This window comes from Desmodus rotundus, chromosome 9 (assembly GCF_022682495.2).
Source record: "Desmodus rotundus isolate HL8 chromosome 9, HLdesRot8A.1, whole genome shotgun sequence".
In the NCBI taxonomy this organism is placed as follows: domain Eukaryota; kingdom Metazoa; phylum Chordata; class Mammalia; order Chiroptera; family Phyllostomidae; genus Desmodus; species Desmodus rotundus.
In genome coordinates this window covers 81,484,598-81,542,621 of record NC_071395.1, presented here as the reverse complement: position 1 = coordinate 81,542,621, position 58,024 = coordinate 81,484,598, and the positions used below count along the sequence as shown (strand labels likewise).

At 38.8% G+C, this 58,024-nt stretch overlaps 2 protein-coding genes across 13 annotated transcripts; one reads left to right on the top strand and one right to left on the bottom strand.

Annotated features, from left to right (window-relative positions):
• Positions 1-10,894: 10,894 nt before the first annotated feature.
• Positions 10,895-41,629, bottom strand: ZNF207 (zinc finger protein 207). Of its 12 annotated transcripts, XR_011650383.1 has the most exons (15): positions 41,419-41,629; positions 40,076-40,202; positions 34,686-34,824; positions 33,440-33,610; positions 33,237-33,312; positions 32,673-32,720; positions 31,503-31,573; positions 29,986-30,143; positions 28,772-28,864; positions 27,540-27,782; positions 26,569-26,728; positions 26,238-26,421; positions 25,938-26,020; positions 23,217-23,271; positions 10,895-18,918 (listed from the first exon to the last, which is right to left on the bottom strand). XR_011650383.1 is itself a non-coding variant. In XM_045198878.3 (13 exons), the coding sequence occupies exons 1-12, from the start codon at positions 41,457-41,459 to the stop codon at positions 26,261-26,263; spliced, it is 1,488 nt and encodes a 495-aa protein (XP_045054813.1). In that variant the 5' UTR covers positions 41,460-41,629; the 3' UTR covers positions 21,606-23,271; positions 26,238-26,260. The 12 variants fall into 12 exon arrangements, 8 of the variants coding, with proteins under 8 accessions (XP_045054813.1, XP_024420370.1, XP_024420369.1 ...); XR_011650384.1 differs by lacking the exon at positions 25,938-26,020; XR_011650385.1 differs by lacking the exon at positions 25,938-26,020 and having other exon boundaries at positions 10,895-18,915.
• Positions 41,630-49,237: 7,608 nt separating this feature from the next.
• On the top strand, positions 49,238-57,733 carry C9H17orf75 (chromosome 9 C17orf75 homolog). The gene is made up of 10 exons (XM_024564992.3): positions 49,238-49,435; positions 50,097-50,177; positions 51,919-52,044; positions 52,934-53,077; positions 53,323-53,380; positions 54,572-54,691; positions 55,555-55,619; positions 55,762-55,898; positions 56,703-56,806; positions 57,347-57,733. Exons 1-10 carry the CDS (start codon positions 49,296-49,298, stop codon positions 57,593-57,595), a joined length of 1,224 nt encoding a protein of 407 aa, XP_024420760.2. The 5' UTR covers positions 49,238-49,295; the 3' UTR covers positions 57,596-57,733.
• Positions 57,734-58,024: the final 291 nt, after the last annotated feature.

Here is a 58,024-nt window from a genome sequence, read left to right as displayed (position 1 = left end):
GACTTTTTCCTTCATATTTTTTACTTTTTGAAAGCAGTTTTAGGTTCACAGCAAAACTGAGCAGAAAGTAAAGATAAACTGGATGTTTAATCATTACAGATGACCTAGAAGTTAGGGCATTTGCCTGAGATATCATCCAGGGGAAGGGAAAGGAGATTGCCACAGAGAATGAATGAAGTTTGTATCCACATGAAGTCCTTCGACACACCTACTACAGTGCCCTCACCTGTTCAGTTTCCTAGATACCTGGTTCCTCTATTTTCTTCACCCTCTGCCACCACAGCTAATTATTACCTCTAGTTATTCTGAAAAGGTTCCTCAGTTACTAGTTTCTCATTATCTTCTCTTACACTTTTTAGGACTATTAATGGATGATTATTTTATACACAAGGTCTGGCAGAAGTAAGGCCTGCTTGAGTGTGGTTGGTAGGGTAATAATATGGACGTAATAATTTATAGTTTTAATTTGAACATTTCACCTAAAATGTCATATGGTGTGCTTGAGTGTGATATTATGTTACAGAATTATATGCATATGATTTTGTAATAAAAGATTTTGTAGTAAAAAAGGGGCCTTATTGGTGCTGGACCCTGTATATGAACCCCTACTGCTCTTGCTGTTTGGAGCTACATAGGGTCCTCCTGGGAAATGCAACAGGCACGTCCACTTTGTTATACTAGTCACCCTTAAATGTGCTCTTTATTCACACCAAGTTCAAAAGAGTTGTACCTTTTTCCTAATCTTTCAAACTGTATCAACAAGCAGAAAAAGCAATAAAAGGACCACAGGTTTGGAAGTCACACATTTGCTTTCAAATTCCAGGCCAGCCACTCAGTAGCTGCTGATTTCAACGTTTTTAATTTTTTTTTTTTGATCTTTGGGTTTGATCTTTGGGAAAACAGGGATAATAAAACCAAGCTCCCATGGTGGTTGTGAGAAGATAACATGGGGACACTCTGAATAAATGTTGTTCTCTTTCTCTAGCATTTTCATTACATAGTACTGAGAAGTAACTCAATCATAGGGACCATTAGCAGCTGCTTAGTAGACAGCTTTCATTGATTGCATTGGGAGGTATCTGTGTTCCTATACTTAAGTCATGCTATACATGTAGGTCATTCTCAGGAATGTGACATTCTCAATGTCACCAAAATCTTCCGTTCAGCCTCCTGCAGTTGTGCCATTCATCTCTACTCCTGTTGAGCTGCTTCTTTCTCTGTATGTAGCCAATGTTTGGAGCCTTGTGAGTGGTCTGGTCAGAATCCCCCTTACTGGGAGCCACATTGTGTTGCATAATCTGGCCCCTGCCTACTTCTTCAACTTCAACTCCTAACGCTTTGCCCTTACTGGCTCTGCTCAGCTGGCTCCTTTACTTTTTTATTTTTTATTTTCCAAACATGTCAAGTTCCTTCCCACCTCAAAGAGGGAAACATCAATGAGTTGCCTCACACAGGCCCCCACCTGGAGACCTGGCCTGCAACCCAAGCATGTGCCCTGACCCGGGATTGAACCTGTGAGCTTTCAGAACACAGGCTGGCACTCAACCCACTGAGCTACACCAACCAGGACCCCTAGAAATTCTTTTTAGATGTAAGTCAGATCTGCATTGTCCAATACAGTAGTCACTAGCCACATGTGGCTATTGAGCACCTTAACTGTGGCTAATCCAAAATGAGCTGTGGTAAAAGTGCAAAACACACGTAGAATTTTAAAGAGTATGGGGGAAAAAATGTAAAATATCTCATAATTTTTATATTGATCATAGGTTGAAATATTTTAAATTAATTTAACCTGTTTTTTACTTTTTTTAATGATGGTACTAGAAAAATTTTTTTAAGTTTTTTTTTTTTTTTTTTTTTTTTTTAGACAGTGGGGAAGGGAAGGAGAAAGAGAGAGAGAGAAACATCAATGTGTGGTTGCCTCTCATGTGCCCCCCACTGAGGGGACCTGGCCTGCAACCCAGGCATGTGCCCTGACTGGGAATTGAACCAGTGACCCTTTAGTTTGCAGGCCCAGGCTCAATCCACTGAACCACACCAGCCAGGGCTGGCACTAGAAATTTTCTAATTACATATATATCACACATTTACTTCTATTAAGACAGCACGATGTAAGACTAACTGCTTTTCACCATATTTCTTATTTTTTCCCACTCTTTATTTCTTTGTGCCACATTCTAGGAAATTTTTTAATACTTATTTAAGAGTTCACTGATCATATCATCAGCTGCTTCTAATCTGCTATTAATCCATATACTGTGCTTTGATTTTAATCAAATCGAAATACATATATATTTCAATTTCTACAAGATTTGGTCCTTTTCCAACACTGTCCTTTTTTCTAATTATTGTATTGCTTTATTTTATTTTTTTTTAGAGAGAGGGGAAAGGAGGGAGAAAGAGCAGGAGAGAAACATCAACATGTGAGAGATATACATAGATTGGTTACCTCTCGTATGCCCCCAACTGGGGACCTGGCTTGCAACCCACGCATGTGCCCTGACTAGGAATTGAACCAGCAATCCTTCAGTTCACAGGTGGGCACTCAATCCACTGAGCCACACCAGCCAGGGCTGCATTGCTTTCTTGTTTGTGTTACTTCTTTTATGTTCTTAATCATTTCAACCAAAGTCTATAATTGATATCTGATCATTATTTGATGTTCTTAAGGGTCTAATCCTTCAGTCTGTTGTGTCTGCTGACTTTCCTTCCTGGAGGATTTTCTCATGTGCTTGTAATTTTACACTGTAAGCTCATCTTCAGCAGGGTTTTATCTTTGTTATTCTGTGAAGACCTGGGTTGAGTTTGCTTCTGCCAGCCCACCCCTACTGTACTGTTTCATGACTGAACTTTATGTTAGTTTATAGATGTTAGGGAATTCCGAGAGTATAAAAATAATAATGAGTATAAAGAACAAAGGTGTGTGCCATGAAGGTAAATGACATCCCTAACTAATGCGCCATACAGACCCTAACAAATAAAGCAGGCAAATCACTCAAAGAAATAATTTTTAAACTTCTCTTTTATAAATGAAATTAGTAGCAGCAGGAAATAACAAACTACATTCCAGAAAGAAAAATAAACTGACCCAGAACAGCAGACACAGATCTCTATCCCGGCTGAGTTAGCAAACATCAACGGTAAAGAATTCTTTGGGCAACCAGAGAGACCAAGCAAGGTGTCTGAAAGGGTTGAAGTGAGGTTGGGATTCAGGCTTGTCTCAGGCCTCTCTAAGGCAAGGTTCAATGCCAGAAGACAATGAAGTATCGCTACAGATCAGAGAAAGGAAGAAAGAAAATGTGACCCAAGAATATTATACCTGGTCAAGATATTTTTCAAATAGAGAAATACAGATATTCTCAACATGAAAAAAATCAGGGAACACAGGACAAGATGAAAAAAGCAGGGAATATAGGAGCTTTTCTAGGAAAAAAAATTCGATAAAATTCTAATTTATTACTGACTCAAAACAATGAACTCAGTAACAGGAAACACTGCTGGTGGTGAGCAGTGATTCCACTTAAATATAGAACTTAAACTAAACATGACATAAATATAATAAACTTCAATAAATAATGAAACTATCGAAAACAAAAACAATGGAACAGGGAGAGAAAATGCAAAGTTTATGTTAACTTAAATTTTTTCATCTTTCCATAGTAAGATGTTAGGCAAACATGTAGCTAAAATATACAATGATTTCAATTATTTAATGGTTTCAAAATTTCTTTCATTAACTTTGAAGAGATAGTCTGGGAAAATGGGGTGCAAAGTGATGTGATGTAATGGATGAAGGTGAAGCAATTAAATTGCTACTTCAGCTGTCTCTTGGTTACTATTTTCCTGATACAGCTTTTTCTAGTTAATAATTAATTCTCTATGTTGGTTTACACCTCTTTCTCTCTCTTTCTCTGTCTTAGAGAGTGGGCAAGGGAGGGAGAAAGAGAGGGAGGGAAGCATCAACTGGTTGCCCCTCATATGTGCCCTGATTAGGGACAGAACCCACATCCCAGGGCTGCATGTGTATCTTATAAACATCATATAATTGGATTTTGATATATGTGTCTGATTTTAGTCCAAGCTGAATTTATAAAAAATGGTGTATTGAACCCATTTTCTTTTGTGGTAATTTATAAAGTATTTTATTTATTTTGGGGTTTCTATTTAATATAGTTTCTCCTTTTTATCTTCCCCCTTCACTTTTCTGTCTTCCACTGAATTGGTCAAGTTTCTTAGTTTTTTCTACTCAACTTTTAATCTTCTAGTGCCTACTTTTAAATTGTTATGCACATAATCAAACTTTTTATCTAATAACAGCTACTGTTAAGCAACATCTATATGTTCCCCTTGAGGAGACAAGATCCAAAGATCCTTAGCATCATTTTATTTCCTTTTGCTGAGTACTACACTGTTCCAATATACCTGCCATCTTTATATGACTGGAATTTCAGTTCATAGCTACTCTAAAACTTTTTATCCAGTTAACACTTAATCAGTCCCACTAATTGATTTGCTCACTATTTCTTGTACCTCATTGTTTCCTCTTACTTTCATTTCTCTTTTTTCAGTTCACAGGCCGGCGGCGCTCAATCCAGAGCCACACCAGCCAGGGCCATTTCTCTTAATACTTTTTCTTTATTTGTTGATTCTTTTAGAGAGAAACACTGATTTGTTGTTCCACTTTTTTATGCATTCATTGGTTGATTCTTGTATGTGCCCTGCCTGGGGATCAACCCTACAACACTGGCGCATATCAGGAGGATGCTCTAACCAACTGAGCTACTGGGCCAGGGCTCATTTCTCTTCTTGTAGAACACAAATTCTGTCACAGAAACATACTAAAAAATGACATACTCCACAGTAGTATCCTTTGCAAATGCATCTACTAGGTTCATTTGCAATGCACCTAGTTGGAGCTTTCCTAGGGTGAGGCAGATGTTTTCACCTCTGGATAAAACTTAAACTGCACTCTTGTCCCCCCAAAATCTAACTAAAATAACAAAGTAGTTATTTCAGAGTGAGTCTATGGGTAGCAAATTTTCTAAGCTTTTATGTGCCTTAATTATTTATATCCACCCCACCCCCCAAATTTAGAGTAGTGGTTTGGCTGGAATAGAATTAATTCCTAGTTGCCACATTTATCTTTCTTGTTTCTCTGGTCCTCTTCCCTTATGACCTCATTGGATTGCTTGTCTGACACAACCTTGGTATTTTTAGAGAGAGGGGAGGGCAGGGAGAGAGAGGGAAAGAAACATCAATGTGTGGTTGCCCCTCATGCGCCCCTTGTTGGGTACCTGGCCTGCAACACAGGCATGTGCCTGACTGGGAATTGAACCGGTGACCTTTTGGTTGACAGGCTGGCGCTCAATCCACTGAGCCACACGAACTAGGGCCTTCTTTTATTTACTTTAGGGAGAGGGCGAGGGAGAGAAAGAGAAACATCGATGTGTGAGAGGCCCATTGCTGTGTCAGAGGAACATCCGTCATTCATCTCTCACGTGCAGGGCACTCAACTCAGGCGCGTGCCCCAACATGGAATTGAACTGGCAGCCTTTTGTTTTGCACACCATACCCAACTGAGACACAACAATCGGAGAGTGACGTTTCTTTAGGTGAAAACAAAACACCTGAAATTTACTTTTTATCTGTGCAAAGGGGCTCTGAAATATTTTTGAATGCGCCCTGGCTGGTGTGGCTCAGTGGACTGAGTGCCAGCCACTGAACTGAAAAGTCTCAGGTTCGACTCCCTATCAGGACACATGCCTGTGTCGTGGGCCAGGTCCCCAGTTGGGGTGCGTAAGAGGCAACCAATCGATGTTTCAGTCCCTCTCTTCACCTCTCTTTAAAAATAAAAATAAAAATAAATAAAACCCTTAAGAATTTTTTTTTCAGTAATACAAGTGGCCTGAAGACAGGTGGCAGAGAATACATTGGTCTAGAATTTGAACTTATGTTTATGCAAAAGCATAATTAGTTTGATGAAATTTATGTAATACACAGTACCTATTACAGAGGGAGTATCTTTCTGTGCCACCAATTTGATGAGGCATATTACATTGCTCAAGTCCTACGTGCACAGTATCTCCTTTTCAAACTGTGAAGTGCTTCTAGGAATCAGTATATTTATGAAAATAAAATTCTAAATTTTGGAAATATCTTAAGTGTCAGAGCAAAGTTTCACTACTTGCACAATATCAATGTAATAAATTGTTACACAGTTTTTCCAGCAGCAGAGTATCAACCCCCGAGTAATACCGTCTCATGTTTCATAAAAACACTTTCCAGCAAAAACCCAGACAAGTTATTAATGAGTATGAAAAACCTAGAAGACACAAAAAGAAAAAGGAGACAAGTACCAATATTCTCCACTCACTAATTTTACCAGAGTGAAATCCTCAAAGCAGCACTTTAAATTTTGAAATATAGTTGGTACTGCCCGGTTATTGGCATTTGGGTACCTTACACTTAACTGTGAAAAATGAGATGCCTAGTTGAGGTCAAGAAAAAATTATCTTAATTTACTTTTAAAATACTTCCACATTTGCAATGTGGCATGATGTATTACATAGGTTAAGCTATAACCCAGGTGCTGATCAAGAATGCACAGTCCCAGGGTGTTCTAATCAGGAAACACAACCAGAAGCAGCACCTACAAGCCAATCTGATATCCCTAGTTATGTGGATCAGCTACACTTGTGTTAAACACTCCCCACTTTTGCAAAAACAGCCTGGGTAAGAATCTAGTGAGGCCTGCCATTCCTTACTCTTAGGTTTGATACTCTAGGCTAAATACCCAAAGGATCTTCTATCTAATAGTCAATTCTGGTTTCTATTTGCCCAATGCTTTCTACAAGAGAGAGTCCTGCCTCTGAAATTTTAATATTTCCCGAGTTCACTTTTCATGCTAGATAGTGGTTGGATTACCTAAAGGACAGGGAGCTATGACTTGGTTAGATCAATTTGCTTCTTGCATTTGGACACTGAGGATGTTTGTCATGCAAACACTGGCCTTTCCTATGTGCTGTTCTCTCTGCAACAGATTCCCTTTCTCCCATCCCATCCACTGACAGCCCAACAAACTGCAGCTCATTATTTAAGACTCATGCATCCCTTCTATATAATCTTCTCTCTTCCACCTGCCCACCAGGCAGTCAGGAAGTACCCATTTCTATTTTTTTTAATATTTTATTTTTTATTTGTAGACAGAGGGGAAGAAAAAGAGGGAGAGAAACATCAATGTGTGCCTGCCTCTCACATTCCCCACTGGGGACCCAGCCTGCAACCTGGGCATGTGCCCTGACTGGGAATCCAACCCGTGATCCTTTGGTTCGCAGTCCGGAGCTCAATTCACTGAGCCACACCAGCCAGGGCCCCATTTCTATTTTTACAGCCCTGCACACACCCCTCTGTTATACCAAATTTGACACTATGAAACCATTGTCTGTTTTTCTCCAATGCACTGTATGCTCCATGGGAACACATGCTATTTTCTTAATTATAAACTATTGCAAACATATATAGTAGATCCACATACTCACCACCTAGCTTTAGTATTTTGCCATATTTGTCATACATCTTTTAAGAAATAAAACATGCAGATACAATTGAAGCACTTTATTGCCCCCTAAGAGGTAACTTGTACCCTAAATTTGGTATTTATATTCCCATGTAAGTCTTCACACTTTTGTTTTATATATGTATTTGTGCATAAATACAATGGTGTTGCACGTTTTCCAACATTACTTAATTGCAGTTTTTGTACATACCTTTATGCAACTTGCTTTTATCATGTTATTTTATATATATCCATACTGATACATATAAATCTACTCAGTTCATTTTAATTGTTGTATTTTTCTGCATTTATATATTCCAGGAAAAATAGGAAGCTTTACTGGAAAGGAAATGTGTTCACATCATACTCCTTGCCTTTGAGTAATATTTACAATCATAAAAAAATCTTTGTCATTTTCAAATTTCAAAATCTATCGACAAAACATGTTTACACGACAAAACATAAATATCCCAGACTTGACACTGCAAAAAGTATTAATGTCCAAAGTAAAAAGTAAAAAGGTGAAAAAAGAACCTAAGAGTAAAGAATATCTTTAATTTATTGTGAGGAACTGAGATACTGTCTTTAATGGAACAAGAAATAAAAATATAATTTACAGAGGTAACAAATGAGAGAACAAAAGTGACATAATGCAAGTGATAAGTACTGTACTTTGCCATATGTAATGTGTACTTTTTTGCCCAAATTTTTGAGGGATAAGTAAGGATGTGCCTTACACATAGGGTAGTACCTGAAATACCTCGTATCTCTTCTTGTGTTTTGTAATTATTTGTTACATAAAATTTCTTGTACCATATGTTCAAAAATAAATGCTAAAATTCCTTTATAATATAAAAAAGCACCTAAATATAAATAATTAACTGAATGAAAAAATTAAAGATATTTTTTCCTCAAAGTTTGGGCCAAAAATGTAGGTGTGAAAAAAAAAAGTGAGTGTGCATTACACATGGCAAAATATGGCACATAAAAAGGGAAGCTGTGGTAGGAATGGAAAAAGTCAAATTCTTATTTAAGATAGAAATCAATAGATGTTATAAATATTGACATGTCAATAATGGAAGGATGCTACTTAAATGTACCAAGATGAAGCCCAAAGGAATACTGTTAAAATTAGTTCTTCCTTCGAACTATGACTGTGGATGAACTACTGCGTTTTTATTTGATCCGCATTAGATTTTTTAAAAGCAATATGCAATATTTTAAACAAAAGATTTACTATTTATGTATTTATGTATTTTTAACCCTCATCCAAGGAAATGTTCACTGATTTTAGAGAGACAGATAGGAAGGGAGACAGAGAGAAACATAGATCAGTTGCCTCCTGTACGTGCCCCAAATGGGGATTGAACCCTCAACTTACGTATGTGCCCTGCCCAGAGATCAAACCCTCAACTTTTTTGGTGTACAGGATGATGCTCCCATCAACTGAGCCACACGGCCAGGGCAAAAATTTACTTTTTAGAAAAGGAATGGTATGAACTTTGTACAAATTTCCAGGAACCAGGTAAAAGATTATGTGCTCTTAGTAATTATAAACTACTGGAGTTAAATACTTTGCCTTTTTGTCTCACCACTACTTGCTGATTAAAAAACAGGACTGTGCCCTAACTGGTGTGATTCAGTGGACTAGGCGTCATCCCACACACCTAAAAGTTGCCTGTTTGATTCCTGGTTGGGGCACACGCCTGGGTTATGGGCCAGGTCCCTAGTTAGGGGCATGTGCAAGGCAGCCAATCCATGTTTCTCTCCCTTTTTCCTCGCTTCCCCTCTAAAAATAAATAAATACATGAAATCTTTTAAACAACAATAGGACTGAGGTATGCTTTGTCAGTAGCCTGGCAGTTATTACAGCCTTTTTTTTTTCCGGGTAGATTTATTCCTTTTTATTGAAACTATTGGAATGACACTGGTTAAAAAATTATACAGGTCTCAGGTGCACAATTCTACATCATCTGTACACTGTATTGCCAAATACCTGTCCATCAGCATATATCCCCCAACATCCTCCTCCACCTTCATCTATCACAGCCTTTTTTGCTTCGAAGAAAACACCATAGAAGTGTTTTAGGTGTTTATAGTGAACCTACTCACTATAACAAACATTTATTGTCCATATGTGCCAGGCACTATAAACCAGAGCTAGAATAACCTCTTTCCAATACCAGAATAAATAAACTTAGTTACCTATTACTACTACTTCCAAGATATGCCCTCTCCCACCCAAACATATTCACTGTGTTCTAAAGTTTTATTTTTGTGATCTCAATCCTCTTGGGGTACTGCATTGCCAAAAGATCTTTCTAGGAACTGAAACACTGATGCTGAAAACTGATTCCTGTGTTCATTCCTGTCTAACCCTCAAGTGCAGCTAAATCATTATGGCCAATTACTGGTCAACTGCACCAGCTTTGTTCCCCTGATGACATGCTAAACCACACTGACAGATCAGTCACCTCTCGTCTATGTTCAAACCTTTCTCTCTGGTACTATCTGGGTTCCTGGTATTAACAGTTGCTAGATAGATCCCCACTAACATCAGTTGCCACCCAAGAAGTTCCACACTGGTAACCCACAGCGGTACTGGCCTGAAGGTATGTTTGGCTGATAGTGTTTTGCCTTAATTTTTAAAAAAGAACTGCGTTTTTACCAAAAATAAAATGACTTCTAACTTCTCTAGAAAAATGAAATCTGGCAACCCTGACCAAATATACACATGGCTGAACCTTATTTAGAAGGGTCAAGTTCACCAGACTCATTGGCTTGTTTCACTCATTTTTCTATTACCTATCTGGTTCTTGTAGATATTTTGTTCTGGAATCCCTACTCTAGCCTACCTCTGTTCTAACCTAGAGCTAATCTTTCACCATGCAGGAAACAGGAGCTTTTTGTTTTGGCAGACATCCCATAGGAAAAGTTACTTCTCAAAAATCCTTCTCATCTTCCTGGAAAGACAAATTACATTGTTTTTCAGAACATTTCTGTCCAGGAGACCTTTGAAAAGGGTTATTCTTTAACCAGGAAGTACTTTCTAAATATGCTGCTCAAAAGAACAGCACAACTGAGTCAGATTTAAATTGCATGATGTTCAAATAAAAGCACGTGCCTATCTGGACCTTTAATCTGTTTTGATGAAATCAATTAACCCATGACTGGCAAGCTATTAGTTGAATTCAGTAATTATTCAGTGCCTCTCTTTAAGTACCGTATTTTTCGAACTGTAAGACACACCGGACCATAAGGCACACCTAGGTTTTAGAGAAGGAAAATCAGGGGGAAAAAACCTGCTCCACCGCTGCCCGCCCCTGCCACCCCAAGAGCCAGGAAAGCTACATTTGGACTATAAGACACACCCTCATTTTCCTCCCAAATTTGTGAGGGAAAAGTGAGTCTTACAGTCCAAAAAATACAGTACAACTCAGAAGCACGCTAGGTTTTCAGAATGCAATCAACAAGATACTCTCCGGCCTTTGAGGAGGCTGCAGTCCAGCACAAACAGGCAGCATCAAGAAGCTGGTGCAATGAAAGCACACAGGAAGGTCATCAAGGGTGTGAAGAGGAAATCACCTCTAAACTAAAATTCGGTTAAGTGTGAGTAAGCAACAAAGTCAAACAGGAACAAGGAGGAGATATGGTGTTCAGGGAGAGAGAAGTGAGAGCTTGAGCTGAGTACCAAGGGCTATGGCAAGAAATGAAACTGGGAAGACAAACAGGGGCCATGTTATTTAAGGTCTCCTAAGCCAGATAGGGAATTTAACCCTAAGCATCATCCTTGACTCCTACCCCTCCTGCCACTTCAGGTTTTATTCTGAGGGAAAAGAGGAGTCATTATAAAATAATGAGAAACAGGAACAGAAACTGAAGAAACACTGAAAGAAATCATCTAGACATCAACAAGAAGGCAGGAGCTGCTCTATGGAAGAATCAAAACTAGAAGACAAGCCAGGCTGGGAGATAATATTTGCAAAAAACACATCTGATGAAAGACTCTGTAGATCCAAGACACACAAAGAACTCTTAAAACTCTACAAGAAAGCAAACACATCAAAAATTGGGCCAAAGCCCTGGCTGGTGTGGCCCAGTGGACTGAGTGCTAGCCAGCGAACCAAAGGGTCGCCAGTTCAATTTCCAGTCAGGGCATATGCCTGGGTTGTGGGCCAGGCCCCCAGTAGGGGGCGTGCAAGAGACAACCACACACTGATGTTTCCCACTCTCCCTCTCTTCCCCTCTAACTAAAAATAAATAAAATCTTTAAAGAAAAATTGGGCTAAAGGCTTTAACAGACACCTTACCAAAGAAAACACAAACATATGAAAACATGCTCCACATTGTTATCGGGAACTGCAACTTAAAACAAGACGCTACTACATACCTACTGGAATGGCCAAAATCCGACAATGCTAAACGCTGGTATGGATGCTTAACAACTCTCATTCATGGATGGTAGAGATGCAAATTGATGCACTTCAGTAAACAGCTTGGCAATTTCTTACAAAACTAAACATTTTTACCATACAATCCAGCAATTGCACTCCTTGGCACTTACCCAAAGGAGTTGAAAACTTTATCTCCACACAAAAACCTGGACATAAATGGTTAGAGCAGCTTTGTCCGTAATTGCCAAAACCTGGAAACCACCAAGATGGCCTTTAGTATGTGAATGGACAATCTGTGGTACATCCAATGGAATATTATTCACTACTAAAAAGAAATGAACTATTAAGCCATGAAAATACATGGAGGAAACTTAGATGCATATTACTAAGCGAAAGCCAATCTGAAAAAGCTAGATGCTGTGTGATTTTAACTATGTTACATTCTAAAAAAAGGTAATGCTATGGAGAAAATACAATCACTGGTGGCCAGGGGTGAGAGGGGGCGGGGATGAATAAGCAGAGCACAGAGGATTTTTAGAGTGGTGAACACTCTGTATAGTGATGGATGTCATTATACTTTTATCCAAACCCATAGAACTTTCACCACCAAGAATGAATCCTAAGATAACTTAAGACTTTGGATGATTATGAGGTATTGGTGTACACTCACCTTTGGTTTAAAAATTCAGATGAATGATGTTGACAAGAGGCTATGCATGAGAGGGCAGAGAATGTATCACAAATCCCCAAAACTTCCTCTCAATTTTGTAAATCTAAAACTGCTTACAAAAATTAAGAGGTGACTTGGCCGGTGTGGCTCAGTTGGTTGAGCGCTGGCCTTCAAACTGAAAGGGTATGGGTTTGGTGCCCAGTTGTGGGCCAGATTCCTGGTTGGGGCGCGTGAAAGGCAACCAATCAGTATTTCTCTTGCACATTGATGTCTCTCTCCCTTTCTGCTTCCCTTCCCCTCTCCCTAAAAAAAGAATCTTAAGAAACAAAAAAGGGAAGTAGTCGGTAAGATTCCAGAGCATAGTAAAAGGACTTAAAAGAATGGATACCTAGTCCAAAGCAATAGCAATGCAAATACAGGTTTGTAACTATGTTACCTGAAAGTTAGCTTGGCTTTTACTATTTTCAACGAAATATATTGTAAAGTCATCAGACAAGTACATGTGTGGTGGCAGTGACTGATGCAAAGATTTGAAGATTTGTTCAAACTGAATGGAAAAAAATGACTATACCCTTACAAAGAATCGCTTTGCAGCATCATGAATCCAGTAAGTATGCTAATACATTATACACCTATAATGTATGGTTGACTATACATCATCTGAGACATCCATTTGCAAGGTTTTGCCTTCAGTACTATGGCACTAAAGGCAGTATTCTTCGGAGAAAACACCGTAATTCAAAAATTTTATTTAGCACCTCTTACATGCACCAAAGACTTCAATGAAGGGGAACTTCCAAGTCAGTAGGTTAAAAATGTCGGCGGCCAAATGAAGCATATGTATGTATAAATAATGGTTTTTGGTTAATAAGCAGCTCACGGATCCTCTCAAAGTCCAGATACAAATTATCTGGGAGAATTAACAGCACACTCACTTCAGAAAACTTTAATTAAACTGTACCTTTGTAGAGAACCAGTTACCAGGAATGTTCTATGAATACAGATAGAGGGGGATTTAGTTGTATGAATTAACACTTGTGTGGCATTACCAATTGAGAGGGCAACAATGTCTTACAATTAAGAGAGACTGTTATTTGCTGGAAGGTGACCAAGGAAAATAAAGGGTCTGAGGTACACTAGGTTTCCAAATCATTTTAAGCCTGCACCAGTTAAAAAAAATTTAATTATAACTTGTCCAAATCAGTAACAGGACCAATACAGTTCCTGAAACCTATGGTTCCTTATCATTGGGCTGATGATGAGGAATCAGTCCACAGCAGCGTCTGGTGATGCAAACACACATTTTGGTTTCTTATGAAGATATGTAGAGTGGAAAACCCCAGCTCCAGTCGTTTTATGCTAAAAACTGAAGGCACTCCAATTCCTAGAGAAAAACGTGTACCCAATGCAATAGTCAAGGACCTTTATATGTTAGGCTCTTACCCTGTTCTTCGCAACTCATTCACCGGCCTCTGTGCTGTAGTTTCCCAGGCTTTCCTCTAACACGTTGCATCTATCCAAGCCCTAACAATCTGTTAAGACCTAGTTCAAATGCCACCTTTTCCCCCAAGGCAGGTTTTACCTTTCTTCAAACTTGACTTCTGTTACTGGCCTTTTCTTGTGTTTATCCTTCTTAGATTGAATGGAGAGACTTGTGTATTTTAAAAAAGAATTCTCAATGGCTTACTACTCAACAAACATTTCCTAAGTTAGTCTTTTAGATCAGATGTGGACTAAAGCATATGTAAGTTTCAAATCTTTTTGCATTTTATTCTTAAGGAGGATTGGCATCACCTAACTGCCCCAATCGCCTTCCAGTCAAATTCATGACACCAGTTGTCGAGCCAGGTTCTTCCTGCCTTGCAACCACCCACCAACTGACCACCTGCACACAACTTTTAAAAAACCAAAAACTTTTATGAGATTTTAAGAAATCATAAACTGTGTGTTACTCACCAGCTTGAAGTCCTTCAATGACTTCCATTAGAATACATGGTCCTGTGTTGTGGTCCATCCACCTTCCCATTCTCCACTCACAGCACACCCTCCCAATCCACCATTCATACTTCATTTGTTCTGTTTCTCCAGGGTGGTAAGCTTTTACATCTTAGTTTCTGCACCTACTACTCCTTCTGCCTTAATATTGTTACCTAAGACGTTCTTGAAGGACTGGCTTCTTAAATCCTCAGCTCCATGATCCCTTTTCAGATGCATGTCCTGTCTATCTGTACCTTGATTAATGTCTAAGCTATATAGGCATTCGTATGCATTTACCATATAAAAGCTTTACGTTTTCAGTAACTGCTTACCCCCACCCCACTCCTGCAATATCCAATGGCTGACAAAATTAACCTTTTTCATAGCAATTTTTTCTTAAAAGCCTAGAAAATTTATTAGCATCATTCTAAAGTTACTTGTTCAAGGTGATAAAATGGGCTCAAATATCACAAATACTACAAGAAAAAAATTATTAATCTTTGTAAATAACAGGAACTCAAATGGTCTTAATGGCCAAACACAATCTTGGAACAAAAAGAGGCTTGCATTTTGTAACGCAGAAGCAAAAATCCTTTGACTTTTAAATGAAAACACAAACTTAAAATTGTTAAGGCTATGGAAATAAAACACCATTTTTTAAATGGTAGTTTTGGTTTTCCCAAGCCCAGCAAACCCCTCTAAACTACCTCAAAAGAGAAACAAAACACTTCAGTGTTTTTTTGAGTTCCAGTCTAATTACTACATGGTGCCATATGCTAAGGAACACCTATTACCTCCAAACCCCACCAGTGGACTAGAATTCAACATGGGTAAACACTATGTGATCATCCATTTCATTTTTCTTTTGTACTAGCCTCCAGGTGATACATCAAAATGTCAAAATGTGCTAAATATTACTTGTGGAAAAAAACCCCCACGAAATGCATTATTAATTTCCAGAATTTTAATGTTAATAAAAAATTTTATTCACTGATTTTAGAGTCAGGGGAAGGGGGAGAGAGGGAAAGAGAGAGAAACATCGATTTGTTGTTCCACTTATTCCATTTATTTATTGGTTGATTTTTACATGCCCTGACAGGAGAACCCACAGACTCGGTGTATCAGGATGCCACTCTAACCAACTGAGCTATCTGGCCAGGGCTTAACGTTAATTTTTAGGCTAATAATTACAACCTTTATTAGTGAGTTCATTTACTTACATTAAAAATGTCATCACTATTCACACTTTTTTGTTTCGTTAGACCACTTAATCACACACACGGTCTAACCATTTATCCTCTCCTTTGGTTTTTCTGTTCAGTCCTTACCATCACATCCCCTGTATGCTTTGTTCTTCTTTCCTTCCTTGCCAGTACAATGCTGGAGCAAAGCCCGGAGATTAAACCGAGGTAAGAGCCTCCTCTTTCCTTTGGGATCACAAAACCCTTTGGGATCTTGTACCACTTCACAAAATAATGCCATATACTATTTTGGAAAAAAATGGACACACTAAGAAATAAATCACCTTCCCTGGTAGAGCAATGCAATGTTTTCACTTTAACTTCCATATACTATCCTCTTACTAATCACAATGTACCAGAGGAGGAAAATTCCAAACCTCACTACCTTTCCCCTCCTAAAAAGCAGTTTCCATGAAAATCAAGCAATGGATTAACTTTTTACTGTAATACAATGATCCCTACAAACATTCCAAAAAGAGCACAAAGATTCGCCACCCCCCAGCCCCATTTTTGTGATCAAGCTGCCTATTGTCACTTTTAACTGGAGCTGTAAAATAGAATGCTTAAGTAAATTGAAAGCCATCACTGGGTTTTTACATAGGGACACTGACATAATTCTTCTTGGAGATATTTTCTTTACCAGTCACTTATTTTTACCCTGAAAAAAGCTTGAAATATGAAATTAGTATTTAAAGTACCATACAAATGAAAAAGAAAACAAGCCAGACAAAGAGTAAGGTACATTTCAATTTAATCATTGTGCACACAAGTTTATAAAACGGCTAGCTAGACACACAGACATTGGGTCGCAAAGGAGATTCAAGAATTTTTGCTCATGCCTAAATATTATCTTAAACTATGGAAATTTGGCTATTTACTCTCATCACTACCACATGCATTTAAAGTTAAATACTTACCAAATTTTCAATGTCTGTTTATCCTTGCTAGAAAAAGGACAGAGTTCCTTAGAAATTTACTCCACTTTAAATCTTAAAGACATAAATTAAGTGTCCATACGCTGCTTAGTACTTCCGTCATCACATAGATATCAATGTTCAGACTGTAGAAAACTATCATTGTTCATACTAAAAAAGCATTGGAGTTGACTGTTCATTATTGGCTTACAAAGATCAGCAGAAGATACAATGTAAAAGCATCCTTAGTGTATACTGACATTAGCTAGGATGTGGCTAAAGACTAAGGGGAAGATAAATTGAAAGTATACTGAGGCTAATTTTCACTGGTATACAGAGTCCCAGAAGCCAGTATTTCTAACTCAAGTTTTTCATGCAAGGTTAGTTATTTAAGAATACACTGGATATTTTTAAGCCTGAGTCAAAAAGAATCAATTAGCTTACATTACCATATTTTAGGCCAGCCCTCCTCCAACCTTACCCACAGCTTAACTGCTCACAAATCACTGCAACAACAGCTTCAACAAGGACAGGAATTCTGGTATTTAAATTTTATACCTATGCAATGTGGGAGCTAAAAGCATAGAGAAAAATATTTTGGACATCAACTAAAAGGAAAATATTAAGCTTAAAATGATAAATGCTAGATAGTTTCGAATAAAAACTCCCCACCCCCATTTCACTAAAAGGAAATAATTTGTGTTAAAAATTTTTTGTACTTCTGCTGTTACAATGAAGGTCAGAAAAAAGTGAACCCAGGATCACTACAGAAATATTAGGAGGTAAAACAATAACCTTATTCTTAGTGTTCCCAATTCAGGTAATATCTAAAGGGTGCAGAAATTCAAATTGCTCACTCTTTGATGAAAGTGCCCCCTTTCAGGTAAATTTAAAAGAAAACTGATATATAAAAGTATAAAATAGTACTCACCAGAAAGGCAGCTTTAAAGAGATGGTTTTAAGGAAAATCATTTCCACTGTATTTACGCCATTTCTTATACAGATTAAACTGTGAAAGGCAATGAAACTTAAGCCCTTAGGCAGTTTTCTATTAAAAACCAAGTGGATATCTTATAAAATATATTTTTTCATCAGTTGACATTTTTTAAAAATTTAACTCAATGCACGACTTCTGTATAAAATAACATTTAGATAATGTGTTTTTAGTGCCTAATCACCATCCCAGTTTAATAGGATTACTTTTATGGACAGACTCTCTCACTCAAATTAGCCATCATTACACTTGGGTGGTAAAGGAGGAAGCCATGCATCCTAGTCAATGATACAGACTGAAAGGATGGTTCAGGCTTTTATAAAAACTAAGTTATGCTTTATTCTTCACCTTGGCATTTTAAATTTTTATCAACATAATAGTACAATATTTAAAGGTTAAAGGAAATCTCTCATGGATGGGTTAAGACAAAAACGAACTATGGTAGAACCAATGAAAATAATAAAAACTTAACATCTTTTAGAATCCATCACATCCCCACTGTCCCTCAAAAGAAATACACAAAGAATTTGTCTACATTTCTTGATGGGTAGTCAGCTTTCATTTGAATATTAAAAAGTAAGGTTTGTTATTCTTGGCTCAAAGTAAAATGAACCCAACAGAATAGGTTACAGTTTATGAAAGGTGAACTAAATTAGTACTTACAGCAAATTACTAAAAACACAAACAACAAAATACCATTTATCATTGCTAGAGATGAGAAAACTTAATTTTTTTTTTTTAAGGTTGATTCATACTGTAAAAAGTCAAAAAGTAAATAAACACCACTATAGAAGTAGCTTAAATAGAAGATCCTGGACCCAAAGCCCTGCACGGCTTATGACATACCAAACTGAGCATATAGCCAACAGAAACTTTCACTGTCTTGTTCTTTGATGTACAATAGATCTATTTAAGCTCAACCATAACCAAGTAATAAAGGAGGCTAGCAAACCTAGAACTAATTGGCCCAAGTACTGAGTGTTTGAAAGTGTCCAATGGATCTACTGTTATACTCACATTTAAGCAACTGCCCTTTCTTCCTTGTGTGGGTTATATGGATATGTTTGAAAAGAATAGGAACATCAGGTACTTACAGATTAAACTAACCTGTACTGGCAGGGCTGTGGGATTTTTCTTCTCTACCAGTAAGTAGCATATGCTGAAATTCTGCTGCTAGTTAACAAAAACACAAATTGTATTAAACTGAGGAGTTCAATCCATACTTAAAAAAGTCAATGTGCATTAAATTTCCTCAGAGTCTGACATTAATACATTTAAAAAAATTTCCCTGTCTTATTAAAAATTACCTTATATTGGCTATTAAATTTAGAATAACCTTAAGAGAATGAGTTAGTTAACACTGTATATCTCTTGGACACAGCTCAATTTTAATAAAATTATGTATTCCAGTATGTATTGTGTGAAAAGTTTTCTTACTCTAAATAGGGGGGACATATATGTAGGAAAAATAATCTCTTCAATGGGATTAATTTCTAAATTTAAGTATATGTAGACACACCCCACAAAGGCAAACAATTTTCAATAGTTTTAAATTCAACTTTCAAGAACTTTCATTTCACTTTCTTATTAGAGATTTTAAATTACAAAAACATATGCTGAATAGGAAATTCTATTGCTTCTCCTGAAAGTACACAGAAACCAGGAGATAAAAAGGAGCCTCTGCTCAATAACTACAGACCCCATATTTTTCTAACTCAAACTTACAGAACTTTATTAAGTTCTTCCGTTGGATCACTTGGGTAGGTAAGCTGTCTTGTTTTATTAGTAGCAGAAACTGGGAAATGATGCTGCAAATCTTATTTTTATTCTGACTAAACTCTTTGTAAATATTGAGAATAAGCTACATTGTAACAAATGATTTGGTGAAAAGTTAGTAATAAATGCAAACCAAGTGCAAGAATGCTGTTACCTTTCTTTACATTTAAAGTTCTTAAGTCCAGCAAAACTAAACAATGGCCTCTCCCCCATATAATTACTACTGGTATGTGTGCAGTACACTGATGAAACATTATTCTTCATCTGTATCAAAGATGGGAATCAATGAATTTCATTGCCAGTTCACCAAAATTAACCAAAGGTGAAGGAATACAGACCCCTAAAACACCTGCAGGCACGTAAGAATGCTAAAGGGCTTGGAGAATTCCAATAAAGGACTTCCCCTTTTTACAAACACAGCATTACACAAACCCCTGACCAAATACATAGCACATTATTGAAGCTACACCATATCACATTTTACCATCATTATGGCACTTAGAATTAATGGGTAGGGTCCAAAGAATCAATCATTGATTGTTTACTCACATGTATCTTCTCTGCAGTTAATTTCATCAAAATAAAACATATACACAAGCATATTCTCCCAATATAGCTGGTGATTATAAGCCTCCTAAAGAACCTAACATTAAACCAGTGTTGATTTATAATATCCAATTTGCTTCAAATAGAAATAGTTCAAATTCCTTTCAGTGAAGATATACTGTGGGTCTCCAATCTCTGCCTTAATGTGACTTCAACACCTTGCTTAGTAAAATAAAGATATCTCCACCTGAGGATACATGACAGATTTAAAGAGTGATGGTTCAAAAATGTGAAAACTAATAGTTTCAAGCTTTTCTTTTTCCAGAGTTGGAAAAATGAAAAGCTCTTCCTATTAGAGCTAAATTATGCAAGAATGTATAGAGCCCACTGAAGAAAAACAATGTGAATACGCCCTGGCTAGTGTAGCTCAGTGGATTGAGCACTAGACCACAAATCAAAAGGCTGCCAGTTCAATTCCCAATCAGGTCCCCAATAGGGGGCGTGCAAGAGGCAACCACACATTAATGTTTCTCGCCCTCTCTCCTTTCCTTCCGCTCTAAAGATAAGTAACATCTCTAAAAAGGGGGGGGGGGGGGGAACCCACAATGGGAATAAAAAGCAATTATTTCTCTTCTGAGCCTTACTAAGGAAACCTAGTTTAACAAAGAAAAAAAAAAAGCAAGCTACGTTCAGCCTTGGCTGGTGTGGCTCAGTGGAAGTGGATTGAATGCCAGCCTGTGAACCAAAGGGTAGCCAATTCAATTCCCAGTTAGGGCATATGCCTGGGTTGTGGGCCAGGTCCCCAGTAGGGGATATGCGAAAGGCAACCACACATTGATGTTTCTCCCCCCGTCTTTCTCCCTCTCTTCTCCCCTCCCCAAATAAATACAGAAAAATCTTAAGGAAAAAAAAAAAAAAAGCTACATTCAAACCTATTATCCCCCCTCCCTCAAAATGCCAAAGAACATGAAAACACCTGGAGAAGTTGAAGATATTTAAAATATTTGGGAACTCAAAGTCCTGCTTTCCCTGTATCCTATGCATTACTTTGAATAAGGTTCTTAACAGGGGATACCTAAGAGCCAAGATATTAAAAGTAGTTTTGAAAATTCAACGTCACAAAATTTTGCATATCACCACTTTCATGGCACTATATACATTATTAAAGTAACTGCTTATTTGCCAAGAAATGCCACACAGAAAACTAGATGGTTCTATGCTAGAAAAACAAAAGGTTATTTATTAAAATGATTGAGATGACAGAACACTAAGAAGGGGGGGGGCGGGAAGCAGTAACCTTCACTAATATTCAAGTCATGAGAAAGCAAGCAGAAATATAATTAGGGGAATGTTTACTTACAAAAATCTGCTTTATAGTCATTAGTCTTAGAACTGAACCCTTCCCTTGTTTTACAAGACTTTTCTACAAGTCACAGTGAGAGAAAATCAGTTTCATTTTGGAAAAACATACAAAGGTTATTCAATACTAGGTAGGGAAACACCATCTATTAAAAAAGGCATGCCTGGTTTACACAAAATTTTAAAGAGTACATGTTTAATTTTTTAAGTCTCCTAACCAATACAAGTGTATATTCTATCTCCATAAAGAGGTGACTTCAACATTTCCTTTCATTTACCAAGTTTTACCAGTGGATATGAGAGACACTTGAAAGTTACATATTTCTTAAAATCTTATTTGTCTGAGTCACAGAACTACAGAGATAGCAAAGAAACTACATCTTATGTATCATCTTCAGCAAATTATGCCACCCTTAGAAAACCCCTCTCACTACTAATACATGCATGTAAGAGTTTATTTCAACTATAATTATTTCAATTAGCACTATTAGAATTAGAACAAGCAGCTTCACTCTTAAATATTGGGGGATGGTGCAACAGAAAACAACTCCAAATAAGGAGTCTAAAAAGGTATAATTGCTAAGGCTGTAAAACATTCCAATGGAATATTTTTGTGACAAAGTTCTTTTTCCAAACATTAAATCTTTTTTCCCATGACTTGGTTACACAGAAAAGCATGTGAAAGTTAAACAGGTGGAAATTTAGAATTCATTTAATGCATATTTTTTCTTTATGCTTCCAAGAATTGAAATGACATAAAAATACAATCCCAGGTTTGCCAAACACTGTACTGTATGTTAATTGTTACTGTTCAGAGGAAAAGGCTATCTGGATAGAATGGTGGCCCAAACACAGGAAGGAACAAAACCTAAGTTTATGTTTTGGCCTCTCTTATAATTCCGTCTTTACCACCTAACAACATCCAAACATAAATACACCTTTTCTCACTATATAAAAGCAAACTTTAGTTGGAAACAAATGTTAATACTTCTCATGTACGCAGATTGTATAAAACATTGTCACTAAGGTTGAAAATGAACCTCAAAATAATTGTTTCAAAACCACAGTTCAATATAGAAATTTTAGCACTTAATACGATTTTCGTTTGGCTACCTGAGTATCAGTAACCTACCCATACTGACAGGTCTGTAATACCCAAACTTTCATTATCTCAAATGTGTAGTGTATATGCATACATACCACACACAGACCACCTTCCCACTTTTCACAGGGCTCTACATTAACATTTGCTCTAATGTGGTGAGGCTTGAAAAATATTAAGTCACAAGCATTTCCAGGTAACCTTTCAACCTACTATAATGTTCAATGCATAACTTTGGAATTAAGTATGCATATTTCAGTGTCCAGGAGCATTTCCAATAATGAAACTTATACTTGAGGTTAAATTTAATACTTTGAAGAGCAAATAACCAGTAAGACTTTCCTAAAAGTGAAAAGTAGAAAATTAACTGAAACATTTCATGCCTCCAAATCAAGAACGTCAAATTTTGTCAATATACTAAAACTGCAATATAGCGATACCAGCTTTACCGAGGCTGTTAATTATATGACACAAAGTAAGTTACATATTAAATACTTCTTGTTTAATTAACACCACAGTCAAACATGAATATTAATATAGAGCCTTCTCTGCCAAAAGAGTATAAAAATCCTACGTTTAATTAAATTTAGGGGCCTTCACCAAACTTGCTGCAAGTTTGGGGACATAAATATCCAACAGCCATCAAGCTGTGAAAGCCCCTATAAGGAATAAAATAAATCCCACTTGCCTCAGACTGAACAGGGCAACACTGAGACTCAGCCTCAGCCTGTCCTATGGCAGGGCTATAGGAAGAAGAAAATTTTAATTTTAGAAAAACATTACCCAATTAATTTAAAAGACATGCATTAAAAAAAATCCCAATGATCAAGCAAGCAAAGGAAAAAAAGTAGCTCTTAAAAAAAACAAAAAACAAAAAACTATTGTCCACTGTAATTCTACTCTGAGACCATTAATTATTTTTGTTGGGATCTCCCCCCAAATACCTGTTTGATTAAGCTGAGTTTAAGTTCAATATGTAACTTGATCAGTAGAAAAGATTCACGCTAATAGTATCTTCCCCATTCCTAACAGTAAATGTGTGAGATATTACTAAAATATTAAGTATTCAAATCAAAAGGTAATTCCAGTAGCCACTCAGAAGTTGTCCTGCTGGTCTTGTTACTGTCATACAATAGTAAATCTATGTAATATAGAAACTAGTGCCAGACAAATGTTTAAGTCATTTTTTTCCCCCAAAGGTGATTAAAGTAGATATAAGGCAGAGCCAAAGCTAGCAGCCCCATTAATCTTGCAACTTCCTAAATTATGGCAATCACAACGCCTGCCTGAAAATATTTAATATCCAAAGTCTTCTATAAGGGCAGATGAAGTTTACTTCGGTCAACTCTGTTACTTAAGGGAGCATGTATCAAAGAAAGAGTTAATTATTTCAACATAATTTCTTCTACTCACGATTGATTAACCACACTATGGACCCCAGAAGCAATTAGGTAAAAGGTATTTTCTAGAAGCTTAATTATGCTCTGATGCATGCACACATTATATCTTGAATATATCACATGAGCGCCACCTGAGCCATACGCCTACAGGACATAAGAGCTGGTGTACTTGTTTTTAAAGTGCCACACTTAACAGTTTGAACGGACTTTTAATGAGTATTCTACCACTTACTTAAAAGTGGTAATATTTTCTCCCATCAGGCTTCAAAATGCAATAAATGTGGACATAAAATATCAGCCCTCTTTGTATTAAATGCAAATAAAGCTTTACATAATTTTTGAAACACCATGCCACATTTACCTCAAAGATTTTCAACATGTTTTTCTTTGGCAGTGTAAATATGCTGCCAAATTCTAAAACTATTTCAGTAGGCAGGTGTTTGGGGGGGGGGGGGGCGGGCAGGCAGGGAGTGGCTACTGGGCTTGGGGGGCTTGGCTGCCAGGAAGAGGATAAAATGCATTTTTGCTGATACCTAGATGTTGCCCTTTCTAACTACAGAATTTTCTGAACCTCAATGGTGTCATAGCACAGGAGCTATAAAACCACTAGAGCAAAATATCAGATTTTAAATAGCACTCAACTTTCTAATACTTGCAATGTTTAGTTTAAATAAATGATTTTACTTGTCACTTAACATACACAGACCCATTTATGATGACTAAAACATTTTCCAGCATTTTCCTACAAGATTTTTTTTAAAAGAAAACTTCAGATTTCATGTCTTGTATCTACACCTTGGCATAATGGTTAAAAAGAAATGTTACCATTTTCTTAGAAGTCTTAACTTTATATTAAGGAACAACTAAACATAAAGGTCCTTGTAATTAATAATTATACTTTGTAGAGGTCATTTGATACTTAAATAAGAATTTATCCTGCACAAGATTAAAAAAATGGATGCCAAAAAAGGCTCAACAGGAGCTCTTATTATGGACTCGCAACACAAAATTCTAAATAACAGCAGTCACCTCTACAGAAAGGCTTTCCATCGGAAAACAGTAACATTCAAATTTCCAAGGATGAAAAAGTTAGTAAAGTCATTTAGGCCTAATAACAAAAGGCAGCCCACTAGTCAAAATATAATCTTCTAAGATTGTAATAAAAATGTTCAAATCTCCACCTGTTTACCATCCTAACAGTGGCACATTTAGATTCTCGACATTACACTCAGAATATATACCTATCCATTAACAGCATAAAAAGCTATTACTGCTTGCACCTAAGCTTCTAGAAGTTTGCACCTGAAAAGCTTCTGAGGTCCACGAAATACTGCAGTATCAAGAACAGTCAGAAGGAAATGAATGGTCTGGCACTAGGCTCTCAATGTCATCAGCAGGAAGGAGAAAATAGTAAGGATTACATTTTTAGTATCTATGACATCTAACAAGTATTGACACCAAGGGATAAAAAGGTGATACAATATAAAGATTTCGTGTCTGTTATGTAATGATTCATATGTATCTAAGTTTTTCTGTTAACGAAAGCACTAATATACAATTCTATATATTCTGTCCAATTTAAAACATGCAGCTAAGGAACAACCTATAGTTCAAAGACAGAATTCCAATGATATATCAACACTGCATTGGTGACTATGAATTTTATTATGTGGACACCTAATGTGGCATGCATCTGTACAAACCTTTCAGGCAGTGGTCCACAGCTGGGTTATGAATAAAAAGGCATAAATTTTTGTCTCATTTTATTACAATGAAGTTTAACAGTACAGAAAAGTCACATGACCTTGATGGGCCAGATTTCATAAACCCTGCAACATGAGGAACTCTAAATACATTAAATATTGTTACACATTCAGACTTCCAATGTACAGGTACTTGGAAACAGTTACAGCCCTCACCAAGCTAGGTTGGGGACATGAAGTCCAACAGCATCTGAAATGCTGTGAAGGCATAACTTTACAATAGCAATGTAAGCTTACAGAACTTGCCTTTATTAAGGTGGTATGTTCATGTAATTCCAGCGCCTTCACAATATAACGAACCAAATTTACTATACTTCACTTCTAAAAACCTAGATGAAACATGAAAAAGAAGCCATACAGTATAAATTGCAACTTCAGGAAAAGTTCCTGTTTTATTATTCCAAATAATTTTTCCCATGTAAAATAAATGTCCAATAGTTCCTGGTATGTGGGAAGATAATGTTTGTTAAAGTCACAATGAAGCCTTATTGACGGAAGCTTGGCTATATAAACAGCACAAGATGAGAAAAGGTTTAATCTCCAAACCTATTAGATTGGATGAAGTGAGATCAGTAACGGCCACCTTGCGACATTACAGGAGGTCTCATTCCCATTGGAGGTCGAGGAGGCCCACCTTGGTAAGGGGGCACCATTGGCGGTCCCTGCCCATATGGAGGCATGGCGCCAGGAAGGTAACCTGGCATGCCTTGATGATGACCACCATACTGACCTAAAAAACACATTTAAAACACAAAAAATAGATTGAGTTGGCCCGTGCATTGTACTTTTAAATGCAATATATTTTGCAGATAAATTTATTCTATGTGTATACTCAAAAAATCCACTAAAAACAATAAAAACGCAAAAAGAGGAATACCATGAGGTGGCATTGGGGGTCTCATTCCTTGTTGCTGTGGGATGCCCGGCTGTGGTGGCATCATACCTCCAATTGGTCCAACTGGTGGATTACCAATGGGAGCCTGTCCCGGACGAGGAAGGTTACGTTGATATTTGGGTAACTGTGCCCTTCTCTCTTCCTAGGAATAAAAATAAGCAAGATGTTAAACAACTAAATGCAGAGACTTATTAAGCATAAAGGCAAGCATCTAAAATGTTATTTATAGAATATTTTAAGTGTATCCTTACTTCCCAACCATTACTTTTGTCCCCCAAACCAGTTCAACTACTTAAAATCTCAATGCCTTGTCCTGACTAGTGTGGCTCAGTAGGTTGAGCTTCATCCCACAAACCAAAAGGAAGCCTGTTCTATTCCCTGACATGGCACATGCCTGGGTTGTAGGCCAGGTCCCCGGTTCGGGGCATGTGAGAGGCAACCAACTGATGTTTCTCTCCCTCTGTCTCCTTCCCTTCTCCTTCTCTAAAAATAAATAAATAAAATCTTTAAAAACGTATCATAATACCTTAAGAAAACCTCATCTACTTTTATAGTTAAAACACAGATAACTTTAGAATTTATAAATTGTTTCAGCAAGAAGGCATCTAGAAAAGATATATGGCTTAAAGAAATATGCAGTTTCTACCGCCCACTTCACTGTTTCTTCAATTTATTTACAAATCTAGGTCTAACTAAAAGGATTTTTAAAAGTAAAAGCCAACTTACTGTCTTTTTAGAAATAGTCTGGTGGGAGGGAATGCATCTCAGATCAAAACATGCACTATTCACTTTATTTTGTGGTTCTTAAAACTCAAAATGGTAGAAACCACTTAATAATTATTAAATCAGATCAGTAAGACTATCATTGTACAAATTAACACTTGTCAAATGGACAAGTTGGTATAATTATATTCAACCAAACTCTGATAGTAAAAAAAACGTGAACAACTTACCAGTGATATATCCTCATCGGGATGGATCAACTTACTGGTTGCACTGGTTGTTGTAAGAGTAGCAGGCTTACTTGTTATTGAAGCCGCTGGTTTAGCTGCAGTGCTATTTGTTGTACTAGTGGTTGAAGCTGTAGACTGTGTATAAGCAGGAAATGTAGGCTTCGGGGGTTCTGTAGTTGTTGCAGGAGTACTATTTAAGGGCTTGAAATCTGTACCAACAGGTCCTTGGACAGCTGCCTGAGCCTGTAAGACACAATCTTTCATCAACAAAGCCCCAAACTGAGTATATTAACTACCAATTTAAAACTAAGACATGAACATTCAATAAAGAACCCTAAATAAAATTTAAAAAACCTAACATGATAAATACTCCACAAAATCAATACAACATGTAAGAATATCAAAAGGTGCTGAGTCATACCCAGAACACAACACAGAACAAGAAAGACTGCATATTTAACTTCTCATGTCATCTACCTCCTCACCAAGTTCTTTAATTTACAAAGCTTTGTATTTATTCCAGATTGATGAATATAGTATTATATAATGGAATAGCAAATGTTCTATTTTTACTAGTCTAAATTAGTTGTTTAATTAATCTACCAAGCAGCTCAAAAACAAAAACAAACAAACAAAAAGTTAGAAATTACAGAATACAAATGTTTGGATAAATTTCAGTTACTAGGCATAGCATAATTAATATTAATGGTGACACATTAAAAATGTCTTTCAGAGATGTTATTTATATAAGTAATAAAATACCCTCCCAATAAACAATGGCTGGTTGATTGTCACGGTCAAAAGGGTTTAGAAGGATCTTTCAAGTATAAAATCACCAGTAATTAATGGTTTACACTTTGTGTAATACCAAACATCTGAAACAGGTAAACTAGGACAACTTTAGAACCAAATGCAAAATACTGATTTTCCTTACATTATCTGTGATGCATTAAACAGCTTGAATCAAAATAGCTTAATCATGCATCAGGCTAATCATTGGCTACTATAAGGCATTTACTGCTCACATGCTTTTAACCCTTTAGAACCATGTAAGTTTGGGGTACATTTTTTTTCAGTTCAATTTTTCAAATACCATTGATTTATATATTATTGTTAACTTAAAAAAAATTAAATAGTGTATTTTTTGGGAAAAGTTTTAGTTTTAAAGTAGGGTCCAAAGGGTTAAGTTATAAAGCCATTTTAACAACTTTAAACTGCAACTTCCTGCGTACTTGTGCTGTGCTAGGAAACAGAGCTTTAGAAGATGCAGACAGACTTTCTGAATTGGATGAAGCTGTACTTGAGCTTGTTACAGGTGTCCCCATCTGTAGCATAAAAGAAACGAAACAATGAAAAGTCTCCAAACAAATGGGTGAAAACAAGCCACGTGGTAGACTTTTTTTTGGTATAGATTGCATATTTGTAAATGCAAAGTATAATGCAATCAAATCTGATTCATTTAATAAGACAGGCAGTTAATGCATTTACAATAAACAAAGTGACAATATGAGCCTCAAAAAAATTAATTCTACACCAATAAACCTAGTTAACCAGTTTCTTTTCTAAAACTAATGTTTTGCAAATGTGATATTTCAAAATTGATACCTTCAACTGAGGATAAAGATTAACAACATTTTAATCCAATTCTCTATCAATGACACAACAGATCTTTGCTAAAGCTTAACATTTCTCAATAAACAAAATCCCCACCCACCTGAAAAGCATAAGTTAATGTGCTTAAAGGACACTTAAAATATAATGCCTTTAACTTAGCAACTACAAACAGGAAAAAATAAAATAAAATAAATATCTGAGGGATCATTTTAAACTGAAAAATAAAGAATATACATCCTGATCTTCTAAATTCTGAACAAAACTGGGAAAAAAAAAAGTAACAACCACTATACACATACTATATATAACAGAAGCACCTTTCACTTCTGAGTGCTGGAGACAAAATCAGTAAGAAATAAAGTGTGACTAGGTCAGAAGCAACTAAATGACACTCTTCCAGCAAGTGTGCAGTACTGTAGTTTGTCACTGTTCTAGACTAGAAAAGCCCAACAAATCATCTGTTCAGGTCTTAGGATTTTCATCTTTGGCTTTAATTCCACTCATAGTTAAACAGGTAAAGGAGGACCACTAAACATAACATATTTAAGTCCCCAAAAATTAAACTTTCACTTTTAACGAAAGCTAGAACAACCAGAGTTCAAAGCAATGAAAAAATAACATACTAACTATTTCTGGCTCCAGTCAATCTTTTGTAAGTAGAGAAAATCAATGTATGCAAACACAGAAGAAAATAGGCCACTTATTATGCTTAACAAATTGTACTAAAATTATAAAGAAATAATTGCCCTGTGACAATTTTTAAGGATTTTTGTAAACAACTGCATTTTACCTTTAAATGTACATACACTCCTTCCCAGGAATTTCGACTTACCTGCCCGGCACTAGGGAAAAGAGGCTTAGTAACTGGAGGCTGTGGAGCAGGAACTGTTGCTGTTGGTGCAGGTGGTCTATTAAGAATACCTGGTGCTGAAACAGCCTGTGCTTGAGTCATTGGAGGAATTCCAGGACGTGGAACAGGAGGGGGCATACCTGTGAAGAAATGTTGGGAAGAGGTCCCAGTTGTTGAAGCATTTAGTTCAGAAAAATGTTATTTCCCCAAAACTTTGCTATTGCTATATGCCATATTAAAAATGCTTCCTTACTACAAAGTCACTAATGACAGACTTCTGAACTCAATGAAATCCAAAGAACTTAGGCATTTGCCTCTTGGAACAATCGTGCCTCAAACTTTCTATTCCTTTGTACTGTTCAGAATTTTGGGAAGTGAAAGGTAGCACTAGAGATCCTGTTTGCAGGCAAAGCAGCAATTAAGCTTAACTAACATTAAAGATTCAGCAAACCTTTTGAAACATATAGAGAATTACATCAATTATTAAACAGACAGATATTCCCTGAACTCTAATGCAAATTGCAGTAAAAACCTAAGTCATATACCTGTAAACTTTCCAGAAAACTAAGTTACCCCTTTAAACACTTTAATTTTCCTAAAATGTATCAATAGGGCATTCTTTAAACTTCCTCAATGTAACTGAAAACTTTTACTGCACATTATCAAATGAACACTGGTTATTATTCCGTATCACTTTAAATGTCCAAATTATCTTAGAGCATTCTGTGTGTGGAGCTGTTGACTATAAATTAATGGTTGCACTGACAATGATTACAATTTTGCTGCTGCTTTATTTTTCTGGTTCCTTTTATATCAACTATCACTTGAGTACTTCTAAACCTGCTATTGTCTATAACCCAAACTTGCCAAAATTAAGTATAAAAAAAGCAGGGCAACCAAATGAGAGATCTTAAAGGGCTCCATGGCACACTTACTTGTCTAACTAAATTCCTTTCTCCACATTATAGTCTAAAAAGTCAACATACTTCATTTCTAACACTGCCTTGCAGCTAGAAGGTCAATTACAGCTATTTCTGGCCAATGATATATAAGAGGATAAGGAGCCTTTGGGAAAGTTACTTTGCTCTCTAATAAAAGAAAAAGGAGAGCACATTGCTATTGATGCCCTTTCTTGCCTGACTGACCTTTGTTGCCACTGAGTGACAAGCTTGAAGGAAAAGAACTAAGGTTAACAAAGTAGAAAATACTAAAGGTGTTGAGTTCTTGATATCACCAAGCCACTGAATTTACCACTTCCCTTTTTGCTGAGTGAGATACTCTCTTAATATCTCTATTCTTAATGATAAATGTCTACATTGCCTAATACAGTTTGTTCGAATTCTCTATCACTTGCTAAAAGAGTCTCTTACTACTCATTTAAAATATTCCTAACAAAGTAAATGAGTTTCAGTACACAGGTTCTGTAACTAATTTTGGCTGCTTTGAAGCCTATTTTTACTATATTAAAACAAACAAAAAAATTGTCTAGTATTTCATACCTGGTGGCATTCCAGGCATCAGAGGTGGTATTCCTGGTCCAGGTGGCATCATTCCACCCATTGGCATCATTCTATTAGAAAGCAAATTTCAATAAACAACTAAAGTTAATTAACAGTATAAACCACAGAAAATATTTTGGCTAAATCCCGAAACAATAAGGTAAGACTTGAATTTGACCCCTAATATTGAAATCAAGCTGTAAGAATATACAACACACTACACACTACAACAACTCTATCAAAATAAATCCTCTAAAACCCAGCAAACTCTTGGGTTTATAAGTAAGATTTGGGGGGGGGGGGGGGGGAGACAGGCTATTCAATTTTTGAAACAAAACATTTCAATACATTTAAAGTCATTAGGAGTAATATTATATACTAGTATTTTATTCTCAATATATACAAGAGGCCTCATCTAAAATATGTGCAATTGGAAAGCAATATCACCTTTTGTCTCACTTGGAAAATATCCACACAGAATATAAATAAAGGTGAAGAAATCACTATTTTAAAGTAGTCAGATTTTTCAAAAGGAAAATACTAAATGTACATTGTCAGTTTTCCTTTTTTGGAGGAGCACAGAAAAAACTACCACCAATATTATAGATAATCAAAAGTAAGCTCAGACTGCCTAATTTCTACTTAAGATTAGTTACTTAACACTAAACCATGACTTAAAAACACAACCCATATTTATTCTCCTTCCCCTGAAAGAGCTCATTTTCAAATACCAATGTCCAATGCGCTTAAAAAATTTCAAGTTTGTGAATTCCTGATTTAGACTTCTGTCAAGAAGATTAAACTTCTATGTACTGATTTTATTAGAAAACTTCAATTATCTTCTAAAATAAAGCATGTAATTTGGCAAAAGATTATAAATTTTTCCTTAAATACCAACCCTTTTCACTATGTCCTAGTTTTTAGCAGTTAGGAGAAAATAGCTACATATTTAAAAAATGCTTTATTTATATATGGATTTATTACTATTTCCTCAAGAGATGTTTTATTTCCCTCTTCCAGAGACCTGTGTCAACCAGCTTGCAAGTTGTAGAAGTTTTAGTGAGGAAAGTTAGAAAATTTCTGAAGTCAACTGAATAGATATCATTAAACACACAAGAAAATGACATTATGATTATACCTCCTGAATTACATCATGAATGAGATGCTTACATGTTTTCACCGCAAAATGACTGGGTGTATTTTCTCTGATGATGCAATCTGTGAAAATGTATGACAAAATCAAAATCTAACTGTGATTTTCAAAATACAGTGGGAAAGTGTATTGTTTACCTGTCACATCCAACAACATTTAAGTAAAAGTGATGGGCATAAGCACCTCATATTTTTTTAGCTCTTGATGATTTGATAAATAATAAATTATTTACAGAATTTGCTTCTTGTCACAACTACAAAGTGTCATGGACAGATCTGAATCTCAGAAACTCAAATCTACAACCAACTACTTTAATTATATCAGATGCAATTGAAGCACATGGCTGCCTACATACATCCTAAAACCCAAAAATCTATTCTCTTAACTCTTAAAAAGACAAATGTAGATTCCTTAGAAATTTATTGATGGACCCCTTTATTAAGACAATTTTAATATCTGTAGAGCCCATACCTTTTAGAAGCAAAAAAAATGCTAAAGTCACATTTAATTCATATAATACCCAAGCTGAAAGATCATTACTAGGCACAAGCCCACAAAGCATTTTAAAAGAGTTTTCTTACCCAGGTGGCATGCCTGGCATAACTGGTGGCATCCCTGGCATCAGAGGAGGAACACCTGGCATTAATGGAGGTATGCCTATAAACAATTTCAACAACAACAAATCACACATTAATATTAAAGAGTTAGGAGGAAGAATTTAATACTTTCTACACTGCATCAATAAAGCCCGAAGAATGTTAAATTAAGAAGCACTATATGCTACCTGGAGGCATTCCTGGTGCTCCCGGAACTGGTGGTAGTCCTGGCTGTGCCATTGGGGGGATATAACCTTGTTGGGGTTGCACAGGCTGTGGCTGAAATGAAGTTGAAGCTGCAGAGTCATCATCATCATATTCATCAGAATCATCTTGTTGCTTCTTTTTTTGACTTTCTGCTAAAAAAAAGTGTTAATTAATTTTCCCATCAGGAGAGGAGCCCTAAGCAGCAAGTTTAAAACATTCAACATTTGAAAAAATTATTTCAGTGCAATTAGCTCATGAGATTTTTTTCTTCCAGAAGTACTTCAGTTAATATTGTTCCTTACTTTTCAAATGTGTTTTCAACCTACATTAAGCAACTACCTATTCTATGAAAAGAAAAAACAATTCTCCTAAATCAGTTTTATTTCTAAAAAGTTAAACTATGACAAAGAGGTCTGACCTCTCTGTAATGCTCTGCAAAACAAATTCCTCTCTGTAACGCCTTGACAGGTGTAGCTCAGTTAGTTAGGTGTTATCCCACAAAGCGAAAGCTCACTGGTTTGATTTACAGTCAGGGCAGAGCCTGGGTCAGGGGATGCATCCCCAGTAGGGATGTGTGACAGATCGATGTTTCTATCACACATCAGTGTTTCTCTCCCTCTCTTTCTCCTCCCTTCCCCTCTAAGAATAAAGGGAGGGAGGGAGGAAAGATTCCATAGGTGATTAATAACAGCTCCTATATTCCAAGTCAAATTAAAAGAAAAATTATACAATTAGTGGTTACATAAATCAAAACAAGCTACCTTTATTTTCAAAGGTCTCAATACTTATCAACTCCATTTGGAATTCAGTTATGAATAAAAATACTGAAAATATTTGGAATGATCCAAATGGTATTACATATATACAAATCAATACACAACTTCAAACACAAGACAAAGAAAAACTCAAAATTGGAATTCTGAATAAACCTAACATCTACCATTAAATTTATATTTAAAAGTAGTAATACTCTCACTAGTGAAGCTATAGTTTAAAAAAAAAAAAAAAAAAAAAAAAAAAAGCAGCAGCAGCAAGCCCTGGCTGGTGTAGCTCAGTGGACCAAAGGGTCACCAGTTCAATTCCTAGTCAGGACACATGCCTGGGTTGCACACCAGTCCCCAGTAGGGGGCGCACTAGAGGCAACCACACATTGATGTTTCTCTCCCTCTCTAAAAATAAATAAAATCTTAAAAAAAAAAAGCACACACCTTAATACTTAATACTTACCCTGTGTTTTCTGTTCAAGAAGTCGTCTTCTTTCATCCATGTCTTTTTCTGGAATACCTTCCATACCATATATTTCCAACTCTATGTCTGTTCTCCCAGGTATTGCATTTGGTACAGCATCTATTGTCTCTTTATGTACCTAACATTAAATTAAAAAAAAGAAAACTTCTATCAGGCAAAACTGCCTCATAAATCTTTTTAGAAAGTAATTTCAAATTACTCAGACAACACTTAGTATGATGGTTAAGAGACTGGTTCTATAGCAAGACTATTTAAATTCAATCTCCAGTTTTACTGCTTACTAATCCTGTGAGATTGGGCAAATCATTTGACCTCTCTATACCTCGGTTTACTCCACCCATGTAGCGCCTAACTTCTAGTGTCATTTTTAGGATTAAATATAGTGTATATAAAAAGCACTTGGAAGGATGTCTAACACGTAGTAAGGAATCAATAAACATTACTTCAAATTTACCATATCTTACTTGCTTGAATTATCAGCAATTCAAGCTGATAATTAAAATACTCAAATCGGAGAAATTTCAGGTCTGAATTAAATAAAGCTTATGAAACAGTCTTGCCCTGGCTGCTGTGGCTCAGTGGATTGAGCATGGGCCTGCAAACCAAAAGGTCGCTGGTTCGGTTCCCAGTCGGGGCACATGCCTGGGTTGCGGGCCATGTCCCCAGTAGGGTGTGTGCAGGAGGCAACCGCACATTGAGTTTCTCTCCTTCTCTTTCTCCTTCCCTTCCCCCTCTCTAAAAATAAATAAATAAAACCTTTTTAAAAAGAAATAAAGAGTCCTATTATATTGTGACTTAGAGTAAGCAAATTTTCCAAGAATGGATCTTGAGACAAACCTGTAGTTACAAACTACAAAAGTGACATTTAAAATCAGCATCACTGCCCTGGCCAGTAGAGCTTGGTTGAAGTGCATATGAGAAACAGATCAATGTTTCTCTCTCATATTGATGCTTCTCTCCTTATTTCCTTCCCTTCCCCTCTCTTAAACACACACACACACACAAACACTGGCATTACCAATAACTAATGAGTAACTGTCACTATCTGATTTTATTTGACAGGTCACTAAGGAAAAGAAGTTTTTATTGTAAAACATTGGGAACCAGAACTTTTTTTCAATGTATGGTTTTTGTTAGATCAGAAGTTTCTAACTCTCACCCTGGCTGGGTAGCTCAGTTGGTTAGAGGTCGTCCCAATACACCAAAGTTTCATGTTCGATCCCTGGTCAGAGCACATACAAGAAGGAACCAATGAATGTGTAAATGGAACAACAAATCAGTGTTTGTCTTTGTCTCCCCTTCCCTCTCTCTAGAATCAATAAATTTTTAAAAGATTTTATTTATTTTTAGACAGAGGGGAAGGGTGGGAGAAAGAGAAGAGAAACATCAGTGTGTGGTTTCCTCTTGCATGCCCCCCACTGGGGACCTGGCCTGCAACCCAGGCATGTGCCCTGACTGGGAATTGAACCGGCGACCCTTTGGTTCACAGGCCGTTACTCAATCCCCTGAGCCACACAGCCAGGGTTAAAGTCAATAATTCTTTTAAAATATTTCTAACCCTCAAACACGGAGAACTTTTGCCAATAAGGTAAAATCCCTGTCTCTCTTGGTTTTAACTTAGTCCTCAAGGACATTAAAGCAATGTATTTTGCTTAGCCTACCAGCATCACCTGGAAGCTTTTTAGAAATTCAAATTATCAGGGCCCACCTGAGCCTAACTGAATCACAAACTCTTGGGTGGTGCTAGCAATCTGTGTTTTTATAAACCCTCCAAGTGATTCCAATACATGCTCAAGCTTGAGAACTATCAATTTAAGTTTATGACTTGAGCGTATTTGTCCAAGTAACACTGTTTTTCTATCCTCCTAAGATACTTTCATGTAAGAAAATGAAAGAAAGCTAAGCTTTTTCTTCTTAGAGATGTATCTGAAAGGCTTCTAACAGTGGTATGCAAATCAAATTCAGAAATTGCCTTAAGTTCTGATCAATCTTGAACCATGAATAAAACTATGTAACGAGACTTAATCATCATTTTTAAAGTTTTTTGTAATGTATTACTAGTCTTGACAAACTGCAGATGAAATAACTCATGTACTTTAAATAAAATTACATTCACACACACATTAACTAGTCTTCACTACATTCCTTTCCCAAGTGTTAAGGACAAGAGTAAATATACTAATTAAAAGGTGTTGTAATGAGAAAAAAAGAACATGATTTACTTAGAATCTTGTCTAATATTAGTATGGTCTCAGTCAAAAAGATAGGAGCAAGCATGATGTGAGTCATCTAAATCACTAAGGTCCTAGTCCTATCATCTATGAAATTCAAGGATGTGTCTGATTTAACTGACATGCCCATCTCCCAGGTTGCTGTGAAATCACAGTAAGACTGGATGTAAACAGAAGCACTTAGTCAATAAAAGGTGTTACTAATAGTTTCTTAACTAATCTCCTTCCAACTTTCACTCCATTTGTCTGCTCTTTTCTACAGCACAACTCCTTGAAAGAACATCTCTATTTTCTTTTTCTCCCTCCTCTTCCTTTCTTAAACTAGGCAAAGATCAATTTGTGTATAAGCAAAAACTGAAAAGAACTGCAGTGTCACAGTGTCCAAGGGGCTTGGGCTGAAAAATACTAGCAATCTAGATTTTACCAGAAGCATGAACAGAATTTGAAAAAGTAGTCATAATATAAAACAGCAGCTCCCAGTACCTCCTAGTTTTATCATCTTCAGAAGTTGACTCAACTCAGTATGCTTCTTTCTTGGAAGCCTAATCAAAATTCTCAAGATCTGAAACTTCATCATCACACTCTCTGGTAGTAAGTGGTGCTTTTCCATCCACACTGTTTGGGCAGAGCTCCAGCCAGTCTCTCTTAAGCTAGTCACTGTCTGCACTACACTGGTTTAAGATGTTGGATGCCATTTGTCGGCTTTTTGTCTCAGCATGGCCTGTAATGCTAAAAAGTGTTCACTGTCAGAGATTCCTGAACTTCAAGGCTGTTAAAATAGATCACTCTTCCTTGATTTGTGAACATATTCACCTATTTAATACCCTAACTTCTTGAAGAACTGAAGTCTTTTTACCATCTGCTCTAGCTGTTCTGTGAACCACCTTCTTTCTGCCAGCAGTTCCTTTTCCCAACTTTGCACACCTGTGCCTACAGTTCGGAGTTTCTTTTGGTTCATGATAGTTTCCTTTCATCTTGCTGGGGAGGAAATGGGGCTGCTCAGGACACTAGGGTTGGTGTCAGGGTGGGATGGGGGGTGGGGTCCTGGGCAGGTCAGCTGAGAATGAACTCTTACTCTCTCTTCAAAAGCACCCCAATAAAGCTTTAATCCTCATCATTCTACAAAATCACTCTCAGAAAGTGACCAATAACCTCCTCTTTGATTAATCCGATTTTAGTCCAGTTCTTACTTGACCTACCAGCAGCATTCGACTTGGTGAAATAACTCTGGGTGCTATATATATACTCTTGGTGTTCCTACCCTTTCAATCTCCATGAATGGTTTCTTTTAAACTTCTGACCTCCCAATGATGGGTGCAGCCCAACATGGAGTTCTGGCATACTTACAACTCTTTTCTACCTACATTCTACTCCCTAAGAAGACATGGCTTCAAACAGCCATCCTTACCCTGCCAAACTTCTATGTCCACCTCCAACCCCTCTGAACCAGACTTGCAGATCCAATTCTTATGTGGCATCTCCACCTGGATATTCTACAGACCCTTTCAAAACTGACATACCCACACTCAAAATTAACATAAAAGCAATCTTGGTGTCTTCATCCCTAAGCCTATTCTTCCTGCAGCTTTCATATCATAGTATGATAGCTTCATTTTTCACATTGTTCAAGTCAAAAACCTTCATATCATTCTTAACTCCTCACTTTCTCTCATTCTCCACACCCAATCCACCAATAAATTCTGGCTGTCACCATCATCTTTTGCCTGCAGTACTCGTCTCCTAAGTGGTCTCCCTACAACCCTGCAGCCAGAATGATCCTTTTAAAATGTGTACCAGAGCAAGTTACATTCAAACCTCTCATTTCATTCAGAATTAATGAAAACGGCCTACAAGAGCCTGCAAGCCCTCCAATATAAAACAGCACAGTGCTGCCCTTTCCTTGTCCTTCAATATTGGAGAATGTTCCTCATGTGGGTAAGGGCCTTTCATTTGTGTTCATTTGAAGAGCTCCCTCACTTCCTTTCAGATCTGCTCAGATGGCAGTTTCTCATTCAGGCCTAACTTTTGTGGCCCTCCTTATACCCCCTACCTAGTTTTAATTTTCCGTATCATTTATCACCATAAGACAAACAAAATATTTACAGGTTATTTTCCTCCACAATATCAATCTCAATACCACAAAGGTGACTGTTTTATTCACTGCTGTATACTCAGTGTTGTCTATGTTGTTTCTGTACTATCCAATACGACTGCCATTCACAGGTGGCTATACTGTGACTGAGGAATTTTTCCTTTTAAACACCCACATGTAACTTAGTGACTTCCTAAGCATGTTGTAGGCTCTCAAATATTTTCGAATGGATGTTAAATTGTTGTAGTGACATAATGGAGTAAAAAGAATCTATAAACTTATCTTTAAATTTGGGAAAGCAGCATCTTGTTTTAATTTACCTCCCTGCTTCCTACCAACAGTAGTTTCCAATAAATAGAGACCTACTCATCTCACATTTCTCTAAGGTCCAATTAAGCAAAAATTCAGGCAGCTCTAAAATCGGCAAAAGTAGAAGAAATCATGTTGAATAATACATAACAGTACTTCAGAGATCCTTAAAAATTATAAAGCTTTCCCAACCTAGTAGTAAAAGGACCCAAGAAATCAAGAAATTATTAAATGAACAATGTTACCACTCCAAAAGAGGTCCTGGAATAAACTGTTAAAGTAAACCTGCCCCCAGGCAACAGATTATAACAAATCCTTCAATGGAAGTGAGTAACCGCACGTAATTACATCCTCATTCCTATGGATTAGAACCGGTCAGATTGACCACAAATTTAAATCATTGACCATTGCTCGGTAGTAATTCAAGTACTGAGGAGATAAATCCTGCTGTCTCAACCTGTCACCAACCCAACATAGGATAAACAATAGTTATTTAAAGATAAATACAAATAAAAAGTCTTTAAACATAAAAACTCAATTGTTCACCTTCTTGGGGGCTAAAGAACAGATTTCTTGTTTGTTTTTTAAAGCTGGCTGTCTTACCTGACCCTTTGCAATAAACCACAAAAACAAACAAAAAACCCCTACAATTGTCAAGAAGAATTCATGATCTTCCTCCCATGTTTTTCCCCAAACTACAAGGGAGTAAAAATTAAATACAGGACAAAAATCCTTACCTGCATGCAATGTATAGCCAAGCCAGGTCCCGTGTACAATTTCTTATGACATATATGGCATTTAAAATGTTTTGCTTTTTGGTGCTGTATAAGGATCTTCTCATCATCAAAATCTCTATTACAGTACCTGGGTCAACATTGTTAAGATACAAAAATAACAATGATACTGCCTATTTAAAAAATCTGTCATATGACAAAAGAAGTGACATTAAAACATGGGAACAGCTAAAATCAAAAAGGCATTTTACAATAAGTTTACTTTTGATATTTATTATACAATTAGGGACTAACTTGCCATGCAATTTTCAGCACATTTACTGGAAGCCCACCTTTTCTTCACCAACCCTAAACACATTTCAATGTAGTTTTGAAAAATTTCTGTTAAACAGATTTATGTGAAATTAACGATTGTTTTGTTCAGTATTTCGAAATTACAAACGCATAATGTGGACTGAAAAGGTGTAATGTAAAAAAAAAATCCTCGGCTCTATTAAAGTTGTTTGCAATTCCATATTAATTTCTGTTGCCAAGGAATGCATTTAAGCTCAGAGATGAACTGCATTAATAAGAGAGAATTACCTCGCTAGTAAGAATTTCCTAAAAGGACATTAAAAACTCGTAGCTGTGTAACTACTATCTAAGTAAATGCAGTTCTGTATCGTTTTTAGGTGTAAGAGTTATTTTTCACTCCTACAAAGCTAGGTAATGGGTACAAGAAAATCCACCCTGCAAGAGAGCGCTTCCTGAGACTAAGGCGCCAGTTGGCGAGACGCGGAAGCTACTTCTTCCCCCCACCCGCTCAAAAAAAAAAAAAAAAAAAAAAAAGGTATGAAACCCCGGCTGACTACCTCAAGGCTTTACTAACCCACCGACTCTACCAAAAAAACCCCAAAAACCAAAAAACAGAAAACAAAACCCACCCTACAGAGAAAGTGCGTGACTGACTCCAGAGGCACTCCCTATTCTTCCGTAGCGTCAGAGTATTTTAATACAGGTCCCTGTGCCGAATCGTCACCAAAACAACGGGGTATAACAGGATAGTCCTTGGGGACACTGTCCTTGATGGAGGAGGGGTCCAAGCCGCCTCCCAGTGGGTCAACACTCGCACCAAGCCAAGCATCTCCTGAGTCACGGAATCCCACGATCCCTAACTGCCAGAGTCTCCCACCCTTGAGACCTAGCTCCCGATCCGACTTCCCAAATCCGACTCCAGCCACCAAGCCACCCACCCGAGGCCTAGATCCCAGACACTTTCCGCCATAGGCCGTAGCTAGGCCTCCCAGTCCCAGTCACCACCAAACGGCGCCCCAGCTCGGCCACGACTTAAAACTGACAAAGGATACCAGCACCACGGCTTCAGCTGCTTCTTCTTCTTGCGACCCATAACTGCGCTCTATTGACAAAGTAAAAAGGGAGGAGAAAATAAGCAGGAAAACGAGGCCAAAATCGCTCACTTTTCCGACCTAACCGCCACCACCGCGTCCCACAAGAAACAGGCACAAAATGGCCGACGGCCTCGTTCGCTGCTCTGCCTCCCGTCAGGCACTGCGGCCGGAGGCGGGGCGAAGCCCGGAAGAGTCACATGATGCAGGCCTCCACCCTGAGTGGGCGGGGACTCGCAGCCGCTGAGAGGCTGTTGCCATCTTTTTGGTTTAATAGGTCTTTGCTCGCCTCGTCCCTTGCGTGTTGATCCCTTTGGGTTTCCTTTGTAAAAGAGCTGGCTACCCAGATTTGCTGAGAAACTCTCGAGTTGAAGGGGGGGGGGGGGGAATTGAAAACATAGCCAGCGTAATTAAGGGAAGACTATAAATAAAGATAATTGAGACAGCGCCCAATTTTCAATTTTGTATCATTGCCCGGGTTAATCCTTTTTGTAGTTAAGTGTTGAACGTGCTTGCTTAAATGCTAAGTCGAAGAGGTCGCAGTCACCGATTGGTGACTGATGATTAAGCAACGCAGTGTGGTCAGCGCGGTGATGAAAATACGAGGCTCTGCGGCCCCGCGGGGGGCGGGGGGAAAGCCCTTACACTTGGACATCTCTGGGTGTCAAGAGAGGTTTCCTGAAGGGTCAGTGGGAAGGCGCGATGTGGAGGACAGAGTTATCTCACTAAGGGAGCAAAAAGTGCAACCCTTTCAGGCTGAACACTTGGAAAAACTAGTTGTGGGGCTGGAGCTCATAGTAAGGGGGCTGGTGGCAAGAGATAATCTTGGGGAGGCTGGCTGGCAAAGGCGACTTCTGGAAATTCCAGAAGCAGTCTGGGGAGCTGGGCTTCATGCTGAAGTCTTTCTGAAGCAACAGGAGTTTTAACCCTGCGGAGATTTGCACATGAGAGATACAAACTCAAATTTTAACTATTGTTACATATATCCATTGCATAGATGTAATGTCATGACTAGCTTGGCGTATGGCTTACCATTAGTTACATACGAATGCCTATGCACCCGATATTATGTAACAATATTTAAGAAAAGAGTTTCTATCTCTTCGATCAGATGCAATATCCGCCTAAAGAGGACAACTAGAAAACAATGCAAGTTTATGAGATAGTGTTTGGGTTCATTTTTCACCAGTGCCACTGCCTACCTGCGTGACTTTGGGCAAGCCATATAAACTTCCTCTGCTGCACTTAGCAGAGCATAGCACATAGAAGTAACTATTAATGTAAATTTTATGTTACTATTAAAAGGAAAAAATAATAGCAGGCATCAATGAAGCGCTTACGGTGTGCCAGGCACTGTGGTAAATTTTATATGACTTGTTTTCAACATTCTGCGATGTAGGTCCCATTATTATCACCCTGTTAATAATAGATGAAAAGAGGCTTAAGAAAGTTGAAGCAGTGCCCTGGCTGGTGTGGTTCTGTGGATTGAGCTAGGATGGCCAGGGAACTGGAAGGACAGCAGTTGGATTCCCAGTCAGGTTACGTGCCTGGGTTGCAGCCCAAGTCCCTGTTGGGGCATGTTTGAGAAGCACCTATGGCTATTTCTCTCCCTCCCTTTCTCTTTCCCTCCCCCTCTCTCTAAAAAGTAAATAAATAAAATCTTAAAGAAACTTAAAGTAGTTTATTCCTTTATTCAATGTCGCAGAATTAGTAAGTGTGGAGCTGAATCAGATTTGTGTTTTAGAAAAACCACTTTAGCCACACTGTAAACAGTGGATTGGTGGAGGCTACAAGAGAGGCCAGTCATAGAGAATGTGACAGTAATCTGGGTGAGAGAAGAAACTGACTTGAAGTAGGATCATGCTAGCAGGAAGTCATTTATGTATTCTTTCTGAAGTAAACTAGCAAGCAAGATAATTTTATTTATTTATTTATTTTTATTTTTAATATGTTTTACTGATTATGCTATTACAGTTGTCCTGTTTTTTTCTCCCCTGTACTCCCCTCCACCCTGTACCCCCTTCCCACCAGCATTCCCCCACCTTAGTTCATGTCCATATGTATGGGTCATACATATAAGTTCTTTGGCTTCTCCATTTCCCATATTATTCTTAACCTCCCCTGTCTATTTTGTACCTACAATTTATGCTTCTTATTCCCTGTACCTTTTCCCCCATTCTCCCTCTCCTCCTTCCCACTGATAACCCTCCATGTGATCTCTATTTCTGTGAATCTGTTCCTGTTCTTGTTTGCTTAGTTCGTTTTTGTTTTTGTTTATGTAGGTTTGGTTGTTGATAACTGTGAGTTCGTTGTCATTTTATCGTTCATATTTTTGATCTTCTTATTTTTCTTAGATAAGTCCCTTTAACATTTCATATAATAAGGGCTTGGTGATGATGAACTCCTACAACTTGACCTCATCTGGGAAGCACTTTATCTGCCCTTCCATTCTAAATGAGAGCTTTGCTGGATAGAGTATTCTTGGATGTAGATCCTTGCCTTTCATGACTTTAAATACTTCTTTCCAGCCCCTTCTGCCAGTAGATAATTTCAGATAGCCCTGACCAGCTTGGTTCAGGTGGTTGAGCCTTGCCCTGTGAAGTGGAAGGTCACCGGTTTAATCCCTGGACAGGGCACATGTTGCAGGCCAGTCCCCTCTGTTGCGGTGCCTGCAAGAGGCAGCCTAAGTGAGCCCAGAAAAGCCGGCATTCATGCTGCCTGTCTGACCCAATAAGCAGAATCAGGGACTGAATCTTTATAGGCGCTGTAGTCAGATGGCCTGCAATCTGAAAAGACGGTGGGTTTTTACACTAACAGACCATCTTCAATTCCATTTTTAAATGGCCCTTTTTGTAAGGAGAACAAAGTGTAGGTAAGGGGTTTGGAATTCAGGGAAAAGTTAATCAAATAAAAAGCTGCAGCATTCTTTCATCTGTGTCCTGGGCGGTGCACAGCTCACCCTGGAGCACAAGGGCTCGGGTACCACCTTGACTGCTTGCAGTCCTCCTGAGGCACAAAGGTGGGACTGCTGATGGTCTCCTGGAGTCAGGGTGGGTCATACCTTCAGTTCCTGAAACACCGTTGATTACTAAGCTTATTAGCTATTACCTGAAACTAAAATTTTTTCAACACTTGAGTCCCTCATCAGATGGATGTTTCTCTCACACATTGATGTTTCTCTCCCTCTCTTTCTTCTTCCAGTCCCCTCTCAAAAAACAATAAATAAAGTCTTTTAAAATTGTTTAAAAAGATAATTTTTAGATAGTTCCCAGTGCTCTACCAGAAAGAAAAACGAAAAAAGGTGATGGAACAATATAAGGATGTCTGCTCTAGCCACTTCTGTTTAACATTGTACTGGCGGTCCCACCAGGGTGATCAGGTGAGAAAAAGAAAAGGCATTCAGGTTGGAAAGGGAGAAGTAAAACCGTCTCTGTTCACAGATGGTGTGGTCTTGTTATGGGTAGAATTGGGTCGTTGTGTTTCCCCACACACACAAAGAAAGATTAAGTTGAAGTACTAACCCCCAGGACCTCAGAATATGACCCTGTTTGGAGATAGAGCCTGTACAGAGGGAATCGAGCCAAGCTGAGGTCATTAAGGTGGATCCTGTTCCAATACGACTGATGTCTTTATAAAAAGAGAAAATTCGAACACAGAGTTAATGCATGAAAGGAAGACACTGTAAAGAAACTTGGGAGGAAGATCACTTCTGAAGGAACAAACCCTGCCTGACACCTGGATTTTGGCCTTCTAGCCTCTAGAGTTGTGAGACAATACATTTTGGTGCTTAAAGCACTCAGTTTGTGGTACCTTGTTATGGCAGCCATAGTTGAGAAAATCCTAAGGTATCCAATAAAATAATAGAGAGCTAATAAGAGTTCAATATTCACAATACAAAATCAAAATACAAAAAAAACAATTATACTTCTATACACTAGCAGCAAACAATCTGAAAATGAAATTAAGAAGACATTTCCATTTACAATAGCATCAAAAAAAATAAAACAGGAAACATTTAACAAAAGAACTTCAAAATCAAAATATTGTTGTAAGAAATTAAACATCTAATAAATGAGTAGAAACAAAACAATGCTGAAATTAATAACTGTTCAATTAAATGATCACAGTTTTAGGTCAACAAGTCACCTTCAACTCAATTTTGTGGTATCGAGAGTTATAGAGCCAGAGTGTTTCAGTTTGAATGCCCTTTTGCCATTTACCGGCTATTTTACCATGGACAAAAGTTACTGTCCTCAGTTTACTCATCTGTAAAGTGGGATAATAATAACATCTACCACCCTAGCTGGTGTGGCTCAGTTGGTTGGAGCATCGTCCTGTATCTCAAAAGGTTGGGGATCCCCAGTCAGGGCACATGCCTAGGTTGTGGGTTCGGTATGGGAGGCAACCAGTAGATGTTTCTCTCTTTCTCTTCCTTTCTCTCTAAAATGAATAAGCATGCTTTTAAAAATTAAAAAGAATAATAACACCTACCTCCCGGGATTGTGAGAATTAAATGAGTATTTGTAAAGCACTCAAGAGTCCTCACACACAGCATATGCTCAATAAATGTTAGCCGTTGTTTTTCTACATAAAGTTTGTGGAACGCAGGTGTACTTTAATATCTTCAATATGGTGTAAGGTGAAACATGCAAGAAAATGATGCTGAGGGGTTGCAAAGTCTTCAATTCAGCAAACAGTTCTTGACCACTCTAAGCCATAAGCTACAATACAGGATATAGCAGTGAACAAGCCGACATGCTGGGGGAGGGGGCAGACAGACAGTAGAAAAATACGCAATGTCAGGTATGATAAGTGTGATGAAGATAGGATATAGACTGATGGGATAGGTGTGCGGGGGATATGTTTTGCATAGGACAGTCAGAGAAAGTCTCTCTGAGGAGGTGACATTTGTGCAGACAGCTGACTGATGTGAAGGAAGAAGACCTGGGGGCATTCCAGGTGGAGAGAAGAGCAAAGTAACAGCTGTTCAACTGGAAACACATATCGGAGTGTTTGAAAAAACACCAAGGAATGTGACCAGGCCGGGGTGAGCAAGGGTGAGGGTGATGGGAATAAGGTCAGAGGGGCAGACAGGTGGCGCTAGCTTACGAAGGCTCCTGTATACCCCACTATTAGAGACTTATTCTCTGGGTTGTTTCTGAGACTCAAGCAGGTGAGTATACTATACAGTAACAGTTGAGAGTATGGATTTGGGACTCAGATAGATATAGTTTGATCATTTATATTGACTGAGCCTTGGTTTGCTCATCTGTAAAGTGAGGACAAACCCCTATGTTACAGAGTTGGCCCAAGGGTAAATGATATAAAATAGGGAAATATCCTGATGCATGGTTACTGCTAAATAAGTAGCAATTATTAAACTATAAATGCCATATTGATATTATTATTACCGTTGGTAGTTAATAGGCCAATTTGCAAAGCCTAACGGCCTCAGATTATGTTCACAGACAGTCAGGATCGAGAGGCCAGTAATAACGTTCCTAAGATCACCCTAACTGCCCACTTTACTTCCTTGGAAATAATCACATTCTGCCCTTCCCCGTGTGCATGTCTTGTCTCTTCATTTGTGCTGCCAGCTCCTTTAGGACAAAAACTTAAACACTGGGTTGTCTTCCTACGTGTGCACATATTCTAATTCATTCTTTTTAATAGCTATAGAGTCTTTTGATATACATGCGTATTAGTTTCCTATTGCTGCTGTAACAAATTAGCACAAACTTAGTGGCTTCAAACAACACAAAGTTATTATATTATAATTATGGGGGTCAGAAGTTTGAAATGGGGAGGCAAGGCCATGTTTCTCCTGAAGGATCAGAGAGCCTTTTGTTGCCTCTTCTAGCTTCTGGAGGATGCATGAATTCCTTGCCTTGTGGTGCCAAATCATGCCAATCTCTGCTTTCGTATCAGAATTGCTTTTTCCTCTCTGGTCTCCTATCTCCTTTTTGTAAAGACTCTTGTGGTTACATTGGGCACAGTGGGATAATCCAAGATAATCTTCCCATTTCAAGATCTTTAATTTAATCATACCTGCAGAAATTCCTTTTGCTATGTGAACTAACTCATTCTCAGGTTTCAGAAATTAGAATGTGAACATCTTTCAGGGGTCATCATTCTGCCTACAACCGCACGTACCATAACTTATTTAATCGCTCCCCTATTGACCGACATTCAGATTGTGTCTTGTCTTTCATCGTTACAAACCATACTGCAAGGAATATGTGGACTCGCGTATTTTCACACTTATGTGAGTGTAACTATTTGATGATGTCCTGGTGTTGCATTGATAGTCAAAGGGCATGTGCATTTAAAATATTGGTAGTCTGGCCACTGTGGCTTGGTTGGTTGAAGTGTCATCCTGTGCACCAAAGGTAGCCGGTTCAATTCCCAGTCAGGGTACATACCTAGGTTGCAGGTTTGGTCCTGATGATGTCTTGTGTGTGGGGGGGGAGGGCAGAGGGAGTGTGCGGGAGGCAGCCAATCAATGTTTCTTTCTCCCTCTCTCCCCGCACCTTTCCTCTTTCTCTCTGGGATCAATAAATATATCACCATAGTTTTAAAGTATCAAAGTTATTTTCAAATCTTTCCAAAGCATGTGCATTAATTTTACTACTATCAACTGTGTTGGGAATGATTGCTTCCTTATACACCCCAACAGAGTATTACCAATTTTTAAAATCTCTGCTAATCTGCTAGGTGAAAAGTAGTACAATATACCATAATTTTATTTAAAGTTAAGCAGTTTATTTATGCATTCTTTTTTGTTTCTTCTGTGAGCTACCCGTTGTTTACTTTTATTGTTCTTGTTGTTAAATGACAATAAGGACAATATTCTTCTTGTTCTTAAGAATATTAAGAACAATATATTATTCTTAATTGTTCTTAATAATAATATAAGAACATCATTATTTTCTAGGTGTGCGGGGGATATGTTTTGCATAGGTCAGAGAAAGTCTCTCTGAGGAGGTGACATTTGTGCAGACAGCTGACAGATGTGAAGGAAGAAGATCTGGAAATACCTGGGGGCATTCCAGGTGGAGAGAAGAGCGAGGTAACAGCTGTTCAACTGGAAACACATATCGGAGTGTTTGAAAAACACCAAGGAATGTGACCAGGCCAGAGTGAGCAAGGGTGAGGGTGATGAGAAATAAGGTCAGAGGGGCAGACAGCCCTTCATCTATTATAAAGGTTGCAAATATTTTCCCTAATTTGTTACTTGAGTTTTTGACTTTGGGCCACACACAAATGTGTCATTTTTATGTAGTCAGATTTATTAATCTTTTCCTGTATGGCTTCTAAGTATTTCGTTATGTTTAGAAAGACTTTCTTCAAGCATTTAAAAATTCTCCCGTTTTCACCTTTTTTCTTAAAGGGAGGGGAGTCATTTTTATTTTTGAAATCTTTGATCAAAATGGTGTATGTGACTGTGTTTGCAAGCCTGAAAGGAGGTAGGAGAGCAGCTTTATCTTTTCCACGTGCCTAGCTGAAAGTCTTTTAGACGTAGAGTGAGGAGAAAAAGGAGTTAAACCAGAACTGCTAGACGTTGTTGCGAAAAGGTAATTTAGTACGCCCGCTACCCCCTGCGGGGAGGAAAGCCTTTCCAGGTCAGCTTCCTCGCCTCCGAACCCGGGGAACCCAGCGGAACGCAGGTGCACGAGGGTCAGGGGCCGGACGAGCCCGGCCAGCGAGGACTGTACGGCAGCGGGGGAGCGGTTTGCAGGGGACACAGGGCCTCCCGGAGGCCGCCGCGGCCAGCGAGGACTGTACGGCAGCGGGGGAGCGGTTTGCAGGGGACACAGGGCCTCCCGGAGGCCGCCGCGATGCTCCCCTCCTTGCAGGAATCGCTGGATGGGGATGAAAAGGAGCTGGAGAGCAGCGAGGAGGGTGGCTCCGCCGAGGAGCGGAGAGTCGAGCCGCCGCCCAGCAGTCACTACTGTCTCTACAGCTACCGCGGAAGCAGGTGCTGCGCCCGGCGGGACCTGGGGCCCCGCCCCGGCTCGGCCACGCACCCGCGGCGCGGCGCCGCAGCGACGCCATCTTCTCCGCCAGCCGCGGGCTTCGGCCCGGAGCGCCCGCTCGCCTCGCGCCTTGCTTTCGGGCCTGCATCTGGGATGTGGGCCTCGTGCTCGCGGGCCTCTGCGCTCCAACCAGCCCTGTCATTTCCTCAGCCCCTTATCATCACCCGCGTCCTTTGTTAGCCCAGTGCCTTGTGTGTTCAGGACGGTCAGTTTCCACCCCCGTCCTTCCTGTCGAGATCTCCCCACTTCCTTCCCTTTCCCCCACCCCTCCTCTCCCCTCAGCCCCACCCTCTGGTTATCCTGTGCCCCTGCTGCCTCTTTCCCCCGCCCGGCCGACTTGCCTGGGGCTCTCTTGGCCTTTGATTTTTAGAGGAACGGTCCTTGACTCTTCGGGATATTTAATTTCCTTTCCTCCATCCCTTCTGTGGCTAGAGAGAGAAGGGGCTCTCTATCGGCACTGTTTTATGGGTTTTCCCTGTCGTGAGGATAGGCACTTCTCCCTTGCAGCATTTTAGTTGTTAGTCCCTCCCCTGTTGGCTGGGGGCCCCTTGTATTCCGTCCGAGTTAGAGCCCATAACTGATACTGCTTTTGTGGTGGTGTAGATTGGCGCAGCAGCGAGGGGACAGTGATGGTGGAAGCCCAAGTGGCCCAAATGCAGAAACTCCCTCTGGTGATGATTTCAGGTAAAAACAGCTTGAGCATAACTCATGCCTGGGGTTTGGCCTGTAGATGTCAATGGGTATCGTCTCCACTCAGCTTTCCCGGAGTCAAGCCCTCAAGCCCACCTGTTTCCTAGGAACCTCATCTTGATGTCCTGATTAGCTCATTCAGGCCAGGACAGATCCAAACACTGATAGTGCCCAGGGTGATTAGCCAGAGACAATTATTCTAAGTTGATGTTTTAAAAAAGATTTTATTTATTTTTAGAGCAAGGGGAAGGGAAGGAGAAAGAGAAGCAGGGAAACATCAATGTGTGGTTGCCTCTCGTGGGCCCCACCACTGGGGACCTGGCCCACAACCCAGGCATGTCCCCTGACTGGGGATCAAACCGGCAACCCTTTGGTTTGCAGGCTGGTACTCAAACCACTGAGCCACACCAGCCAGGGCTGGCACATGGTAGACATTTAATACATGTTTATTAAGTGAATGAATGAATGAACCTTAACACTTGATGCAGAGTAGAACTATGTAGTGATAGATATAAGACTGCAATTATATGATGCAAGGGACTTGCTTCAAAATAAAGGTGGAAGGGTACAGACCAACATGGGGTACAGATGAAACAAGATTGGCCATAAACTGCCAATTGTTAAAACTGGGTGGTGAGTATATGCAAGTTCATTATACTGTTCTATTTGTATATGTTTAAAATTATCGACAACATAAAACAAAAGGCCTTGAGAAATACTGGGTTCATATTCTCTGTTGTGAAGTTTGGTGATACAAGACCTTATCTTCCTGCATGTTCAAATTATAGACTGTTTATATTCTAATCTAAACCAAACTAAAATTTTTACTTCTAGTTCATAAAGTTGCTAGGCTACAGTGTTTATTCATGGGTAAGAGCAGATGGTGGATAGAGGGAAAAAGAGGAGGCATAAAATAGTGACCTAGGAGAGTAGAAGAGTGAGTGAACCAGGAAATGTAATTGTAAGTGGGCCCACTCGAGGCTAGTGATCATGAATTTAAGATGAAACTAGACACTGTGAATGTTTTTGTCCAGCCAGATTCACTGCATAGATGCATGTGCAGCGTAGGTAGAGAGCTGGACTCATCAGGGCTGAAGTTTTGCTAAGTAAGTATGGTGAGGTGAAAATAACAAAGGGCTTGAATGAGAATGTGTGCAGGGCCCTGGCTGGTATGGCTCAGTTGGTTGGGCATCTTCCCACAAGCTGAAAGGTCATGGGTTTGATTCCCAGTCAGGGCACATGCCTAGGATGTGGGTTCGATCCCTGGTCTGGGTGCGTACTGAAGGCAGCCAATCAATGCTTCTCTATATCATTGATGTTTCCCTTTTTCTCCCTCCCTTTCCCTCAAAAAAAAAAAAAAAGAGAGAGAGAGAGAGAGAGAGAATGTGTGCAGGGACCTGATTATAATGACTGACCATGGAATGTAAGCTGGGTAAGGAGGAGACAGCTGAGATGGGAAACTTGAGAGACTATGAAAAAATGGTAAGGCCAGTGAATTCGGGGGTCCCTACAGAGTCATAATAGTAGATGGAATGAGCTGGAAAGATAGTATAATTTTAAACTGTTTGATGAGATAGCTCATACTTGGTGACATACATTCCTAGAAGCCTCACCAATAGGAGTTAAAAGGTTTTTTCAAGTCCTTAAAGGGACTCTGGCTTTTAGTAATAACCTGACTTACGGGGTGTGGTGCAGGAGTCCACTGGTAAGGACTGTGTGCCTTTCATTTTTCAAGCCTCTCCTTGGCTGATACCAATCTACCATTGGAAGTGGAGCCAGAGTTGCGCAGTTTCATTGCTAAGCGTCTTTCTAAGGGAGCAGTCTTCGAAGGACTGGGTAATGTTGCGTCTGTGGAGCTGAGGTAAGTGTAAAATGTGCTGTGTCCTGAGTTTTTATTTCTGAGCTAAATATGAGAAGTGATGAGAAGCTCCAAAAGATCAGCTCCCACTAGGCCTACAAAATTCACCTTTGTTCTCTTCCACCCCGAGCACTGGGCCTACACATCAACATGTGTGGAATGGAATTCATTGACTATCAGAGACTTTGCCTCCTAAGTATGCTTATTTAGTCTTGTACTTCAAAGAAAAGAACTATTTACCAAAACTAAAGTCATACACTGTTCAGTTTGTAAAGTGCTTTCACAAAGGTTGATGCCATTTGCCCTCCAAAGGGGTGGTAGAGCAGACACGCTCACCTTTTCAGATGAGGAAATAAACTCCGAGAAGTTCACGTCACCAGGCTGGTCACACCCATGGAGTTCAGGCTTAAATACAGGTGTCCTCAGTTGAATTCAGCCGTCTTTCCATTACACCCCTTGATTGTAGTTCACTTCAGACCATGATGTTGGCATCAAGTACCCCCCATGAGTGTGAGGCCACAGGTCAAAGATAAGGCCACAGGATAAGCGTGTCACACCTGCCTGGAGCTTCAATGATTCATGAAGTTTGGGGGAGGGAGAAAACAGGCTTATATTCATGTAGACATGAATGTACTGTGAGCAGGAGTGAAATTTGCATGAGTTTTTCAGATAAAACAGGTGAACTCAAAGAAATGCGGCTGAAGCCCATCAGGGTATACCTTCATTATCCTCTGCTGTTACAGGTAAACCAAGGAGAAGTCTGGAAAGTTCTGACCTAGTTAGCAATATAGCAGTATTGCCAGATGAAGATGATGGGGGATCAGAGAAGCCCACAAAATTAGATGCATGAGTTATCAGGCTAGTGTGTTGTACCTTTTTCTTTCTTTTCCAGAATCCCAGGTTACCGGCTTGGTTGTTACTACTGCCTTTTCCGACAAGAAAAAGTCCTTCCTGAAACCGCAACAGTGGACTCTGAACATAACCCTTCTGAGTACGTGGTCTGTTTTTTAGGAGGGTCTGAAAAAGGACTTGAGCTATATCCTTTTTTTGGTCTTTGAGGAGATCAGGAAGGAAAATGTGGGGAGGCAAGTGGAGGGTTATTACTATCCGACTCCAAGAAGCTTTCCTACCCCTTATGTATTTATTTGAATTTCACACCGTCCTACGACCAGCTTGTCTTGGCTTGTTTTAATTACAGTTTGTGTTATTTGCAAGATTTTATAGTCCCTGTTGAGAGATAAAACACTGTCTTGACTCATCCTTTATTCCTTAAGAGCATACTTTCAGGCTTGAATTGGACAAGTACATCCAAGGGCTGAAAAATCACATGAGCTGTGAGGTGAGATGGTTGATTTGGTGGTTTTTGAGACTGAGATGGTTAACACGCTGTAGCTGCTGCACTTGTCGGATCAGATCACACAGGCAGGCACGGTGACCCCTAAATTTGAAAAATGTGCTGCCGCGAGGGGCAGTTGAAAGGTGCTTGTTAAGGGAAGTGGGGAGCATAGACCTGCAAGTGCTCTTAAGTTTACAAGACTGCTTCTGATGTTTTGTATCAATGAAAAGTTCACCCAGTTAAATTCAGTGTTATATGGTAGCATGCCCAGTGAGGAAGAGGGTGCTCTTCTCCTGACTTCTAGGCACGTAAGCTTTATGTTATGGGCAGAACTAATGGTCCACCAAACCTCTGGCACCTGAGACATACTATGCAAAGGTTTAACTATCCTTGAACTCCACATCAAAGATTTTTAGAAATACTCCATTTCTCATTCATTGATCTTTCATGAATTAGGTATACCCATGTCCATTAATTTATCCATACCTTTTTAAAACTATGCATTCACCTTGTAGCAGTTTTTAAAGTCATAACTCTTATAAATTTACTACCCATTAATAACTCCTTTTACCTATCATGCACTTAGAAGACCCTGTAGGCAAGCCCGGGAGTGAGCCAGGGAACTGAGTCAAGGGGGAGCTGCTCTCCCAGACTGGAGCTATTCCACTAAGTCCCCAGAGAGCAGCACAGCCTGGGAAGCCAGAGGTGCTCGTGGCAGCATGGGTGACCACTGGAGTGGGCCTGAGTGTTTTGATGAGTTAACTTGTGTCCTTCCCTATTCACATTGTGGGTGCGAACGAACTGTCTGTCCACATTCCTTCAGTCATTCAGCCCGCACTTTATAATCTAACACATAGGTGTTTCAGACACTGCTGGTGCTGGGAGAGAGGATCACCAGGAGTGTCCCACTGAGCACACAGTGTCCCCACACAGTGCACCGCAGGGAGATGGGCATGCAGTGCGCTCCTCCCAGTGAGGAGAGAGCCCAGAGCCCTATTCCGTCTTTCATTTTCTACAGTGCGTTTCTTAGTTTTATACCATAATTCCTTTTTTATTTTTTGAGTTGAGGGTATTTGCGTACAAAGAGGAGGTATCTGTCCACCGTTCTTTTCACTGTCGAGTATCATGAAAAAAATGTTAAGTCCACTAAGGTGAAGGCTTATGCTAAAGCAATGACATTCTCTCTTGGTCTAGGAGAGGGGCCTGGAGAACCACATAAAGTCCTACCTGAGCAACTGGTTTGAGGACGTTGTGTGCCCAGTCCAGAGGGTGGTGCTCCTCTTCCAGGAGAAGCTCACCTTTTTGCTACACGCTGTAAGTACTGCCCACACAAAAAGCAGTTCTTTAATTGAGAATCACTTGAGCAAAGTTTGGTTTAGTTAAAGACCTATTCACATTCTTTAACATTACTTTTCCCCCCAAGGATTCATTCAAACTATGCTTGCAAATACTCCATTTACTCAGATCTAGAAAGTTACCCTACTAAGGTGGAATTGCAAATAGTGAGTCTTCCTAATAGAATAAAATGTTTTCAAATAATTACTTTTAACCCTGGCTGGTGTGGCTCAGTGGACTGAGTGCCGGCCTGTGAACGGAAAGGTCACCAGTTCGATTCCCAGTCAGAGCATATGCCTGGGTTGCAGGCCAGGTCCTCAGTTGGGGGCATTCGAGAGGCAACCAGTTGATGTGGCTCTCACACATTGATGTTTCTTTCCTTCTCTTTCTCCTTCCCTCCTCCTCTCTAAAAATAAAATAAAATCTTTAAATAAAATAAAAAATAAAATATTACTTTTTGAAATGATCTGGGAGAGGTGTAATTTCTGAAATAATTTGAGGAAAACAAAAATCTGAAGTGTTTTAACTATATAAAAATGTCCGGGTAAAAAAAAAGAAAATTTGCTAAAATATCCAGATGCCAGGGAAGGCTTGAGTAAATGGCCAGGTTGTTCATTAAAACTTGTGGTGGGTAGATGCAGCTGAGACTGGACGGTCCTATGAGATGAGGTGGGAGAGCCAGGGCTCAGCAGCGGCAAACAAGGCTCTGGAGAGTTCCTGGCCGTACCCGTCATGTACATCCTGGTCTGGGGGAAGGTGATGACTAGTCACAAGTAGCAACTCAATGCTCAGTAGGGAAAACTGGAACCATGTATCAATCGTCCTTTATTTTTCTCTCCTAGGCTCTGAGTTATACTCCTGTTGAGGTTAGAGAATCAGATGAAAAAACAAAGAGGGACATTAACAGGTAAAGAATAGTTCTGCAAAGAGAGAAACTTTTATGCAGCAAGCCTGATATTTATGTTTAAAACTCCCTAGTGCAGGATGGATTTGCTTTCTCCCTCCCATCCTGTAATGTTGTTTGTGGAAAAGGACTGTGTGTGTGGCAGGTTCCTGAGCGTGGCCAGTCTTCAAGGCCTTATTCACGAAGGCACCATGACGTCTCTGTGCATGGCCGTGACGGAGGAGCAGCGTGAGTCTGTGGTCATCGACTGCAGTAGCTCCCAGCCTCAGTTCTTCAATGCAGGTGAGTCACAGCCTCTGAAGCAGCCGTCCTGTGGCTCTTGTGAGTCTTGTCCCCGTTTTTGTACTCTGAACAAATGGTACAAACTTATCCTTCCAGCCAAGACTCACTGCAAACAGCAGCAGTTCTGAAAACATGAAAAATCACACCATGCCTAGCAATTCCACTCCTAAGTCTATAGAAGAACTCTTGTATATTTATATAAGGAGACAAATACAAAAGTGCTCATAAAGGCCTTGTCTGAAATAGCAAAGAATTGGAAACAACTTAAATGCTTCCATCAACAGGAAAATATTCTCATAAGCTGCTATATTCATGTAGTGGAATGTAACATGTTAGTGAAAATGTATGAACTAGAGCTACCTGTCTCCATGTAGCTCACAAACATAGTAGTGAAACAGCCATTAAAGAAAAATACATAGTTTTGACATATGCAAAGTAGTACTATGTAGGGCTTAGAGGTACAAGGTATGTGGCAAGAGTTTAAAGAAATACGTGAGAACGATAATCTTTCTGATGGGAAAGGAGGGGAAGGCAGTTGGGAAGCAGCACGTGGGTGTCAGCCATTTGGGTATTTTTAGCCGGGTGGTGGGTACACTACTTTCTTAGACCGCTGTAGAAGTCGTAAATAATTCATTGTAAGTGTATATTTGTATACAAATACTAAATCCTTATGTTGCATACTTGGAATTAATAATGTTACATGTCAATTATTCCTCAGTTTAAGTAGAAAAAGAATATAGCGTGGGTTATATTCTGACTATATGGGATTTCATTTTTATTTACTCTTTCTGAAATATTCTATAGGAAGCAACCGATTTTGTGAGGATTGGATGCAGGCTTTTTTGAATGGTGCCGAAGGAGGTAACCCTTTTCTTTTTCGACAAGTACTGGAGAACTTTAAACTAAAGGTAATTAATTGTGTGCCAAGTGCCACATATAACTTTTGTCTGAATTTTAATTAGTATCAGTAACAGAGTAACAAATCTGCTTTGTAGCTGTGTTGTCTATTTAAACAGGACGTTCTCAAAACTAGACTCCTCAGAAGGCATTTACTTTATTTATGGTTTTCAGTGGCTTCTGCATACATATCATTGCATTTCCAGTTAGCTGGGTTGACCGCCTGCTTCTGTCTCAGGGATATCGACCTCATAGTTTGTACATCTTAGTTGGAAAGCACACACTAAAAAGTGGTTTAGAGCCTGAGAGTTCAAATTTCTAGTGGGGAGGAGTGTTGTCACCTTATTTAGAAGATTTTTAAAGTATTTTTACTTTATATAAGAGATTTTGTTCTACCAAGGGTGCAGCAATTAGTGATGAAAATGATGGAAATATTTAAAATAAAAAGCAAACATCTCAGCAACATATGTTTTGAGCTGGATAGGAAATATTTTTCAGGCTTCATTATCATCTCACTAAACACATATCTAATTGGGTAATTTTTTTTCTAGGCCATACAAGACACAAATAACTTGAAGAGATTTATCCGACAGGCAGAAATGAACCATTACGCGTTGTTTAAATGTTACATGTTCCTAAAGAACTGTGGGAGTGGGGATGTCCTTCTGAAGATTGTTAAAGTGGAACACGAAGAGATGCCAGAAGCCAAAAATGTGGTGGCCGTCCTCGAAGAATTTATGGAAGAAGCTCCTGCCCAAAGTTTCGGATCATGTTCTGAGAAAACTGTTGTGAAGTTGTAGATTCCAGCGCTGCTGTTTGACGTTACAATGGTTCTGAGTTGTCATAGGATTGCTATTTAAGATGATTTGAAATACATTCTAGATTTTTTCACTTCGTGCTTTTAAAATTTAACTTAATTAGACATGAAAATCTGAGGAGCGTCTGAGTCCAGGTAGATACATGTTAGGGGTTGTGGGACTCGAGTGCATTACTGGTCCCATAAATTCTAGACTTCAGGGAGTTGTTGCTTAAAAACTGTAGAGGTGATTTAGTGGCTTCTCTCAGGAGTTTGCTGCAGTATTTGGCAACCTTTGCTCTCAGAACAATCCTAATACTTCTTTCTCAAAGTGTACTCCTGGTCCGAGGACGGCTTAGCACCATGCCACCATCTCAAAGACAGACCGGTGCATCCTGCGGGTGCTTGACAGCTTCCGTCCGGCTGGTAATGG

Coding starts and splice junctions, on each gene's coding strand:
- ZNF207 (XM_045198878.3), bottom strand. CDS start 41,459: ATGGGTCGCAAGAAGAAGAAGCAGCTGAAGCCGTGGTGCTG. Junction 30,144..31,502: donor GATGCCTGGAATGCCACCAG/GTATGAAATACT, acceptor ATTTCTTCACAG/GTATGCCCCCTCCTGTTCCA. Junction 26,729..27,539: donor CCGATGAGGATATATCACTG/GTAAGTTGTTCA, acceptor TTTTATTCCTAG/GAAGAGAGAAGGGCACAGTT.
- C9H17orf75 (XM_024564992.3), top strand. CDS start 49,296: ATGCTCCCCTCCTTGCAGGAATCGCTGGATGGGGATGAAAAGGAGCTG. Junction 55,620..55,761: donor ACAAAGAGGGACATTAACAG/GTAAAGAATAGT, acceptor TGTGTGTGGCAG/GTTCCTGAGCGTGGCCAGTC. Junction 56,807..57,346: donor TGGAGAACTTTAAACTAAAG/GTAATTAATTGT, acceptor TTTTTTTTCTAG/GCCATACAAGACACAAATAA.